This window comes from Acomys minous (assembly GCF_964271855.1).
Source record: "Acomys minous genome assembly, chromosome: 12".
Taxonomy (NCBI): domain Eukaryota; kingdom Metazoa; phylum Chordata; class Mammalia; order Rodentia; family Muridae; genus Acomys; species Acomys minous.
Window position 1 is genome coordinate 92,246,804 of NC_140493.1, and position 69,705 is coordinate 92,316,508.

Here is a 69,705-nt window from a genome sequence, read left to right on the forward strand (position 1 = left end):
GTGATGTGTGGCTTTTGCTGAAGGAAGTGACTGTCTATGCCTTTTACTCCTGATCTCTTTGTGGGGCCAACAGACCGTGGTTCTGGGCTTACATAGCCATCAGACAGAACTTAAACTGTATCTCATCTTCACCACTCCCATATAACTTCTAGAAGCTTCTAAAAGAATGGTTCTCAGCCTTCCTAATGCTCCGACCCTTTCATACAGTTCCTCACGTTGTGGTGACCCCCGACCATAAAATTATTTTCGTTGTTACTTCATAACTGTAATTTGGCTACTGTTATAACTCTTAATGACAATGCTTGATGTGCAGGTGGTCTTAGGTGACCCCTGTAAAAGGGTCGCTCCACCCCCGAAGGGGTCACAATCAAAGGCTGAGAACCATTGTTCTAGAATCTTCAAACTGCTCGTCTCTTTTAAAGAGATTCTTCTGAGGCTCTTAAGGGCTTTGCACAAATTTGGTGCACAATCAGTTCTTGATCAGTATTAATTGTCACACACACACACACACACACACACACACACACACACACACACACACCCGTGCGGTTCTTGGATTTACAGTTTGCGTAAGTCTGCTTCCTTGTGCCTGTGGCAGGGGAGTGCTGGGGAACACTTTACTGCAGACTTCTTACAAGCCACACAAGGAGCAGAAAGCATTTTGGATGGGGAGGAAGAGCTGTGCCCTGAGCCCAGCTCAGTGCTCGTGTTGGGTGGCCCTGAGCCACCCTCCCCTCTACAGATACCGAGAATCTCGGTCTGCCATGGTGTCCACAGAGCCTCTCATCTTGGAGTGACAGTGGCCACAGCAGCTGCCTTGGCTTTGACCTTTCCTCATTACTGACTGAGCCAGCCAACTTCCTTTATTCTTGTTCCTGCCTCTGGCAGAAAAATCCTAATCTCCTATCATGATTTTTCTTTCTTTAAGATTACTCATTCTCTACAAATGCAATATTTTTTTTTGTTTCTTTCTTTGGAGAAAAGTTTTCTGAGCTAATTGAGCCTCTCCCCACAGCCTGTGGCAGTTGGAAACATGTCCTGGCCGGTCCGACCGTGTGCTAAACTTTGGCAAACTTCACCTGCTCGTGGTTCTGCTTGAGACACAGCAGCTCCTCCTTCAGGGACTCCACCTGCGCCTCCAGGTCAGACTTGCAGAGGGTCAGCTCGTCCAGGATCCTGCGCAGGCCGTTGATGTCGGACTCCACCAGCTGCCGCAGGGACAGCTCCGTCTCATACCTGCAATCGTGGGAGAAACGGGGACCGACTGGGTAGGAGAGTGCCTGGCCTTGGCTCTGCTCTGGGTTGGTTTGTCGGAGAAGTAGGAACTACAGATACTGGTTTTTATAACCATCTCCTTCCACTTAAGTTGTCAAGACCAGTAGACCCTAGAGGGAAATGCGTGGTACTTTCACAAAAGCCAACGGATCTAAGGAGATAAGAGCTTGGAAACATCTAGGCTTCTGGGATGAATGCATGTCCCACATCTTCATAACTGAGTCCTGTGCACGGTGGAGGACCATGCCACTCACAGACATTCAGTTTGGTGGAATTGAGATTGGAGTTGGAGATGCCATTCTACAGAGGGAAAGAGGGAGTTCAGATCTTGGGAGAAACTCCTAAGGGAAATCTTGATCAACATTTGGCTGCATGAACGACAGACTAAGGGGAAGGAGAGAAGGGAGGGGGCGATACGAGCAACAGCAGCCCCATGGATCCACCTACTCACTTGGTCCTGAAGTCATCAGAAGCCAGCTTGGCATTGTCAATCTGCACTACCAGCCTGGCATTCTCAGACTTGCCGCACAAGATCTAGAAACCACAACACATCGTATAATGAGCAGGGGCTTGGTTCATTTCATCAACAGAAATCCTGTAAATTTGTTTATATGGAAACATCAGGATTTTTTTTTTTAATCACAGTGTATCGTATATCTATTACATCCTATCCATGTACAACACCAAATGCTCAAAAATTATCCGAGGGACTAAGTCTGAAGACAGACATGCAGCTACACAAAGAATCATTAGCAGATGGTCTTGCTTTTTATGCTTTCTTAATAAATGATATTAAGAAGCTGATAAAAAAAAACAATTCACATTTGCTTAAGATAACTGCTCTTTGGTTGGCTCTAAGGGATAAAAAGATTGCACTGTTAAGAAATTCTCAGTCAAATGGTCAAGATGATCACTAAGACGGCAGGTGCAGAGGCCTAGGGGAGGGAGGTACTTCCGTTCCCCTGGCCATCCAGGATGGCTTGGTACTATTTCTATCTGGTGTGCAAACTTTCTGGGTTTAGCTGAATGCTTGGTTCCCCCACTGGACATTGAATGCCTCATTGGAGTCAGGGGGAGAAGATGCCAGAGGAAGAAGGCAACCAGAAGTCAGAGCATCAACCTACCCAGCTAAGGAAGGGGAAAAAAATTGTCCTTTCTACTACATGGCTTTCTTCTGTGGCTCAGTTCTTTTCTCTTACCTCAGGAGAATGCTTCCAGAGCTCAGAAATGCCCAGAAGTCACTCTGAATAACAGTGGGGAGTTACCTAAACTCCTATTACCTCCACTGACTCTAGCCTGTGCCAAGATTCAAAACTAGCAGTCTCCAGTCTGCAAATGGGGGGAAAGTGTTTTAAAAGCTGGAAGCAGGACTATCAAATTTTCTACCATACCAAGAGCTTGTATCATTTCTGTGTCTCAAATATTCTCCTGACGACTTCCTGCCAGAGATGCTGTGATGCCCCTCCCCCTCACCTTCTGCTGCAGCTCCTCAATGGTCCTGAAGTAGGCCTGGTAGGCAGGGCACAGCAGGGGCTCCTGCTGCTGGTTCCTCTCCTGGATCCTACACTCCAGCTCCGCGTTCTCTTGCTCCAGCTGCCTCACCTTCTCCATGTAGGAGGCCAGGCGGTCGTTCAGGAACTGCATGGTCTCCTTCTCGCTGCCGTTGAAGGAGCCCTCGCAGAACCAATTGCAGTTGCCCACATTGGCGGGGATGTTGCAGGCCCCAGGCAGGGTGCAGCCGTGGCAGCTGGGGGGCACGCAGGGCCTGGAGGAGCAGCTGGTGCGGCAGCTCATGGTGGGCAGGCAGCAGTTGTAGGGCATGGTGCTGGAGGGAGTGAGGTGCCTGGCTGAAGAGGACACGGTGTGAGTTCTCCAAGCCTCAGAGCTCTGGGTCCCTTTCCTCTGGCGAGTATATATACTCACTCCAAAGAGGGTGTGGACATATCAGGCAGTCTATCTTTTTTTTTTCTCTTTTGGCTTTGCTCACTTAGTGATGGTCAGAGGCCTCCCCATGCATTTCTTATGCTTCCTCAGAAGACTCCCTCACCTCATAAAAGACTTTACTTGGGCCTCTCCCTCAGCCAGGACTCTTCTGCCATGCTGTGCATCATGAGGTATGAGCTTCGTGGTGTGACTTCAAAGGACAGGTCTCATGAAAGAAGGCCTGGCCTTTATTAGTAGGGTGTGGCAGGTCAAGGGACAGACAGGGTTGCTACTCTGTGAAGGCCCTGACACTTTGGTGAGCCTCTGACTCTGCTTGATGAAACAGAGAAAGCAAAGCTTTTGCTATGCCGCAGTTCTCAAAAAGAGAACCAGGTGCCAAGACATCTCAGCTTCTTGCGAGCCTGCTTCTCAACACATCCACCAACCAAACCACAGACAACACTAGGATCATGGTCTGTCTCAGGTAGGGTGCGATAGTCACTGTGAGGAGCGGATGGGAGACAAGTGATCCTGGCAGAGGAGTCTCACACTTGCTGGAAGCCTGCACAGTTCCCAGATAACCCTAGCTGGCATTTTTCCCACACATCTTGGACCTTACCAGCCCTCGCACAAGTCTTCCACGAGGATCTCATTCCCATTTTACCCACGGCAAATCCAAGTGTCACCAGCGGGGGACGTTAATGTGGTTACAAGTCTAACATCGGCTTCTTTTCTTCCTGTCATTTCACACCGCTGCTGTACGAAGAGTCCACATCCCTTTCCAGCCTCTTGGGTTGGGCTTACCTCTGCTCTGCGCTGTCCTTTTGCCCTGAGTGGGACATCATCCTGACTTGTGTGCTTATCTCTCTGTTTGGGCTCCTGAGGGAAAGGACGAGGTTCAATTTATCCTTGAGGACCTTGCTACGTGAGGGACATAGTGAGTGAGCGTGGGCCAAATAGATGAAGACATAAGTAAGGGGTGATAACCTGAGGCAGGAAGCGACAAGGAACATATGAGAGGCTTGCCTATTGAGGCGGGCAGGCATCGTCAGGACTGGATGTTCACAGACAGGGAACTGTCCTGGGATGGAGTGGTGTGGTGTCTAAGACACACAGAGGGAGAGAGAGAGGGAGAGAGAGAGAGAGAGAGAGAGAGAGAGAGAGAGAGAAAAGAAGAAGAAGAAGAAGAAGAAGAAGAAGAAGAAGAAGAAAAGAAAAGAAAAGAAAAGAAAAGAAAAGAAAGGAGAAGAGAAGAGGCAGGAAGTCCAGGCGGGATTTGGTACAAACACAACAGCACAAGAGGAGAATCCAGTATGGTGGAGGAACTCACGTATGTCTGGGTGTCAGTGAAGGGAAATGGCAAAAATAAAAATAAAAATAAAAATAAAAATAAAATAATGCCGTCCAAAAAGGCTATAGTCACATGCTGCCAGTCCTCTATGGAAGACTTGGTTGGACCACCTTGGTATCAGCACCCATGTGAGTTTTGGAGCCTGCAGTGTGACAAAAGTTTTGAGGCAACATTTCAACAAATGGTTACCACTTTAGGAAAAGGAAGAAAAGACTAGACAGATAGACCAGAAAGCAGGTTATTATAGTAGTCCAGGAAAGCAACAGTAAGGGATAAAAGGAGCCAAAGGGCAGAATCTAGGCTAAGGATGCCAACGACAGATACAGCTATGATGGGGGTACAGGTGTGAGGGTTACAGAAACGGGGATAGATAGGAACGGGGTATAGAGAGAGAAAAGGCAATGGCTGAGTCACAGAGAAATGGAGAAAAGGTGAGAAGAGATGAAAAGAGTGAGTTTACAGCATCACAAATGAACGGGGAGAAAAGCTTCTCAAAGAAAGGAGGCCTTGCAGGCTGGAGAGGTGGATGACAGGAAGGAAGGTCCTTGCCACACAGCCATGAAGGTCTGTGTCCAGATCCTCAGCGCTCCCATTTGAAGCCTGGCACAGAGGCACACAGCTGTAATCACAACACTGGGAACGCGGACACGGTAGATCTCTGAAGCTTTCTGGACAGCTAGCCTAGACAGTCAGTGAGCTCCAGGTTCAATAAAAGGCTCTGTCTCCAAAACTGAGGTGAGGAATATGTGAGGAGGAGACCCAACATCAACTTCTGGCCCAAACACACATGGACACACACCAGAAAGAGGGGTGGGGTAAGGCGGGTGACAGGGAGAACACATCATTTGAGAACTGTCAAGTACATCCACAAGGTCGTGCACAATCAGGGCCATGGAGATGGTGTTGAGTAGACCAAAAAGTTGTCAGGACCCTCCTAGCATCAGAGGTATGCCTACCTACCATGTATAACACCTGTGTTCATAGTCCCATGCGGAACTTTAATAAACTGGGTTTTCAAACACGCCAGGGTGTCCATTCCTTAGAGAACATCCGCCATATTGCATTTGTACACTTGATTATAAAGCGTGTAAGCTTTGGTCTCAAGGATCAGAGTTTTATACAATAGTTGGACCTTGGAAGATAATTGCACTTGAAACAGTTCAGAGATGCTCCGCCTGTTTGAACTCGATGACTCATGGCAGTTTGTCACTTAGGAGCAATCATCCCAGAGGCACGGCCTGTGCTTAAGACACCACTTCAACTTCATTAAGCAGAGCACTGTTTGATACTCAGTCATTTATCTCAAGAGGAAGGCATCATCCATGCAGAGGAAGAAGGGCTTTTCACTCTCCTCACAGCAGGCGACAAAGTGCAGCACGGAGAGAGATGCTCCCGATAGATCCAAGCCACTCAGCTACTCAGCCAGCCTCTCAACCATCTGACTTCTCTTCCACCTCCTCACATAGAGCGCAAATGCCAACATGGTCCAAAGAGAGAAGGACGATCTTGAAACCAAAGGATGCCAAAGTCTTATGATCTCCTCATCCATGCTGCCCCTGTTTTACCAGTGGGGAAACTGAGCTTCAGAATAAAGAAATGATGGTCCAGGATCCGATCATTGGAACTTTAATCCACTGATCCTCACTGCATCCCCAGCCCCATCAACATGCTGCCAAAATGATGGATAAATATTTTTTCAATCTCCTCTGGTATTACCTGGAACCTGAAATCAAATGCAGTGGGAGGACAACAAAGGCCATCTCTATCCATTGTTATGTTTTGTGTTGATGAATTAAGGTTACACATGGATGCAATAATAGTCTAGCAATACCCAGTCTCCTTGGTATCTCTTTTTAATTGTTTTCTAAGTTGATGCTGTAATTATATCCCAGAAATTTAGATTCAACAATATCCTGTCAGGTATAGAATTATATCTAGACAGTGTAGGGTAACTTAGAACAGTAATCCGTTAAGCAACAAGCCCCTACTCTAGAGTAGTACCACCACAAAGGTACACAAAGGCAGCCATAACAAAATTTGAGTGTGTACATATATGTGTGTATATATTCATGTATATATGTGTGTGTATGTATGTATGTGTGTATATAAATATATATATTCTGAAAATTATAGCTGATGGGACAGTAAGATGGCTCAGCAGGTAAAATGCACAGCAATTATTTGTCAACTGTGTTTTGTGAACATAATTTTATTAATATTGGCTCTGAAGACCTTCACAGAATTTTAAGAGTCTATACACTGAGTTTTCTCTTTTTTTGCCAGAAGACAAGGCCACTTTTCCAAGATTAAAAGGATCTCTAAATAGTTTTGGGGTGTCTTGAGATTAGTGTTCATTTTGTTGGATTTTTGCTGGAGTGTCCCAGGTGTCCTCTAAAGATGTAAACTATGTATTTCCACACCACTAGTCTCCTTTCTTATTTTTATGGGTTCCGTCATTATTTTATATATCAAAGTATTGTTAGCTTTAATGACTAAATATTTGAAATGAATTCAAATAAATAATGACTGTCATTGTTAAAAATTGCACTTGTTGGGGCCTGTGAGATGGCTCCGCAGGTAAAGGTCTGCTACCAAGCCTGCCAACCTGAGCCCCATCCCTGAGATCCACAGAGTGGAAGGAGAGAACTGAATCCTGTAAGCTGTCCTCTGGCCTCCACACGTGCAGAATGGCCTGTGACCCCCACATGCAGACATACAACAAAAAATGCTTATTTTTTAATACATAAAAAAATCATTAAAGTCAAATCTAATATAAGATTAATAACAAAAGGTCCTTTTGTTCTAGAAGGCCAGCATCAACTTTAAAGCGCAGCTGATAGAGTAAACGCCAGATTAGATAAAGATTAAAAAAGAGAACAAGTGAACTGGAAGTCATAGATGAGGCAATTGTCTCAGATAGCACAAACAAGTTTAAAAACAGAAAACATGAAAGAGAACATGAGAGAGAAGCCATGAAAATTCATGATCTGCTTAAAGGAGTCCAGAAGTGACAGTATGAAAAACTCAAGGACAGTCTTCCCTCTGGAAGACATCTGTTACGCCATTCAAATTTGGTAAAGGTTTAGAATACTAAGATGGATTTGGCCACAGCAAGCTACACAAGTAACAATACCGATGACAACATTCCTGTAACTGACTCCAAGTTTTAACACAAGGCTTAACAAGGACAATCTGACTGTAAAATTCATGCATGTGGGAATGGAATCAAACACCCAAACAACCTTAAAAACAAAAAAAGAACAAAGTAGTAGAGGATTCACACTTCCTGGCTTTAAAGCTTACCACGAAGCTGTGATTACAACATGGTGGCTATCACAATTCTGATGAGTGATGTCTAAGTAATTGGGCATCTGTATGCAGAAGAGCGAGGTTTGGCCTTTGGTTACCCCATAAAGAAACTATGTGGCTTTAAAAGGAACAGAGAGCAATCTCGGTTCTCAGGAGGAAGAAAGGAGATGCTGAGTCTGAGTCCTGCCTAGGACACACAGAAAGATCCTGACCCTCACTGTGAGAACTCGAACTAGAAAATTTAAGGGGAAAGATAGGAGGAAGTCTTCTGGGTCTTGAGGTTTTTTTTTAAAAGTTTCTTGGGGATGGGAAGATGGCTCAGCCATTAAGAGCACATGTTTCTCTCCTGAAGGATTTGAGTTCAAATCCCAGCACCCATGTCTGGAGCCCATAACCGCCTGCAACTATAACTTCAGGAGATCCAATGCCCTTTTCTGGCGCCTGCTGTCACCAGCAGACAACACACGTGCACACACACACACACACACACACACACACACACACACACACACACTTAAAATTAAATTTTTTAAGTAAAATTAGATTGGACTTCAAATTTAAAGCTCTTCTATAACAAAGATACTTTATTTTCACCGAGAAAGTGAAAAACTAACTTTTGAAGGGAAAAGCAATTTTATGAATTATCTGCTGGAGAAGAATCCTGTGTCCCGATCACTAAAAGCATATCTACAAATTAAAAGAGAAGTGAGCCAGACTTTAAAACCCAGGCAATGGATCTTAGGAAACATTTCCCCAGAGATCTATAAACAGCCTGCACACACAAAAAAGTATAACACCAAGAAAATGCAAAACAAAACTACAGTGAACGCTACGTCATGTGCACTGGGATGGCCTGGTTTTTTTTGTTTGTTTGTTTGTTTGTTTTGTTTTGTTTTTTGTTTTGTTTTTGCGATCGTTGTGATTGTTTTAAAGCATGGAAAAAACACAGATGGTTGTGAGAATATCACACGGGGATTGTAAATATTGTATTCAGTCAGTGAGCATGTCAACTAGCACAGAGATGGGGCAAACAGTTATCCAGTTTTTGAAAATATGTAGTTACAACATAACCTAGCAATCTTATTCCTGTGTATCTATACCCGAATAACTGAACATGTATACCCAAGCAAGGTGTGGTGGTTTACATGTGAAGCTCAGGACTTGGAAGTTTGAGGCAGAAAGACTGCCATGAGTTCAAGGCCAGCCTAAGCTATGTGGTGAATGCCAAGCAGCCTAGGCTACAGGATAAGGCTCTGTCTGAAAATCACAAAGACGGGATGAGGAGATGGTGCACGTGGTAGGGCTCTTGCTAAGTGAGAATCCATGCTCAGATCCCCCAGCACCCAAATAAGCATCTGCAGTGACTCATGCTTGAAATACCAGCATTAGGAGGTGTAAACAGGATTCCAGAATTTTGTTGACCAGTCTCCCCAAATTAGTGAGTTCTTGGTTTAGTTGTCTTAAGAAAGAAAATGGAATGGAGAGAAAAAGGGAAAAACAACTAGGGTTGCCATCTGGGTTCCACAAGTGCACATATGGGCATGCATACCTGCGCATGCGTGCACGATCACACACACACACACACACACACACACACACACACACACACACACAGGTACATACACCATACGTCATGCACAGAAAGAAGGAAGACAGAGGAAGTGGTAGAAGGAGGCAGGGAAGAAAAAAACACATGTTCACACTAAAACTTGGACACAACAATTTAAGACAATTTTATCCTAATAACCAAAACTTGAAAACAATCCCAAGATTGTTACATGTTACATGCGAGAGAATGGGTGGCCCTGAAGAACTAAATTATGCAAAAGAAGCCAACCATAGGATGCCACATACCCTATGAGTCTACTTATATTGTTACCAGACTTGGGGGGTCACAGCCTGTGCCCTAACAAGCTGGTTTCAGTCACCCATCTTCAGTAGATCCGATGAAAACAGCCATATTGCTAGTGAAAAGCCAAAGAAGGAGATTCATTCAGTGTGCTCACAGTTAGGAAGAGAAACAAGGCTGTACAGTAACGCACCCCAAATTCTAAAGCCCAAGTTTAAGTAGAGGACGAGAGTTATGCATAGCTTGGCCTTTTAGGTCAAAGTGTAGCCCTGCCCATCATGACTCTGCTTTCCTGCAAGATGCTCAGACAAACGCAACTCTCTTCCCATGCGGAAAAGAGTCCCCTCTGGCTTTAGGCTCCTCTCTCTTTTCCCAGAAAGAGATTCCTGGGGAATACTCATTTCTAAGGCCCGTTGGTCAAAAGTCTGAGAGCCAAAGAGAAATGTCCATTTAGATTTTGAGGTGTCCAGAATAGGCAAAACTATAGAGACAAAATTTGGGGTGAGGGAGGAATGGGAAATGACTGCTAATGAGTACAAAGTTTTAATGGATAATCAAATGCTCTACACTTGTAGTTCCTGTTGTAAATATAAAAAAATTTAAGATATTTAATTTCATATTTTACATAAACCTTATGATATATAAATTGTATAATTTGCATTTTAATTATACATGAGTAAAGCGGTTTTAAAGTGGGAGTTCAGAAAAAGACTATTGGAATAATGTCAGAAGTAATATTCAGTAATGACCGGGGAGTTTTCCATGGCTATTGAAGTATATAAATCAACTCAAGAATCATCTGAGTCCCCAAGAGAAAAAAAAAACCAAACCCACCCTTAACATGATGTAATATAGTTTCATAGCACAAGAGATAAAGGGAAGATGATAGAAGCAAACAAAGAAAAACATAGATATAGAAGTAGAGATGATAGGTGATAGATAGATAGATAGATAGATAGATAGATAGATAGATAGATAGATAGATAAACAGACAGATACATAGATAGATACAGGGATAGATACAGGGATGATAGATACATAGGTAGATCAAACACTTGTCCCTGACAAAAGCAACAATAACCTCATTATTAGTGACAAGCTCTAGTATATAGGAGAACTGGGAATAAACCAGACAAGGGGCTTGATGAAATTTGATGAGGCATAGGCATGCTGAGAGTGAACTTGCCCTGCAGGAAGAAGCTGGAGCTAGGGCATTCTGAGCGCAGCACGGAGTGCCACTCAGCTGTTTTTCCCCAGGGTCATGCCTGAGCTCCATCGATGCCAACCAAAAAGGAACAGCAACACTCAGAGAAGCAGAACACATGAGAGCACAAGAATTGCAGAATCACACTGAAGTGACATCATCACAGAAGGACAGAAGACTTTAACTAAAAGGTTGGATGATAAGGGCACTGGGGCAGTGACCTTGACCCAGACACAGTCTGCATTGTGGATTGGAGCCATTAACCTTGACTAGACATCAGCAAGTGCTGGCAGGAACAGAACCTTTGGCATTCACAGATACCACAGACTTAATAACTTAACCTTGGAAGCAGTGTACCACATTCATATTTCCAGCCGCTAAAATACTCAGATAAGAAGAGAGTCGCTTTAAGAATCTGTGGGATACTACTTAGACATGATGGGTAGCCCTTTGTGTGACTATGAGTTATCTGGTGTTTCCCAAAGGAGAGTTAGGTGTCCTCCTAGGAAGAATGGAAGAAATCCTCAATGCTTCCTTGAAAGCAGCATTCTTCTCTCTTATACAGCTAACACAAAGAGAAGAGACTTTGGGTTCCATCCCATCCTCGTTCCTTCCCCAGTGTGCACAAGTTCCTGGTCCTTGTTAGTCATTCAGCAGATGCGAGCTCCCATCCTCATCCAATAGTGAATTAGGGGGGAAAAGTAAAATTCTGTAATGCCAGCCCACACTGGATGTGTTTATCACATTCACATGAGGTCCTTTGCCCAACTGTTCTGCCCGTTTAATGCCAGCCTGCATGGATGCTGGCACTTCATTGTGCCTAAGGAGTGTTAGCACAGGGTTAAACTATACAGCCCCCTCCTGCTTTCAAGTGACTTCAATCAAATCACACAGAGAATAAACACTCTGAAAAGGATGGATACACGTGAAACGCGTGTCTGTTTGCAAGAGGAGAGTTTATTTGGTTTGGAGGGACTGCAAGAAAGGGTAGAAGAAGCAGAGAGAACCACGAAATACCTTGTGTGGCCCCATCACAGATCAGACCTCTCAGACCCCCCAGAATCCAACTGGGCAGTCAGGAAGAAACCTTGGATGAAGTTGGTCCAGTGGGCCAGACTCAGGACCAGACCACAGCACTAGGCCTTTGCTCTCCTTCCACATAATGATTCCTCAGGGGGACTGGGTGTGGGGTCAAAGAGGCTGAGCTGTGCCACCGATGGTCTTTGTGTCTTCGTACAATCCTCCTGCTAGCTGTGGGGTATTTAGCAGGGTCCAAAGGTATTGCAGGGTCCACATCGGGAGCGTGTCACACAAGGATTTGTGACACAGGGTCCGATGGGCTTGTCACAGGCGTTGGTGGTGGCGCAGGGGTTGCAGGGCAGCCTGGAACACGGGATCATTGGGGTCAGCATAAGAAAGTTACGTTTTTAGAAAGCAGAGTTGGATAAGAGCAAGGAACCCATTCCCTCATTTTTAAAGAACAAGCCTTGCTCAGATCACTACCTCTACAGAGTTCAAAGACGTTGGTAAAAGCAAATTGAATACTGGAGATAGGGTCCAGACTTCTGTATAAGCCTGGGGACACAGAGGAGACATTGCAACCTCTAAGGCTCGGCCTCCAATCCAGAAGAGGGGACTTGGTGATACCCGCCGTGCAAATGCAAACTCTGTTAAGAGAATGGTGTTTCTAAAAACCCTGCCTCAGCTGGCCCTTGGCCTGTTCTACTATTATTAAGTCATCTTCCTTGGAGGTGCTCGAACGTACTAGAAGACGGCTGCATTGAGTTGATTCTCTCAAATGATTCTAACAAGGGTCAAAGAAACAGTCAACCTAAAGTTTTGGTCTAATCAAAACGACGATTGTTCTTCTGTTCTCTTTCCATGTCGGAAACCATCTATAAACATTTAAAGGTTTTTCATTCTGTAGCCAAATAATCAACAGCAGGGAGTCCAGTCACCCTGTGATTATCTTTCGGGATAGAAACTATCTTTAGGTAATACTGACAAGTACCTTACACTGGTCTCTGCAAGTATACCGATAGCTGAACTTCATCTGCCAAGTCCCCATGTTATTCGTAAGGCATTCTGTGTGTGCCTCACAGTGATGGATACGCCCACCAGCAACTCACTTGCAGTCCTCACACTCCAGCAGACCCCGGTACGTGTTGATCTCGCACTCCAGACGGGACCGGATGTCCAGCAGCACCTGGTACTCCTGGTTCTGACGCTCCAGGTCAGACCGGATCTCACTAAGCTGAGACTCCACGTTGGTGATCATGCACTGCACCTGGGACAGCTGGGAGCTGTAGCGAGCCTCGCTCTCTGTCAGCGTGTTCTCCAGGGCATTTCTCTGTGGGGAGAAGACAGGGGCTGTCATGGAGCTGTTCCCTCTAAAAGGTCCTGCATGGCCTCCCAAAGAAGTCACAAGCTTCTAGAGCTAAGGAGACGGAGTGGCCCCAAGGACACCCCAGTGACTCTGCCTCCCAACTCCACACTGCTCAGCAGCAGGGCTGGACACTACACACCATGTTGTGCTGGGCCTGCAGCTCGATCTCCAGGGAGTTGACTGTGCGCCTCAGCTCGATGATCTCCGCCTGGCAGGACTGCAGCTGCTCTGAGCTGGACACCACCTGCTTGTTCAGCTCCTCAGTCTACAATCGGCAAAGACAGAGACAGGCTCAGACCCTGCCTTAGGGTCCTAGGGGACTCGGTTGCAGAGCGACCACAGGCTCAGATGCCCACCTGTGTGGTGAACCATTCCTCCACCTCCCGGCGGTTGGTTTCCACCAGGGCCTCGTACTGACACCTGGTCTCATTGAGCACACGGTTCAGGTCCACAGTGGGAGCAGCATCCACCTCGATGTTGAGGCGGTCTCCAAGCTGGCAGCGCAGGGTGTTGACTTCCTGTAGAGAAAAGGGCAAAAGATGGACCACAGCACTAAGGAGACCTTCACACTCTAAGAAGCACATACATCGTACAGTTTTTTTTTAAAGATGAAGGCAAAAGGCTTTAAAAGGATGAATATTTTTAAGAGGCAAGTTTATCATAGACATTATTTTTTAAGATTTACTTGTTTGTTTATGTATTTGTGTCTATAAGCACTCTATTTGCATGTCTGACCACATGACAGAAAAGAGCATCAGACAGAAGAGGGCACCAGATTTCATTATAGATGGTTGTGAAGCACTATGGGAATTGAACTCAGGACCTCTGGATGAGCAGCCCATGCTCTTAACCTCTGAGCCATCTCTCCAGCCCCCATAAACACTATTTAGAGGAAAGTTTAGTAGAAATATTATGAGTGTCAGGAAATATGATGAGAGAAGCACTGCACTGAAGGTAGAAATCCTGACCCAGTTGATGTAAATCGCCTCTGGGGACCATCTGAGTCCCTTCCCTCATCTCTGTATGGAGATCCTTAGATATGCTACTGCTAACATTTCTTGAGGTCCTACCATTTCCTTCCGGTTTTGTACTTGTCGTGTGATAAGCCCAGTGTGGCAAGTGATTTATAACTGTTGCTACATAAATATGGAGAAGCCCAGTTGAATGTTGCCCACTCATTCTGTGTCTCCTAAGGTCATATCCTGTCTGTTGGAACTTGGGAAAGTATCTAATCTTTGAGATGTATAGCTGATTTCCTCACATTGCATTCAAACGTGAGATCTGAACCAAGCATTATTTAAGTTTCCTTATTTCTCCCATTTTTCTATCCGTTCCTCTACCCTCCCAGCCATTCACCAAATAGCTTGGAATCCATTCGCCTAGATTTCACAAAGGACAAAAACACCCTTTCTTTCCCGACTTTATCACTGATTTGATCACTACTCAGAAAATAACAGATCTCATGTGAGTCTTGGGCCTCACAACTGGTCCCATGTGGACACAGGTCAGGCAACCACACTTCTTCCTATAAAAGAAATCAACCTGGGCCTTGTCATCCAATCATCTCTCAGCTATGCTTTGAGCAACTAACAAAAATGTTGGCTAACCTAGCAGAGCAAGAGCTACCTTCTCCTGCCCAGGAGTCGTGGCACCCTCGGTATTGAGACATGGGCGTCTGGCTCTTTCTTACCTCCTCATGGTTCTGCTTGAGACACAGCAGCTCCTGCTTCAGAGACTCCACCTGAGCCTCCAGGTCGGACTTGCAGAGGGTCAGCTCGTCCAGGATCCTGCGCAGGCCGTTGATGTCGGACTCCACCAGCTGCCGCAGGGACAGCTCCGTCTGGTGCCTGCACACATGATCAAGTCAGAAGGCACCAAAGAGGGGGAAAAGAGTTTCTGTTTGGATAACTCAAGTCAAGCCCATCTTACTTTGAGGCCATCCCATTTGAAATGTTTTAAAAGGAAAACATCAGTGTGGTGAGTTGGTGTGACCTGTCTCCTTCCGAGACCCACAGAAAAGGTATTGTGTGTGAGCCCATCAAGAATTCACTCACAAGTTGCTATCAGGGAAGCATCCGGTCTTTGTCCTCTTGAGTTGCTACACTTCCTAATTCTACTACAGCCAAGCTCCCTTCCTTTCCTGGAAATCATAAAATTCAAACTCACTTAGATCCAACCTTGCCACTGAATGGCTGGAGATGGATTCTTTAATCACCCTGAGCCTTGTTTGTAAAAGGAAGAGAACGCTAATAGTTCATTGTGTTGGGGTGAAGATAAAGAAATGATACAAGCAGAATCTTAGTATAAATTCTAAAGTCCCACAAAAGATTTAAAGGGTCATTATGATTATAATCCTACCTGGAAATATTGATTAATTCACTGGAGAAAAAAATGGCTTTTGCTTCCTATCTTTTTATGGCTTAATAAAGCCTTTGGGATACTTGATAATGACTAATTTATATTGTGAGGCTAATTTTAAACTTTATTTTTAAAGCCAGACTGCTAAGTTCGAAAGGATAAAGAATGAATGGTCCCCTACACTGGTTCAAGCTAAACTTAAAACATAGACCCTCAGCTCCCTGGCAAAGACATGTTGGCTTTTAATCTAACTCAAACCCAAGTCACAAGCACACTTGGAAGCTGCTTCTGGCCCAGTCTCAGACCGAGGAGGCATCACTTTGCAATCCAGCCTCTCACTAGGCTGTTCTGCGCATTACCCATGTCTTACTTGGTCCTGAAGTCGTCAGCAGCCAGCTTGGCATTGTCAATCTGCACCACCAGCCTGGCGTTCTCAGACTTGCCGCACAGAATCTGCACAGAATGGAACGTGAGGTACATTATTTCTTCCCAGTTGCTCTGTGTCCTTTCAGATCTTCACATTGGGTACAGAAGCAGCACTCGCTCAAAAACTATCGTGTGGAAGCACAAATATGATACTGTGTTCTACCTAATCTGTCTCTAGGTTCATTTGTCTGGCATCATGCCTTCTTCCTTCTATATGCGCACTAAGAGCTCTTGTCTTCTGTCTCTGTAACTCAAGCTGCGGACGCCTCTCACACAACCTCTGAACTACGTCCCACAACTGGCTGTCCTGCTCTTGCTCTCCCATTGTCTGTTCTTCAAACAGAAATGAAGAAAGAGCTCTGAGAAGCCAGGATGCCGGCTTCCACTGGGCACTGCTGATCCTGCACTGAGGCAATTGGCTCTCATCTGTGTCTTTCTTTTTATTGTTGTTTTCTTGTTTCTGTGTAGCCTTGGCTGTCGTGGACTCGCTTTGTAGACCAGGCTGGCCTCGAACTCACAGTGACCCGGCAGAGTGCTGGGATTAAAGGTGTGTGCCCAGCTCTGAAGCGCTGAGGTAAAAATGTAACATGGATGCCAGAAAGGAAGGGCGTGAGTTGAATGTCCTTATTCAGTCACCCACAGCTGGTGAGTGTGGCCATGACTTCCACTCTTCTAGGGCGGCTCCTAGCTTTCCTGTAGTAACTGAGGCTACTGGGTAATCAAGTCTCAGGTCAGGTGAGCAGCGATCCTCAAATGCCCACAATGGGGAGCACTTCTGGGATACAAAACCAGGCATGTTGCGGATAAGCAGGACAAGTGGCTTAGCCTCTTACATCACCTCCACTGGAACCTGCTGTCCCCTGTCCACTCTCCTGACACTGTGCACATGTCATAGGTAAGATGCCTGCACCTCATAGAACCCACATCCCTTCCTTCCTTAGCTTCTCCGGGTGGCCACTTCCTTCCGTGTACATCCTACTTTTCCCATAGCACTTCTTAGGACCTTTGCCATGGTCGCCCTTCCCTGCATCTCGCTGCTGGAATACAATTCTCTTTCTCGGCATTTGACCCCTGACCCCGACCTAGCAACACACCTAATCCTCACCAACTGTGGGTAAGTAAATAGCGATACTCAAATCACATCACTTCTTTCTGGCATTCACTTTGTTGAAACCACAGGACAGGAGATAAACAACTTCCTCCAAGAACCAAGCGCGTGCTTAGTCAGATAGAAACTCCTATCTGTTGGGAGCTAGGAGGTAGTTCAATCGGTAAAGTACTTGCCTTGCAAAATGAGGGCTTGAGTTCAGTGGCCTAAAGTAAAGATTTAAAAATTCATGGCATGGTAGTGCTCACTTATAATCCCAGCACTAAGGAGGCAGAGACAGACAGCCCTACTTGCCTACTTTCCAAGTTCCAGGCCAGGAAGTGTCTCCATTCCAGAATAGTGTGTGTGTGTGTGTGTGTGTGTGTGTGTGTGTGTGTGTGTGTGTGTCTACTGATTTATCAAAGCTGCCTTTTACTGTAGTTGCTACAAGTTGGAAAGGCTTTAACTATGTAAGTATCCACGTAGAAATTCTTTAGCTCAAACAACTAATTCAGGTGCACAGTAATTTTTTTAAATGCTATAATTTGTCTAAAAGCAAGAAAAAGACATCATAATACACCTTTAAAAGTGAGCTATTCTGCTTTGGGGTGAGAAGCGTGCTAGGAACCACTGGCTAATTTGACGCCGATGCTGAACCTGCATACTTCGATCGTGGCGATTCCAAAACGCATTTTCAAAGGCGGCTTCACACGTGAGGCCACTGAGTTCTACATCACTACCAGCGTCAGCTGTAAACAGCCTCAGCTCCACTCAGACTTGAGTGTGTTCAATGGAATAAGTATTCATTCAAATGGCACCAGGGTGCCCCTCCCCCTCACCTTCTGCTGCAGCTCCTCAATGGTCCTGAAGTAGGCCTGGTAGGCAGGGCACAGCAGGGGCTCCTGCTGCTGGTTCCTCTCCTGGATCCTACACTCCAGCTCCGCGTTCTCTTGCTCCAGCTGCCTCACCTTCTCCATGTAGGAGGCCAGGCGGTCGTTCAGGAACTGCATGGTCTCCTTCTCGCTGCCGTTGAAGGAGCCCTCGCAGAACCAATTGCAGTTGCCCACGTTGGCGGGGATGTTGCAGGCCCCGGGCAGGGTGCAGCCGTGGCAGCTGGGGGGCACGCAGGGCCTGGAGGAGCAGCTGGTGCGGCAGCTCATGGTGGGCAGGCAGCAGTTGTAGGACATGGTGCTGGAGGGAGCAGAGCCGTGAGAGTCAGCTTCTAAGCTGGTGTCCTTTCTCTGGTAATAAGGCCTGGTCCTCTCTGCAGCTTTATATTCTGTCAGTGGTGGGTGTGGTGACCACGGAAAACATCAGCCCCCACCCCCTTTTGCTCTCATTACCAATTTTCTATTTGTTATTTGGCCACCTCTCATGAGTCCTTTAGCTCGTAAAATGTTTTACTTTGGCTTCCTGCTATGTCAGGACTCCCCACCAATCACTCTGGTCAGTTCAGAAAGAGCTTCATGGTTTGGCTTCAAAGTAACCAACTTTGCCATTAGCAGCACTTGTTTACTGGGCATTGAGTTATAGTGGCTTCCAGCCCCTAGATTTGGGGGGGGGGGCACTTCTGATCGCTTTCTCCTAAGCCTTGGGAAGGTCTGTGACTTGTTCAGCTTCTCCCCGGCAAGGAGTCTGGGAAGAAAACCATATGAGGATCTCCTTAGAAACCAAAGTGGTTGGTAGCAAATCCCAAAAGTTAACACCGGAAAATGCAACCCAGCTCAGAGATGCCAGATCATCCAAGTGGGTGGGGACAACATTAGCTTCTTCCAGGAGGGGAATCTTCGGGGCTCCATTTGTACCATTGTGTCCACACGGGAATACTTAGAACACTAACATTTGGGGAGGGGTAGCCACTGCCCACAACCTAGTACAGTACCTGCCTGTTCACCATGTCCCTGCCTGGAATTGGCTCCTGCTCCCTTAAAAGGGTCCGCTTTGCACCAGACACTGAGTGAGCTAGGTACCTCATATGCATTAACTCCTACAGGGCCTACAAACCCTTGTTGGAGTTTATAAAGTGGCCTTGCTATTGCGTGACACACTTTCCTTTCCAATAGCTTTAGTATAACATGAAATAATGTGGGATAGACTGAACTCAGTGGAACTCAGCCATCGTGTAGAAGTGTTTCTCCTCATGCCCCATCCCCGAGTCAGAATGACACCAAGAAACAAGCTTACTAAGAACTCATCAAGACTGCATGGTTCCCACTAGAGGCTGAAAAGATAGAAGCCCATAGTCAAGCTAGTGTAGAAACACCTGAACCTAGTCCTCCCAAGGGTGCGATCCCTCACTGCCAACGTGTTTGCTAAGGCAACATCCCATGTCTGTCAGCACATTTTGGCAAACACATCTTCTGCCTTTGTGTTATTCTAGATGGAGCTTTGAACTGCGTAGATTGTATGTCTAATCTATTGGTGTCCCAAATACAAAAGGCATGTTTTTTTTTCCTTGTAAACTCTACAGTAATTCCTATCACATAGCTATCACTTGGGTCATTCTGTCTTCAAATGTTTGCCAGGACCATGTTCTTTTCATTATTCTCATGAAAGGCAAATCTACATATATTAAAGCTGTATCTATCTGTGGAGCCATCCAGATGTTATTTAGAACTAAACCCATTGAGTAAGATAAACCATCCACGTTAAGTCATTTCTTAATGGGTCAGACACAAGTTTAGACTATAAAATGATGTTGTAAGTTTTCTTGAGTGATTCTGAAAGTCATTTCCAAGGAAGAACTAGTTCCAAGAATGCTTTTATACAGAAAGCAAGCTTTAATCAAACGGGCAGTCTTTTAGCAGTAACCTAAGATGTTCGCCATCTCTGAGAACCATGTTCTACTGTGATATGAGGATCAGGTGTGCGGATTTAGAATCAGCATCGAGCTGATTAAAGTCAAACTGAGTGAGCTTACACAACCCAAAAAGAGAAACCATGTGAAATCATTTTTTTTATTATCTCCCATTCTTCTCCTTTTTTACATCACAAGGCTCAAAAGAAAATCCCAGACAATGCTGCCTTTTAACGAGTAAGAAAGGAATAGTGGTCCTAGACTAGAAAATGTATCCATGAAGATTGTATAATTACTGCTACAGCTTCTAGGCTGCTCAGGGTGGAATAATCCAAATGCTCACAGTAGAGTTAGAGAAAGACAAATATCCTAAGTGGAAGTGGCTGTGTTTGCTGCATGATGGCATGGGTAGTATATAGCAAATGGCTGAAAGGGTGTCTGTTAAGAAAAGAAAAAAAAATTCAGCTCATTTCCTAGGAATTCTTAGAAGTATAGTGCTTCTCACTTACTCCATGTACCCTACACTGTGTGTTCTCAACTTTATAGAAATGATAATGTTGTCTCTGGCCAATGACCCTTCAATAAACACGATGAGCAGATGAAATCCTAACAACCAGAAAGGTTTTATAGTTACCTGTATCATTGTGTCAGACGCGGTGTCTGAGGCTTCTGGTCTCAGGATGTGAGCCAAGGACATTTGAGGTTTAAGGACACTACTCATTACAGAAGCCAGGGCTATTTCCATATCAGAGATCACACACAAACTCAGCAGTCGTGTTTAACCATGCAGTGAGGTCAGGGCAAGTCTTTTGCTGAAGTCACCCTCCCTGTCTTTAAAGTCATGAGGAAGCCTCCCTTCTCTTTCCCAAAGTTATGTTTATGATGGTCAGTATTTGCTCTTTGAAATTCTCGTCAGAACATAGTGTATGTAAGATGTGTTATTTTGGAAACGTAAAAACAATAATGTATTGTGTTCCAATGACAATGAAGGGTCACAGATGAGATCACTGGGCAAGCAAGAAGATTTCTCACATCCAAAAGGGCTCCAAGTCAAGTCAGAAAGTACATGTGAAGTTCTCTCATGCTGTTTTTCACTCTAGGATAGACTATTATGAAACAATCTCAAACCATGTAACTTAATGAACTTTTAAAATTTTATGTATTTATTGTTATTATGTGTCTGTGTGAGTGCAGACACACATACACGTGTGTAGGTGTCAGACAACAACTTCTGTGGTCATTTCACCACTTATGCCTCTGCATGGACTCTGGAGCTCGAACTCAGAGTCATGAGGCTTGCGTGGGAATCACTTAGCCGGGCTAACAATCTCATCAGCCCCAACAATGATTTTATCCTACCAGGGATGGCTAGATTAAGGAAGCATGCAGGGAGGGGGTTAAAATCTGATGTGCAGTGTGCTCTACAGGTCAAGTGAAAGAGCAAACGTAACGCAGCTTTGTTTTGTTTTCTTTTGTTTTAAGCACAGAAAATAAGCACCATGCTTAGTGTGGCTTGTGTGGTAAATGTTTGTGTTCCTTTCATTCACCGTCACGTTGATGATCTGAGGTGAACATGAAGGAACTGTGAGGACAGAGCTTCTCTTCCGGCAGCCTACAGACCATGTCTCTGCATCGCCGTCGTCGTCAGTGAGCTCCCTGTTTTATATCCAATCTGAATGCCCTCTCCCTTGATCTCTTGATCACCTCCCTCTGTGAAACTAATAACTTCTCTTGGCTTCTCGCTCACCTCAGCTGCTCCTCCATTTGCCTCTCCAGGTGTCCCCAAGAGACCTAGAAAAACAAGCTATGAGCCTCATGCCGGGAGTTTTGATGCACCCCCTGTCAGCTCTGTCAGTTTCTGTCAGTTTCTGTCACCCCCTGTCAGTCCCCCAAGGCCCTTTTGTCCTCTACCTGATTCCCTCAGTGGTCCTAACTCCTACGGATCGAGCTACCACCCTTATTTAAGGAACTCCCTAAGAAATCCAGCCGCTCTTTTTGAAGCTCTCTACATCATCATTGTCTCATTTCAGGATGCTCAAAAACCTCACCCCCAGGGGTCTGGGTAAGAGCACCTGTTGCTCTTGCAAGAAGATCTGAACTTTTCCCCAGCATTCACATGACAACTCATAAACATTCATAACTACAATTCCAGGGGACCTGATGCCCTCTCCTGACCTCCATGGACACCAGGTACACACATGTTGCCCATACATACATGTAGGGTAGGCATTCATACACATAAAATAAGATAAATAAGTCCATTTTAAAAGAGAAAAAAACTTTAGACCCATAGTAGGGCATTTGTGATGAGTAATCTTATGTAACAGCTTGACCCCGGGTATGAGATGCCAGATGGCTGACTGAGAGCACTCCTGCGGGCATTTGAAGAGTGTTTCTGGAAACAAATTATATTGAGGATAATCTTTGCCAAGGTAGAATCTAAACCATTAGGAGCTCAAAGAGTGAATATGATATGTAAGGATGTTCAATTCACCTTCACACCTTGACTAGGACCTATCTCATCAGCTCTTCTGGCTCTCAACCCTTTGGGCTTAGAATAGAATCAGATAATTGCCTTTCCTGGGCTACCATCTTGACAAAATTACAGACTCCCTCAATCTCCTTAATGATATGAGCCAATCCTGCATAGTAATTTTTCTATGCCTCTATCTGTGCCTTAAATAGAGAATAGATATATACATAGATAGGTGGGTAGATGACAGATAAATGGTAGATGTCCTCGTGATGGGATTTCTATAGGTAGCCTGTTGGTTGATTTGTCTAGAGAGCCCCTGACCAATACAGTGTTCAACCAGTATAATTTCTTCTTCATCTTTTCATGTTCTTCATCTCCATTCAGTTTCCAAATGCTAGAGGATGCCCCCAAAACCATCACTTTCTCCCCAACCCACCCATCTCAGTTTGCGGTTCCTCTTAGCAGCTCCCTGAAGAGTCTTCCTTCTGTTCCTCCCAACTCCACGAGCTTCCAGGTTCCATTACAAGCCAAGCTATCCACAGCTGCCGGATACATCACATGGCAGCTTCCCGTGCAAGCAAATCTCATAGATAACCCCTCAAAACACTGTTGGGTGAAGCCTGCCAAACAAGAACGCAGTTTTGTTCTACTGCCACATTTCTTTTACGTTCTAGGTTAGAAAGTAAACTCTCAGATTATAAATACCCCCTCCCAATTCCTCATTTCCTTACCCAACACATGTAATGTTTAGAAGAACTTTCCCTCTTCTTGAACTCACACATTCATCAGTCTAAACCCGGGCCATCACATTTTATTTCAGAATTATGCTTAGTGTCATATAGCATGAGTTGATTGGGGTCAGAACTATGGGAGGTACATAAGGTTTTAATAACCTTATCTTGAATGCTCATTAATGTTATTCTTCCTCATCCATTCCATTCAACGGTGTCTCTTGCTTTGCGCTCTGTTGCAGTTGAAGGGCCCACGGTCAACAAGACAGGCAGACAAATAGCGTATGAACAGTGCACGTCGTCAAATCGCCGATCAAGGGCTGTCTTGCTCTCTGAGTCTTTTCTTATCATTTTCTCACACTTCTGAGATCTGTAATTTTTCGTTTCTATCTCCCTTGAGCCCTCTTGCTGCCTGTCAGTGATAACTGTCTCTTTGTCTTATTCACTCCGGCATGGAAATATTGCTATGAGTCAGGAATGGAGTTTGCTTATGAGTGACTCCTCCTTCTCTGACATAGTGTTTGACATACAACAATAGATAATTGATTGTATTTATGTCAGTCGGAGAGCATTAATGGAATGCATAATAACTGTGGCTGTGTTTTATAGGCTTGAAAAATTCTTAAAAATTCAAAGATGAGGCAAGTGGGTGGAGACATAGGAACTGTTGTTTATTGGGAAAGACAGTGGGCGCTGGCCTTTCTTAGAACTATACGCCATAGAATACAAAGGGTTCGTGCTGGGCGAGCTGATGCATGCCTTTGGGCCGGTACTAAGGAGCCAAAGACAGGAAGATCTCTGAGTTTTAGACCCGCATGATCCACATAGCAAGTTCCAGGCTAGCCAGGGCTATGTAGTGAAATCCTGTTTTAAAAAAAGAAAAAGAAAAAGTTTGTGAAATAAAATTATTTCATTTTTAAAGTTGGGCAATAAATAACCACAGTGGATCTGTTTATACAGCTCATTATTTGATCTACTTTTATGTGTGCAGTTCACCTGTTTATCACTACAGTATCCATGTGGCAGTTGTTGGTATGACTCAGTATTTATACCACCAAAATGCGTGTGTTACCATTGACTATTTTGTATGACTAACCTGCAAAGTATATGATGCTTTTATGTGTTTCCCAAGTAAATCCCTTTAAAAATATAAATTCTAAAAATAAATTATTGGGCCTGGAGAGACGGTTCTGCAGTTAAGAACACTTAGTCCTTTTGCAGAGGACACAGAGGCTGCTCCTAGCAGCCATGTAGCAGCCCAAAACTGTCTGTCACTTCATTTACAGGGGATCTGATACTCTCATCTGGCCTCCATGGATACCAGCAAACATACATCTGGTACAAGATATACATGTAGGTCAAATCATCATACATGTAAAATAAAAATAAATTTTTAAAAATTGTAGATTTGAGAAAGGTTTAAGGGAGCAAAATTGCCTTGATGAGAGGAAAACTAAAGAATAAAAAATTGGGCTGGAGAGATGGCTCAGTGGTTAAGAGCACTGACTGCTCTTCCAGAGGACTTGGGTTCAATTCCCAGCAACCACATGGTGGCTCACAACCACCTATAATGAGATCTGATGCCCATTTCTGACCTGCAGGTGTACATGCAGGCAGAGCACTGTATACATAATAATAAATAAATAAAATTTTTTAAAAGAATAAAAAGTTGACTGTACTTAAAAGACAATGTCTTAGCATAATGTCAATTATAAATATAATGATTAATAATATTATCTATTGGTTTAATTAATTACACACTGACATAAGTGGAAGGACTTGAGCAATGAACGAGTGGTGATTTTTGTTGTTGTTGTTGTTTTTATCTGAGGTGGTGATTTATTAATTTAATTCTCCTCTAGCAAAATTTTACTTAAGTTTTTCAGATATACATTCTTATGAGATAAAATCTTTTCCCTTAACTTTGGGCAAATAAACAACAATTTGAAATCTAAAGAAAAAGGCAATTCAGCCGGGCGTGGTGGCACACTCCTGTAGTCCCAGCACTCAGGGAGGCAGAGGGAGGCAGATCTCTGTGAGTTCAAGGCCAACTTGGTTTACAAAACTAGTCCAGGACAGCCAAGCTACACGAAACCCTGTCTTGGAAAAAAAAAAAGAAAAGAAAAGAAATGAAAGAAGGAAGGAAGGAAGGGAGAGAAGGAGGGAGGGAGGGGAAGAGAGAGGAAGAAAGAAAAGAAAAGGCAATTTCTTAGGCATAGCAAGTAGGTGACAAGACAAATCTGCTCACCAAAGTTAAGTCTCATCAGTTAGGTGCGATGGTGTGGACCAACGTGAAGCGAAACTATCTTTGTGAAAACGTGGGACTTGAGCCGAGACTTGTTAAAACAATGAGAAGACCAGAAAACAGCAAGTGGCTTCGACGGAAAGGACAGTTTACCCAACTACCCTTCAGAGTGAGCTTTCCCAGAGGCAGACCTCCCCCTAAAGTCTGGAGAAAGGCTTCAGGGCTTCCTCAAGAGAGGATGACGTGATGGGGGAGGGGATCTGAAGGAAAGCAGGGCCTCCCAAAGAAAGCCCCTAAACAAAAGGGGCAAACAGGTTCATGAGTAGTTTTAGGAGAGATGGTGGATAGTTCTACACAGTGACTGGCGTGAATGGAGCCAGGTTCTGGAAGGGACCGACACGTATCTTGCAGCTACTAAATAGAGGTGCTATAGGGCCTTAGCTGTGCATGGCTTCTTTACCCTGTCTTAGAAAGCAAGCTCTGGGGAGGTCTGGCTTGGTTTATGCGTTTGGGAGCAGCTACCAAGTGTGTGTTTTAACAAGACCAAGATTCAGGAGTCATCAGCTAACCCGAGAGTCATTAAGGGTGACATTTATCCCGGAACAGCGATAAAGAAAGAAAGTCAAACCGCCTCTTCAGACGCCAGAGCACAGGTGATCAGAGCCATCCTGGGAAGGTATGAGGAGCTGTGGAAATCAATGAAGGGGCCCTTCCACGTGTCTATACAGGTGGGGGAGGGGTTCCAGAGAGACATGAGGAGGAAGGACCACTACTCTCTGAGTCATTTCTACAGCGCAGGTGGTAAGCTAATTTAAAAGAAAGAAGCCTAAGGAGATTGACAATTTGACAAACTTGGGGGGGCGGGGCGGGGGATGGGGAACTCTCAGAATAGCCAAGCACTCTGCAGCTGCTGGTGAGAGTGCGCCCATCCAGAGAACACCTCTCCCCCCACCCCTCGAGGTTTCCCTTTGCGCTTAAGAGCTAGGCCAGGCATTTGATCCATTTAGTCACCCTGCTAGTGCAAGGTATTTTTATGGGACCGTCACGAATAGTTTACAAAGTATGAATACGACGTGAGAAACACCTTTACTATGCCAGAGAAATAAAGTTTATTGGGAAGTAAATGAAGCTGCCTCCTTACGTTCCAGGGAATACCAGAGAAGAAAGGAAGGCAGGGAATGGAGGCACTAGCAGGAAGCTCTCTCCATGGTAATCCTCAGAGCTCAGATTGCAGAGACCTGACACCTGTGGCAGCAAAGAGACTCTCGACCTTCCACTTAAGGAGTTTGTGGGGAAGTTGGCGATGGCCATCTTTGCTTGCTGGTCTGGAAAGCATATCCCTATCTTTAAAAAAAAAAAAAAAAAAAGCACAGTTGTCACGGTGATGTTTCGGAATAGCAACCGAAGTCCTAGCCAAGGAGGGGCCTGGGGACCATTCCTGAGTTTGAACTAAATGGCTTCATTGACATCTTCAAAGGGGATTCCACATTGTTCAGTTACAGCAGCGCTTTTGAGAGCCGCAGCAAGGTCCGCAGGAGCCGCCACTAGCATTGGTGGTGGCACATGGGTTGCAGGGGAGCCTGGGGAGACACAACAGTTATGAATGGGTCAGAGAGGAGAAATCAGAGAACCCTAAGTCACACCTGGTATCTTGCACTTGTAGGAACAACCTACGGATTATCAGTGGTTAGCGTGGAACTGTGATTGTCGCCAAAACCCTTCTCCCTTACCCACAATCCCTCGCGTAGAACTGGAAAAGTATGTTTTTGAAAAATGCCGCCTCGCTCTTTTATGCTCTCTGGGAACTTAATAAGATCTGCCTTAACATGTAAGGCTGTGACTGCCAATTCTGCCAGCCCCTCCCTCAGCCCTTTCAGAGGCAGGAACCATTCCCTTCACCTTTGCTCATCCACGGTTACTTAGCTAGTACAAATCACTGTATCCTCCATAGGCTTTCAGTAGTTTAAAACATGGCTACCATGTGTGTCCGTGTCTAAAATGCCCATCACACTTACAATCCCAGAAATCCAATCTGTACTCACTTGCTGTCCTCGCACTCCAGTAGGCTCCTGTACGTGTTGATCTCACACTCCAGACGGGCCTGGATGTCCAGCAGCACCTGGTACTCCTGGTTCTGACGCTCCAGGTCAGACCGGATCTCACTAAGCTGAGACTCCACATTGGTGATCATGCACTGCACCTGGGACAGCTGGGAGCTGTAGCGAGCCTCGCTCTCTGTCAGCGTGTTCTCCAGAGAGTTTCTCTGTGGGGAGAAGACAGGGGCTGTCATGGAGCTGTTCCCTCTAAAAGGGTCCTGCATGGCCTCCCAAAGAAGTCACGAGCTTCTAGAGCTAAGGAGACGGAGTGGCCCCAAGGACACCCCAGTGACTCTGCCTCCCAACTCCACACTGCTCAGCAGCAGGGCTGGACACTACACACCATGTTGTGCTGGGCCTGCAGCTCGATCTCCAAGGAGTTGACTGTGCGCCTCAGCTCGATGATCTCCGCCTGGCAGGACTGCAGCTGCTCTGAGCTGGACACCACCTGCTTGTTCAGCTCCTCGGTCTACAATCGGCAAAGACAGAGACAGGATCAGACCCTGCCTTAGGATCCTAGGGGACTTGGTTGCAGAGTGACCACAGGCTCAGATGCCCACCTGTGTGGTGAACCATTCCTCCACCTCCCGGCGGTTGGTCTCCACCAGGGCCTCGTACTGACACCTGGTCTCATTGAGCACACGGTTCAGGTCCACAGTGGGAGCAGCATCCACCTCGATGTTGAGGCGGTCTCCAAGCTGGCAACGCAGGGTGTTGACTTCCTGATGGAAGAAGAAGAAGAAAAAGAATGAGCCTACGAAAACAGACCTGCTCTCTTCCTGCTATATGGAAGTGGGAACATTGCCTAAAAAAGGGATGGGGAACTAAAAAGAAACTCAGGACTGTGCCAAAGATGCAGACAACAAAACAAAGTTCGAATAGGGACCACACCAGTGTCTTTCCCAAACGAAAACTGAAACACCTTCCCAACCTTCTAAGACTGGTCCTTGTGGCATGCAAATCCTCCTGTTTCTTACCTCCTTTCGGTACTACATACTTAGCCATACTTAAATATGCCTTGCCTATGCATTTCTTTGCTCAGCCTATACCCTCAAATAGCAACACACGTTTTGGAGTCTTCCTCTTGCCCCTGAGAAGTACTCCAGGTCCTCTCTGGAAACCCGGCTTCCTCCCACTAGGCACACCGCACAGCACTTATTTCACTCATATTTGCAATATTATCACTCGGGCTCTGTAGTTGCCCTCCACACTAGACAGCACGTTCTTAAAGACAGGGGTCATGATTTACTAAATCTCTTATCCATCTCCACCATCAATTCCAGTGCCCAACAGTAGCGACCAGCAGAGCTCAGTGGATGAACATCCCCACCCAGGATCTCTACCACCTGCCTGCACTCACCGGGATGCTGGAGCATCATCAGCTCGCCTTACTCCTTGGTAAGGATACAGTGCCATCCTGCTCGGATCTTAGTTTAAGGTCTTCCAGGGAGTGGTCCCACATGAGGGAGCATGACTTGGGGTACCTCCTGACTTCAGAGAGCCTCTCTTAATGCTAAAGGATTCGCTCTAAGGCCCTGAACCCTGCTTTTTTAAGCATTTCTTCATACCTCCTCGTGATTCTTCTTGAGACACAGCAGCTCCTCCCTCAGAGACTCCACCTGAGCCTCCAGGTCGGACTTGCAGAGGGTCAGCTCATCCAGGATCCTGCGCATGCTGTTGATGTCAGCCTCCACCAGCTGACGCATGGACAGCTCCGTCTGGTACCTGCACACATAGGGTGGGACAATCAGCTAGTATCTTGCTAGGGTGGGATTGGACCAAGAACTCCATGAGCACATACAAATATCTGTCTGTCTTTCCTCTTCTGTTTCCTTCTTGCTGTGTGTGGATCAGCTTGGGGGCAGTGTGGGGGGAGGGGGTGTCTTGACTCACTTAACACCACAAGGTGCCCACAGACACCCAAAAGGTGGATTCCTCACTCTGTGCTTAATGTTACTGGTTAGTATAACACCAAAACAATCCATTCTCGTTTCTGGATTTGGGAGTTGTATTTTTTTTCTAACATCTTTCTAGAAATACTGATATGGGTTGAACTTCACTGACCAGAAAATAAAAAACACAAAATGTTTAAAAATCTAAAAGTCTTCAAGGGACATAAAAGCACCACGGTGAAAACAGCCCCACCTGACTTCACTGACAGAGCAAAGTTCAAATGCAGGTGCACTGAAAACCATGTCTAAAATGGCATTCCGGCCTTGTTCACGATGTATAGACAAGTTAAGAAATGAGTCCTGGGCTTAGACTTGGGTCCCATCCCCAAGGTGTCTAATTAGGAATTTTCAATTACCCCACAGCTCAGAAGGCAAGGCAAACCCCAAAAACACTTCTGGTGCCAAGCACTTTCGATAAAGGGCAGTCAACCTCCATATCAACTGAAGGGCATGAGTCTGAATGCCTATTTGAAGCTTATTTTTTATAAGCCAGACTTAGGAGGAGACATGGGGGGGGGGGAGGAAGGAAATGTCTTTCTCATCCCTTCCACCTGCCCTTCCAGGCAACCTTAGACCCACCGAGCCAGGAACGAGCCAACGAAAGAGCTCCCAAGGTTTGGAAGTCACCCAACTCAAAAGGGTCAACGTACTTGATCCTGAAGTCATCAGAGGCCAGCTTGGCATTGTCGATCTGGACGGCCAGCCTGGCATTCTCAGACTTAGCACACAGGATCTGCAACAACAGTTCTAGTGTGAGATCCACTTGAACTTGACCATGTGTCCCCAGTTCAAACCAAGGCGGCGGCTGCTGGCCTCTGACGTGGCCACCCCCCTCACCTTCTGCTGCAGCTCCTCAATGGTCCTGAAGTAGGCCTGGTAGGCAGGGCACAGCAGGGGCTCCTGTTGCTGGTTCCTCTCCTGGATCCGACGCTCCAGCTCCGCGTTCTCTTGCTCCAGCTGCCTCACCTTCTCCATGTAGGAGGCCAGGCGGTCGTTCAGGAACTGCATGGTCTCCTTCTCGCTGCCGTTGAAGGAGCCCTCGCAGAACCAGTTGCAGTTGCCCACATTGGCGGGGATGTTGCAGGCCCCGGGCAGGGTGCAGCTGTGGCAGCTGGGGGGCACGCAGGGTCTGGAGGAGCAGGACATGGTGTTGGGAGAGGTGGTGGGAGAGCAAGTGAGCTGCCGGAGGTAGATGTGGGTGAGATTTGAGTCTCTCCTTCTTTCACGGCCTTTTTATACCCTTAACTGGTGGGTGGGGGCATAATTCCCCTTCCTGAAGCTTCAGCTAATTTTTCTTCAAAATATGCTACTTAGATTGCTTTCAAAGAGTCCCCCTCATCCCATAAATTTATTCCATTCAGCTTGTGTCACAGCAGCCTCTTCCGAGGTGCAAGCGGTTGATGATGAAGTCAGAGTTTCATCAGCTGGCTTCAAAGGAGGCAGATTCATCACAGTCACCAGAGGCTCACCCCATTACTCAGAGGGAAGGATAGCCAGGGACTTGAGGTGGGGTTGTTTGGGAATCAGAGATTCCTTTTCCAGGAGGATCGGCTGATATAACTGAGGCAAAGGCCCTTGGGTAAGCATCCTTCCCATAGGCCTCTCCTCTCAAGTCTGCCCACATTTCAGCATCCAGGGACATAAAATCCTTACAGAAGAAATTCAGCCTGAACTTGCTGCACATGGCCTGATGCTCAGTGCTGGCTGCACCATGGGAAACGTGCAAATAGACAGACTACTAACTGTTGTGTATGGGTGCTTGGGAAATGAGAAAGTGAAATGAAAGCTGGATGGATGAATGGATGGATGGATGGATGGATGGATGGATGGATGGATGGATGGACTGGAGGCACAGACAGACAGGAATTATTCTAAATAGTGGTTTGCCCAGCTATAGGCCACAGTCTGTATAGAGTGTGGATCTGTGCTCTGAGAGGATGGTGGAAACTTTTAAGAAATGGAGCCATTGGATAGGTTCTTTAACATTGAGAAACACCACACACACACACACACACACACACACACACACACACCCTGTACTTTTCTGTCCTTAAGAAGTCAAGCCATGCATTTGGGTCAATAGTAATCTAAATTATTAGCAATCTTAATGAAAATTCTCGTTTTACAGTATTTCCACGAACACAACATCCCATGCTTTTCTTGAGAAGATGGCTGTGAGACTGTTGTCCCTACGTCATTGCTTCTGGGGAAGCTCAGAAAATGCCCAAGTCTGTGGAAAAATGTCAAGCCGATGGTTCTGATTGTGGGCTCTATCGGAACCAGAGGAACCTCCTCTCCTGTCACAAGTCCCCTGGGGCCAGGCCGCCTGCCTCTTGACTCTTGGCCTGATTCAATTAGTCTGTTTGAAAGGAAACTGAACTCTCAAAAGTTTTTCTGGGTCTAGAGAATGGAGCATTTCACCTGGCAGGGGCTCACCCACCTGTCCTCTGACTGGTGTGGCCTGCACCTGAGCAGCTGCAGTCTGCTGGAATTTTGGGGCAAGCTCCCCATACACGCCAGCTTCGAGGTGTGAGGTAAGGGTGAAGGGGGAGACAGTGATGTGGTTTTTTGGGAACAGCCTAGGGAGTGGGCCCTTACAGTCCACAGTTTTTAAATGTGCCTCCCCTGTTTTTTTTTAAAACACCCCAAGACTGAGCACTGCTGTTTCTCCATACATCTGCTGATGGCAATGGACCACCAGGAAATGGTTTATAAAAGTGTTTTGGGAACTGTAGAACACAGTTATTTACAATATTTACATATGACTTTTATATATATATATATATATATATATATATATATATATATATATATATATAATGACTCGCGGATCATATAAGTTTTGTTCATAGCCACAGTTCCCCTTTGTTGCAGATATTATCTCTACTCAAAGTATTACAGAGATTTCTGTCTGCAAGGGGGTGTGGGCTGCATTGCTTTAATGCTCAGTTTGTAAACAACACACCTTTCCCTTAGGGGATCAGCTTGACTGTTGTGAAGCCATTCAAAGAGCAGCTGGGAATAAGATAGACAAGTTAGATAATTAAAAGCAAACAAAGTGTCTAATTATACCAATTATGACCCATTATTGTCTTTAGAGTGGCTTGACAGAAAATTAGTTTGGAATGTACCTGTGTGAGGAGCCTGTGCATAGGGGACAAGTTTAAAGAATGCCATTGACTTGGATGTAGACCCATTCTTCATACCTTATGGTAGAGGCTTGTCTGTAACTATAGATGGAACCTGATTCTAATAAGAAAATGTGATTTTAAGCAAGTTTCCAAGCCTCGGTGTCCTTGTCTTTAAAATGAGTTTGATTTCTAACAGTGGTATAATCATTCATTGTGATAACATCCTACTATTTTCCTAACTCATAGTAGATACTCAACAGCTAAGAGCTATATTGGTTTTGAAATTGTTATGCTGCTGTCATGAAGTTAGTGACTAAAAGTGACTTAAAACAACTCGACTGTATTCCTCAAAATCCCATAAGTTAGAAGTCTAAAATTGGTCTCAAGTTAGAGTTTTATGCTGTGTTAAAAAAATAAAAATAAAAAAAATCAAGAAATCGAGTAGCATTTTACACATGAACCATGAAAAAACTAAAAAGAAAGCTGGTAAGATGCCTCTGTGGTAAAGATGCTTGCTGCCAGGTCTGACAACGGGAGTTCCATCCTGGAACTCACATGGTGGAAGAAGAGAATAAAATGCTATAGACTGTCCTCTGACTTCTTCACACATACTTGGTGCAGGAGCACTCTCTTACACACATATATACACGACATGGTTAAATAAATTTATTTTTTTTTTAAAGATTTCTTAAAGGATCAAAGTCCAAAACATCAGAATCAAAACTATAAAACGTAATAGAAAAACATGTATACGTAGAAGGAAATCTTTGTGAATCTGTATTTGACATCGAGAGCTCAGACAACCAAAAGGAAAAATTGAATAAATTTCCTCCAAAATAAACCTGTGCATCAGAAACTCAAGTTAATGGGGCTGGAGAAATGGTTCGACGGTGAAGGATGCTTGCTGCTCTTGCAGAGGACCCAGGTTCAGTCCCCAGCACCCACACAGTGGCTCATAACCCTCTATAATTACAGTTCCAGGGGATCCAGTGGCCTCTCCTGGCTTCATAAACATTGTACTCACGGTGCACTTACGGATACCCAGACAAAACGCTCACACGCATCAAATAAATTTTAAAAATAAAATAAAAGGAACTCCCTTAAGAAAATAAACATGGTCGGGAGAGATAACTTGGTGATCAAGTACTTGCCTAACATGTGTAAGGCCCTGAGCTCGGGGTGCAATCCCCGGAAAGAGAGGTGAATAAACCAAGGAGTTCACAAACTGAGGGAAAATAACTATGGATCATTAATCTGGTGGGAAGCAAAGTCTAGAACTTATTATGAACTTCTACAACCAAGCAAGAAGACAAAACCTCTTAAAAGATAGATAAGAGATTTCAACTGGCAATTCTCCCCAAAGAAGATACGCAAATGGCCATGGAAAGAGATGATCAATGCCTTTAGTTGTTAGGAATATGCAAATGGAACATGAATGAGGTGCCACTTCACACCCATTCTGATGACTATAGCTTCAAGCAAACAGAAAACAGCAGGTGTTGACAAGCATGTGAGAAGTGGAACCCAGTGGTTTCTGGTGAGAATCTTAGGCAGTGCAGAGGCTGCAGCAATGACACACTTTGAATGGCCTGACAACAGTTCACAAAACTGTTGCTCACAAAAGTAGGCTGATAACATCCGAAAGGGCCTCTGGGGTTTTATGAAGTCAACACCGGTCATGTCCGTGCATCTTCCTAACAGTTAAAGAAAGATGGACGCCCTCTCCTCACAAATAGTGCTCTCCTCAGCCCCCAGAGCTTGTTTCTTTCAGCATCCTGAAATTTGTTTCCAGCACCAGCTCACTTGCTCAGGTGTGAGGCTTTGTGTCCTGAGGTGATAGCACCTCTTGCAGGTCCAACTTTATGCCTTTTAACAAATTGTGAGTAACCAGTGGTTGGGGGCTGCCTAAAAATACCTCTCCCTGCCTCAGCACCTAGCATCTACAGAGTAGCAATCCATTGGGGATTGGTTAGATTGAAGTGAGAAAAGACGAATATCCCATGGAGAGTTGATGGATCTTCTCAGTCAGTGACTGGAAAGCCCAGGTTAACAGTGAACACATATATGAAGGAGAAGAGGACGTCTTCGGTATGACCTGAAAAGGCAGAAGTTCCTTCACAGGGTACCCCTGGGGTTGCCTGGACCACAAGAACCCAGAGTCATAGAGCACTAGTCCAAGGATCCTACTGAGAAAAAAAAATCTTTCTTTCCCTGAGCCTCTTTGCAATGCCTAGTTCATGCTTCCTAGTTCAGGCTTGGCTAGCAACTGCTCTGGGAGACTCCTGTCATGAGCAAAAAAACAGAACACAAGGGAGAACATCAGCCCAGCATCGCAGCAGCATCACCCTCCCCTCTGGCAGCTGCTCTGCCTCACCCATGGGTCCAGGGTGTCAGGCTAGCCAGATGGGCAGATGCTCATCAAGAGCCAAGTCATCATAAAGCCTGGCTTTCAAGTGGCTGTTTATAGAGTCCTCAAGTGGTGAGTAGATGGCAACAAATGAACATCAAATGAGAAAGGCATCTGCTTTTGCCAGGAAAATGTTTATTGGGAGATTACAAGGGAGGGCCACTGGCCACTTCAGAGTCCTGTGGCCAAGCCACAAGAGAGTCAGGTGCTTCTGAAGGGGAAAAGGCAGGCAGGGAATGATGTGGCGAAGGGCTCACTAGCTGAAGGCATGGTTTCTAGGGCTGTCGACCCAGGGGTCCTCTGGCCATTTAGTTTGTGGTCTTTATGCCTGGTCTGTGGAATGAACCAGAACCAGGTCAGAGCTCTGGAGCGTTACGCCCTGTGTCCTTGCTCTTTTGGCAAAACCCTGGGTTCTAGCGTACAAAGGAGTTGCATGGGCCACAGCGGGGACGGGGGACACATGGTGGGCAAGGGGCAGGGGGTGGGCAGGGCGTGCAGGGATTGGAGACGCAGGGCCCGATGGGCTTGCCGCACGCGTTGGTTGTGGCACAGGGGTTGCAGGGTAACCTAGAAACAAAGAATAGAACAGGAAGGTGAGGTAAGGCAGGTGTGTAACCACATACCAGGGAGTCCCCAAGGGCACAAGTCCTGGCCCAGGACACAGAACTCCAGGTCCCCTCTACCACAAAACATTTCAATCGCTAAAGCTCACACCATTACAGAGAGCCCCCCAAGAACTACACAGATGCCCCAAACCTATGCATGCCTAGCTGTTGCCCACGAATAGGATATTGCTTTTTCCAAGCTTTATTTTCCTTACACAGAGAACTGGAAGAACACAGCTCCAGCCTACCCAAGGGCAATCACACGACCAGATAAGACTGTGTGTATCTTAAGCTCTCTGCACAATGAGGTATTGTAAAAAGAGATAGCTCACCTGATCCTACGTGTTATCACACTAGAAGACAAAGAGTAACTGTGCAAGTTCAGTTTGTATGCAAACAACTGTGCTAACAAAACCATTTCACGTTTGTAATGGTGGCCATAGTATGTTTCATGAAGTCTGTGTGAGCGTGTCTGGTGGGAGGGTGTGATTTTCTTTCCCAGGGTGGGAAGTCTCTGAGGGGTCCAACTGAGTCTCATACTCCATTGTGAGCTCTCAACAAACCCATCCAGCTATGTACTCACTTGCTGTCCTCACACTCCAGCAGACCCCGGTACGTGTTGATCTCGCACTCCAGACGGGACCGGATGTCCAGCAGCACCTGGTACTCCTGGTTCTGACGCTCCAGGTCAGACCGGATCTCACTAAGCTGAGACTCCACATTGGTGATCATGCACTGCACCTGGGACAGCTGGGAGCTGTAGCGAGCCTCGCTCTCTGTCAGCGTGTTCTCCAGGGCATTTCTCTGTGGGGAGAAGACAGGGGCTGTCATAGAGCTGTTCCCTCTAAAGGGTCCTGCATGGCTTCTAAGAGCTAAGGAGAGGGCGTGGCCCCAAGGACACCCCAGTGACTCTGCCTCCCAACTCCACACTGCTCAGCAGCAGGGCTGGACACTACACACCATACTGTGCTGGGCCTGCAGCTCGATCTCCAGGGAGTTGACTGTGCGCCTCAGCTCGATGATCTCTGCCTGGCAGGACTGCAGCTGCTCTGAGCTGGACACCACCTGCTTGTTCAACTCCTCGGTCTGCAATCGGCAAAGACAGAGACAGGATCAGACCCTGCCTTAGGGTCCTAGGGGACTCGGTTGCAGAGCGACCACAGGCTCAGATGCCCACCTGTGTGGTGAACCATTCCTCCACCTCCCGGCGGTTGGTCTCCACCAGGGCCTCGTACTGACACCTGGTCTCATTGAGCACACGGTTCAGGTCCACAGTGGGAGCAGCATCCACCTCGATGTTGAGGCGGTCTCCAAGCTGGCAGCGCAGGGTGTTGACTTCCTACAGATGCATAAATTCAGAGTTACCACCCTCAATGAGTCTCAGAGATAACCCCGCCTGTTGACGCCTCCCTAAGTCTATTTCCTCAGAAAAAGAAACTTTAAGTGGAGCAAATACTCTTCATGTGGCTCAACTCCCTCCTCACCATCACTACGCCATGACGCTTGGCCTCCAAAAAAAAAAAAAAAAATCCAACAGTTTGTTGTCCTGTCACTGAAAGACAACAACCTAACAAATATTTCCCAGATTTGAAAACTATCTATGAGACCCTCAGAATGGAATGCAAAAAGATGGCTGGGCTGGTTCACACTGTACAGAGGAAGAGGAAGAGGGGGTGGAGGAGGAAGAGGAAGAGGAAGAGGAGAAGGAGACGTAGAAAATATCAAGGCACCTCCCAGGAAAAGCCACTCATTCCTTCCAAGAATTTGGAAGAGTAGAAGCAACATCCTCCTACACTGACTTATTGAGCTTAGTGGAGAGCAGTCACATCCCTAATAGAGCAAGGCTAGAGCTCTGCAGCTAAGCTGGGTGGCCAGTCGCCAGCAGATGGAGATGTCTGGGAGACAGTGCCTGGGTTTTTCCCATGAGGCGTATCCTACCTGAGAACAAAGACAAGTTCCTGTCTAGTTTTCCCTCGTCGGGTCTTGGTGGCTTTGAAGGGTGTTTATTTGTAAGTATTCCCTGAAGTTCATGTTCCTACCCTCTCAGCCCTGCTTCTCCCAAGCCCAACACCTGAAGCGGGAGTTGTTTCTTCCATCGCTCTCACCTCCTCATGGTTCCTCTTGAGACACAGCAGCTCCTCCTTCAGGGACTCCACCTGAGCCTCCAGGTCGGACTTGCAGAGGGTCAGCTCGTCCAGGATCCTGCGCAGGCCGTTGATGTCGGACTCCACCAGCTGACGCAGGGACAGCTCCGTCTCGAACCTGAAAAAAGGGCAGGGTCAGAGCAGCACCCGGTGGAACTCCAAGCCTCAGAATAATAATCCTTGTCTGACGCCATTCGCCTTGCCTTCCTGCTTCCTGCAATGAATAGATCCAAGAGACAGAGAATTCTAGATGCTCCATCCAAACCCAACGCTGTTCTTTTTGTATTTTTGTGATCCCTCTTGCTTGCTTCTGCCCCCAGCATCTTTTGCAGAATTGTTCACAGCTGTTTGGAAAAGCTTTGGAAATACCCTTCTTTAGCTGGAGGTTAAAGCCAAAGAAAAGGATGCTGGTGTGGACGCCGGACCACTCACTTGGTCCTGAAGTCATCTGCAGCCAGCTTGGCGTTATCTATCTGCACCACCAGCCTGGCGTTCTCAGACTTGCTGCACAGGATCTGAGGAAGGAGAGACCACATGAGTTAGTGAGCATGAAAAAAATAAATAAACATAAAACCCATCGACGTCTTTAAAGATGCTTGCAGTTATTTTGAAGGGAAAAATGGAAAAGCAAGGATCGTTACGGGATGGAAATGAAGAACACTTCTCTACCTTAGGCTAAGGAACCCCCAGCAAACCGTCATCACTTAGATATAACAGCACGGCCCCCTCACCTTCTGCTGCAGCTCCTCAATGGTCCTGAAGTAGGCCTGGTAGGCAGGACACAGCAGGGGCTCCTGTTGCTGGTTCCTCTCCTGGATCCTACACTCCAGCTCCGCGTTCTCTTGCTCCAGCTGCCTCACCTTCTCCATGTAGGAGGCCAGGCGGTCGTTCAGGAACTGCATGGTCTCCTTCTCGCTGCCATTGAAGGAGCCCTCACAGAACCAATTGCAGTTGCCCACATTGGCGGGGATGTTGCAGGCCCCGGGCAGGGTGCAGCCATGGCAGCTGGGGGGCACGCAGGGCCTGGAGGAGCAGCTGGTGCGGCAGCTCATGGTGGGCAGGCAGCAGTTGTAGGGCATGGTGCTGGAGGGAGTGAGGTGCCTGGCTGAAGAAGACACGGTGTGAGTTCTCCAAGCCTCAGAGCTCTGGGTCTCCGTCCTCCAGCAAGCATTTATAACCCGTCTACGGAGGGTGTGGGCACAGTATGTAACATCTTTTTTTTTTCTTTGTACTCCTTCACTGATTTTCAGACGCCCTCTTTTTCAGTCTGTCATTTGCTTCCCTCAGAAGAGTCCCGGCTCTCATAAAACTCTTTACTTGAGCTTCTTGCTAAGTCAGGACTCTTCTTCAGCCATTACACCCATGAAATCAGAGTTCTGCGGTAGACCTTCAAAGAAGCCACATGGCCCAGCCCTGGTCAGTTGGGTGTTGGTCCATCCAGTGACATTCTTTTGTGTTTCAAGATCCTGAAGTCCCATAATAAACCTTGTGCCCTGACGTACCTGGCATTTCCAGAGAGAGACTGGCTGGAGAATCAAGTTGCATTCAGTTACAGTCATCAACTCTTGTTCTTTCTAATGAGAGAAGTTCTTCTAAATGTTGCAGCACTCCGGGCCAAGGGTGGATGGCCATAGTGGTGATTTGGACTAATCTGAGCCTCAGCTATGAAGGTTTGGGAGCTGTTTGTGGTTGACAGGACCATGCAATGACCTTGCTTATCACTTAAGAGAATGGTAAAGGCTTTGATTTAAAAAACAAAACAAAACAAAAAACCTTGAAAAGAGAGAAGTTTCTAGAAGAAGAGACCATTTTGAAAGAGGTCTGAGAAGTATACACTGTATAATCTGTATAGGTCACCGTAAACTCACTCAAAATGTATAGGAAAAGAAATGTGGAAGTGTTTATCAAATTTTACATGGGGCATAGGATCAAAACAGAATGTATGAATTTGTTAGGAAAGACAAGAAATAACCCATAAAGAGTTTAGGAGTCTGTGGTAGGTAGAGCACTTTCCTACTATATGTAATGAACTGGGTTCTATCACCAGCAAAATAAAGAGACAGCCCAAAGGGGTCTCCACAGGCAAGAAATCACTTTACCTTAAACCTTGAGAAAACTGGCTTTATAGTCTATAACGTAGTCATGTTGGCTTTAACATTAAAACTCACTTTGAAGCTTCCAGTTAAAAGTCTCTAACACTCTGACCAATTCTCTAAGTCCAATGTATGTAGGCACAGTGCTCTGTTCTGCACATCGGGGCTCCAGCCCTTCTGATGTGCATACAGATCTTTTAAGGACCAAAAGTTCAAAAATATGAGAGGAGGGGCTACATTCCCCAAGATGCTAGAGGGGGAAAGAAAAATATTGAGATACCCTGTAAGCACAAGATTCAGGAGGTGGGAGCTAGAAATGGGTGGCGGTGGAAGGGACCAGAAGATCTGAGGATGAGGTGGCCCAAATAGGGAACGTATAAAAGTTACATAATTATAGGCACGGCCGGATACCACCTGAATGTCCAGAGCACCACCCCCAAGCTCCTGTGGCTTTGGCTCGCAGCCACAGCTTCTGTTTTACTGACAGCTTATTGGAGGCCTTCTCCGCGGTGAGCTCTCATGGCAGGCTTCATGTGGCTGGAGGTCCCCATGAAAGGGCCAGTGTCTGCACTCTTCAAGAAGACCATTACGCCCCACTTACTACAAAACCGTTCAGATTTTTCAAGGGCCCAGAACACTACAAAGCAGCCTTGGACTTGTAATAAAAATCGATTTTTCTTTTCCCAAGACTATTAAAGTGGGAGAAATAGGCGGGTCTGGAGACCTGTACCACCCAGAATTGCCAGAAGGACACCAGGCCAGCGCGGGCAGTCACCAGGGAGCTTCTGCCACCTTCCACCTGGGCCTGGAATGATTGGCAAGCGGGGGAGGCTGCATCCAAAGATGAGAAGCCATGGGTACAGGCCGGCAGGAGCCTCTGGCTTCCCAGTGCCTGTCAGACTGCTCCAAGCCACCAGCTTGCCAGCAAAGGGCTGCTTCCTCGACCTGCCTTCTTTCTCATCCAGGAAAGCCTTGCCCTGAGCGCTGACTAGATGCCTGCAGCATCCTTCAATCCACCCCCCCCACCCCCTGCCCAGAGGCCTTCACCGAAAAAGAAGAAGAAGGTTGAGGTGTTCTGTGGGAGAAGATTTGCAGATTTGGCTATCCAGGAGGACAAAAATAGAACGCCACCAACATAGGAGAGATCAAGGACGTTGGTCCAGATGGAGCCAAGGAGGGGTCTGTACTATAAGAAAGTCAAGAACAGAGAGAAGAAGAAAAGGAGAAAGCAACAAAAGGAAACCCTGGAAAGGAGCCCCATAACTGTGCAGAGCCGCATCAATGAGATGGAGCTAGCCCACTTTCAAATGGGCTCACCTGGAGAGTGCAACGCTGAGAAGTAACCAAGATGTACAAAACTGATGGTCAGAAAAACAGCCTGTTGAGGGTCCTGGGAGGGGCAAATGGAGACCGGGCCTGCAATACCTGCAGACACAGGGCCATGGCTTCTGAGGCCTCTGGAGGGTCAGCCTCAGCCCACAGTGTCCAGGGGTACTATCTCCACTGTCCAGCCTTAGGTTTGTAGCTGAAGTGCACTGCTGTTCACACGCCGGCCATCTCTAGAAGCAACGGCGCCGTTTGTTCCTGACCGAGTGTGGCATATTGGAGGATGAACAGGGAAGGAATAGGGACGGTCCAGCCTTGCCATGCCATCCGGTCCTGACGGAGTGTGGGGAGAGAAAAGTGGGGAGGAACAGGAATGGTCGGGTGTGCACTGGCTTCAGGTGTTGGACAAACATCAGTCACATCGAAGATGCAGGAGGACAGGTCACCTCTGTTGCCTGCGACCTACTCCTGGAGATACCTGGTTTCCCTGCGGACTGTCCTGCAGAGGGTGGCATGGGACAATTCGGGATGGAGTCCTCAGGCAGATTGGTGAGTAAGCACAAAGCTGACACCCCTTGTCTCGCAGCCAACCCAGGCAGTGAGTAGATTTACCTCTTGGTGAGAAGGAAAATGAGACCCCAGGCTTAAAAGTTCCCATGACCTCACTTGGCCAAGAGATTTCCGTGCTTTCTTGATTTCCTAATTGGAATGTTTGTGTGTTTGAATGCTTCTAAGAGAAACTAAATTCCTCAAGGACCCTCGAATCTGCCTTTCCTTACCTGGTTCAGTTGAGTTCAGAATGCATTCCCTAGGGACTAGGACAGGACCGAATTGGAACGGAAGAATTGCAGCTGGTAAGGGAGTTCCTGTTTACGGATAATTCGGGCCAATCAGCCCCAATTTGGACCCAAAAAGTAAACAAGAAAAAGAGAGAAGTGAGGAAACGAGGTATTTTTAAGGTGTGAAGTGACACTTGGAAATATATTTGTACTTAATATAGCTTTTAAGCTACACATATGCTGTTAATTGCATCAGGCATTTTATGACTATTCGCTGTGTGTCTAGCATAGTCCTAGGAGTGGGGCAACAGTGGGTATGGAGTATGATGTGCCCTTGCCTCTCCCGGAGCTCCCGGGCATACATAATGCCATGTAATTGGACAAGTCAATAAAATGTCCTCTCTTTACCCATCTCCACTTCTCCCCCAACTGGTCACTTACCTCCTATTCCAGGTAGGCCATTGCAACCTTCATGGTCCTCAACCACATGGTGAAAGCATAGAGCACTTTCTGATTAATACCTCTCCTTTCTCTCTCTCTCTCTCTCTCTCTCTCTCTCTCTCTCTCTCTGTCTCTCTCTCTGTCTCTCTGTCTCTCTCTCTCTCTCTCTGTCTCTCTCTCTGTCTCTCTGTCTCTCTGTCTCTCTCTGTGTCTCTCTCTGTGTGTCTCTGTCTGTCTGTCTGTCTGTCTGTCTGTCTCTCTCTCTCTCTCTCTCTCTCTCTCTCTCTCTCTGTCTCTCTCTCTGTCTCTCTCTCTGTCTGTCTCTCTCTTCTCTCTCTCTCTCTCTCTCTCTCTCTGTCTCTCTGTCTGTCTCTCTCTCTCTGTCTCTCTGTCTCTCTCTCTCTGTGTCTCTCTCTGTGTCTCTCTGTCTGTCTGTCTGTCTGTCTGTCTGTCTGTCTCTCTCTCTCTCTGTCTGTCTCTCTCTCTCTCTGTCTCTCTCTCTGTCTGTCTCTCTCTCTCTCTCTCTCTCTCTCTCTCTCTCTCTCTCTCTCTCTCTCTCTGTCTCTCTCTCTCTCTCTGTCTCTCTCTCTCTGTGTCTCTCTCTGTGTCTCTCTGTCTGTCTGTCTGTCTGTCTGTCTCTCTCTCTCTCTCTGTGTGTGTGTGTGTGTGTGTGTGTGTGTGTGTGTGTGTGTGTCTGTCTGTCTGTCTGTCTTCTCTATCATCTGTGTGTGTATGTATGTGCCCACACGCCTGCCCACCCAAGCACCCAAGAGGCCAAAGGAGGACATGAGGTGTCCCCCTCTATCACTCTCCATCTTATTCCCTTGAGACAGGATCTCTCACTGAACCTGGAGCCAGCCAGGCAGCCAGCAAGCACCAGTCATCCTCCTGTCACTGCCTCCACCATTACAAGCACATGAGATCACACCCAGCTATCTAGGGGAGTTCACAGGGATTTGAACTCAGGTCCTCACACGTGCACAACCACCCACTGGACCATCTCCAAGCCCTATCTGCCAATTTTTCAGACATCCATTTGTACACCACTTTGCAGGTGATTCGTGGGCGGGACTCAAAATAATTGATCTCATTAGAATCCTAATGCTCTTAAGACTCCCTTCTGATAATTAGTTGCTTTTCTACTTGGGTCTTGTTGGCTTTGGAGTCCACAAGGAAGGATGGGTGGCTATGGCCATGCACCAGCTCTGTGGCTTCCCCCACGGGTATGCTTTTAAGAAGGGGAAGAGGCTTTTGGCAGGTACGGTGTGAAAAATGGCTCCTGGGGTGTCTGCTCTCTTCAGACCCAAGATCTCCTGGGCTTGGAGGCTTATGTGCCTGGTTTTACCCTCTCCTCTGTGAGCCTGGGAGGAGGCTCCTCAGCCCTTTACTTCGGCTTGCACAGGAAGGGTGGGATGCCGGCTCAGCACCTCAGAAGGTTATTTGACATTCAAGTGGGGTAACTGATATTCTTCGTAATCGATAAAAGCAATGAACACGGATGAGAGTTTCAGGCCATGTCTCCTCTGCAGTCATATGTGCCGTGATTTGTTGTTGTTGTTGTTATGGCAACAGGGGTCAGGGGTGGGGCATGGATTGGATTGAGCTTCTTCATCGAGTCCTAGCCATCAAAACAGTACTCAAGTTTCAATCTGCTTGGAGATACTATGTGGTCTTCATTCCTCAGACGCTGGTGTCCTCAACTCAGAATGGTTCTTGTAACAGCAGCACCTGGCTTACCCCAAAGGCAATGGTTCTCAATCTCTGGGTCGCGACCCCCGTGGGGGTGGGACCATATGATTTAGGGGCTGCCTGAGACCCAGATATTTACATTACAATTCATAGCCGTAGCGAGTTTACAGTTCATGAAGTAACCATGAAATAACCTTACGGTTGGGGGGGGGGGCCACCACAACATGAGGAACTGTGTTAAAGGGTCCCAGCACTAGGAGGAAGGTAGAGAACCACCCACTCTAAGAAAAGGACAGAAACAGTGGTATAGTCTTTGTTCTGTTTGAGCTACTGAAAAAAAACCTGAGAGTGAGCTTCTGAAAGCACAGTGGTTAGCACGCAGTTGGCCTGGGTCTGAATCGTGCATTCTTCATTCCGTATCCATGTGATCTTTAACCCTCTGGGAGCCTTGGAAACGGCTATAGTGACTTTGTGGGGTTGCTGTAAGGATTAAGCGGGCTTGTGTACGTAGGCTTATGGACAATTCAGATCAATGTCTACTGCACAGGAATCATTCGATACATGTGTGTATCTACCGATGAGGAGGAAGAGGTAAGGGATAAGACGTCATCATGATCAAGATTCCAGTGCTGGTGGTGGTGGGATGTTGCGTTGCCAGGGACTCTCTTCATACACGCACACGCGCGCACGCACGCACATGCGCACACGCACACGCACGCACGCACATGCGCACACGCACATGCACGCACAGCATAACACACGAGCCCAGCAATTCTTCTCAAAGAACCAAACCGCTTCCCATACAGCCTCCTCACGGCCTAATCTTCTCACCATAAGCGACAGTCAAGGCATGGGATATGAACTTAAGAAGCAGAGGTCAATCTCCCCGAGGCTCCGCTGACTCACTTCGTGCCACCAGAAAAATTCCCTAACCACTGAGTGACTCACCTTCCCTCTCCCTTCCTTAAATGGAAAGAGCGATGCTTAGTTACTCCATCTGTCCGTTGTCCATGGTGGCGCAAGAAATAGGATGGTTTATTTTGTTAGACAGCTCCGCGCTTGTTGGATGAAAGAAGCTATTTAAGTGCAAAGGAGGAGGCAGGGTGGTTGAGCGCCAGGTGCTTCTACTACTAATCAAGATTGCGCTTTCTTGTGGAGGCTACTGCTGGTGAGAGCCTCGGGCACCTGTGCCACACTCCACCGCTTAGAGAACAGAGTGGAAGAAAGGAGGGCGTGGCCACCCCTGACCTTCCCTACGTGTCCCACGGTAAAAAAAAAAAAGTCCCAGGTCCTCACGAGCAAAACAGCTCCACATGGACAGTCGCCCATGGGCGGGAGTCTTGGGTTAATAATAACTAGATTGGGCTGGAGAGATGGCTCTGAGGTTAAGCACACTGGCTGCTCTTCCAGAGGTCCTGAGTTCAAGTCCCAGCAACCACATGGTGGCTCACAACCATCTATAATGTGATCTGGCTTGATGTACATGCAGACAGAGAACTGTATACATAATAATGAAATAAATCTTTTTTAAAAAAATAACTAGAAGAGGAAGAGGCACATTCTAATTTAACCTCCTTCCCTCCCTTTATCATTGGAGCTTGAGACGACGGCCACTTCTGTACCCAAGTACCCAAGCTCCCTACCAGGATAGGGACTGGATTATAACACCTTGCTGGCTGTCTCTGTATCTTCACACCCAGCTGCTGTAATCTGTAAGAGTTTACAAAGCAGAAGTGGGGAGCAAAGCTGGCTCAAGCACTTGTAGTTTCACTGGTGAATAAGAGCCAGAAACCAGGAGTCAGAGAGGGTGGGAGCAGAAGACTGGCTCCCACCATCACACCAGAGCCAATCCCATCAAATGCCTCACTGGCCTCCTTGGTGGTTGTAAAACCTCTTTTTTTTATTTTTTATTAATTAATTTACTTACTCGCTTTACATCCTTTTCTCTTCCCAGACCCACCCTCTCTCCCTCTTCCCCCATCCCCCATACCCTATTACTCAGTAAAGGGGAGGCCCCCCCCAACTCACCCACTGCAGCTCATCAAGTCATATCAGGATTGAGCGTGACCTTTTCCCCTGTGGCCTGGCAAGGCAGTCCCGCTAGGAGGAAGTGATCAAAAAGCAGTGAACAGAGTTCACGTCAGGGACAGGCCCTACTCCCCTTACCAGAGGACCCACATGAAGCCCGAACTGCCCATCAGCTACATCTGTGTAGGAGTCCTAGGTCCAGTCCATGCATGGTCCTTTTTTTTGGTGCTTCAGTCTCCTCAAGCCCCTCTGGGCCTTGTTGGGTCTGGTGATCTTCCTGTGGCGCTCCTGTCACCTTCAGGTCCTTTTCTCCTTTCCCTCCACTTTTCCACAAGACTCCCCTACACTTCACCCAATGTCTGACTGTGAGTCTCACCATCTGTTTCAAACCACTGCTGTGCGGAGCCTCTCAGAGGACAACTCTGCTAGGCTCCTGTCTGCGAGCGTAGCAGAGTATCGCTAATAGTGTCAGGGATTGGCTCTCTCCTGTGGGGTGGGTCTTGGCTTGGGCCAGGTATTGGTTGGACATTCCCTCAATCTCTGCTCTGTCTTTATCCCTGCTTGTCTTGTGGACAGGGTAATGTGGGGGACTCAAAGTGAAATTTCTTTTTAAATATCTCCAGAGGCATTTCTCCTCTTTGGTCAGCTGAGATGCTGAGTTCGGGAGACTTGTCTGATCTTAGCTACAGCTGCTTCATGTGGAGCATCTAGATTATATATCAGCTACCGCTGGGTTCTAAGCCCAGGCAGCAGCCAGGAGAACTCACTACGAGACTTCTTGGGGAGCCCGAGTTGACCAGTATGCCTGGATCGTTCCAGCCTGATGGTGCGTGAGAACTGGTAGTTACCGTCATTTCACAGTCTAAGAGTTTCTGAATGCACGAGAAACTGTCTCCACGGCTCGGTAGATTCCCCTTCCATGGGATGCATTGGAAAAGCAAGACCAAACCTTTCTAATGTGTCTGGCCAAACAAGGGCTTACTTTCTAAGCATACTCCTAGCCCAGGAGCTCTCAAACTTTGAGTCTCTATTAGAATCGCCTGAAAGACTCGACAAAAGCGGACTTCTGCCTCAGAAAGTGTGGGGAAAGGCTCGAAATCATGCACATCCAACCAGCCCTTGCTGATAGTGGTGCTGCTGGATAGAACCAGCCCTAAAGCTCCCGTGTAAATTTTCCCCTTCAAATCTACCAAGGAATGGCCTTTGGATCTACTTCAAAGAGACTGGGGTTCAAGTCTTGACTCGGCCACTAAGAAGAGTGACAGCTGCTCTCTCTTTAAGGGTTGTTGTGGTACCCAGGGCTCCTTTGAAGTCACTCCCAAGAGGCCTCTGCTATGCTATCTTACTTGCTATTGACACAACAGCAGGGTGTGTGTAGCAGTTATCACTATCCGGGAGTTTCTGATAAGCATTGGAGCTGAACCTTAATGTCAGCGACACCTGATACTCCTGTTCCTTCTCAAGCTGGGCCTCATGAGAGTTGGCATCCGGGCCAGTGCAAGGCCACAAGGGCCTCTGCTTCACAGAGGCGTTCCGACACAGGAGATGGGGAAACAGGAACGAAACTGTCTATGTATGTCTCCAACATCTTCAATAAACTGTGACACCCGAAGGCATTTCCAAGGCAAGAAGAACAAGACAACTCCCATCAGCAGTCTCCCTCTGCAAGAACTTCAATGGCCTTGCTTCTGTCAGTTTCCAGGGTCCCCCTTACTCGGCTTGATGCCCATCCACTCACCACCTGCCTCCAGTAGAAAAGTCTTTCCAAAGGGGATGAGAGCAAGGTTGTGTTGTGTCTTGAAGTCTGTGAAGCCCCTACCGGGCCTAGGGAGGTGCTCATACAGCATGGCGGACAAGCCAAGTCTTCGCAGTTTACAAAGGAACTTACCAGCACGAGCTGACCCCAGAACTGCCCATGCCTGGGGATTTGGCATGGATCTCAGCTCCAGGGTCAAGAATAGGCCATACGGCCTTCAGACTGAAGCACGGTTGGTCACAGGATGATCCAGAACAGAACCAGGGGCCCTCCCTAATCGGCCGCACACCTCTTGCCTGGGTTTAGAGCCACTGCCGCACCTCCCAGTGGCTGATCTCCATCAGAATCCCACTGTGACACCCTGGATCCTCCAACACACAGTAGGGTCCATGTTTGACTCAATCCAGAGCGCGACCCCCCAGCTGACACTCAAGAGGCACACTTCATGTGGGCTCAGGAGAGAGATGGCGTACTTAGGCACTCTCACTGCCCTCCACTCGAAGCCTCAGCTCCCACTCGCTGTGTTCCTCGGCAACTTCTCTGGGCTCTCTGATGAAGCACTAGCTGCCCGTCTCAGCAGCCACCAGGGCTGAGGTCTGCAGCCACCTCTTCTGGAGAACCAAGAAAACTGGGCTTCTCTAGGATGGAGCCTTCTGACAAATCACCTATTCTCAGGCAGGCAGTCCTACACAAATACACATGCCAGCAACACAGACTGAACTCCACATTATGTGTTTATATATACACATGTATTTGCATGTGTGTGAAACAATAATTAAAGAATAAGAGGTCATGAATTTGAGAAGGCGTGGGGATGCACAGGAGAAGCTCTGGGAAAGAAGAAAGGTATGAAACTGGTCTAAACAAAATAACACTCACGTATGAAATTCTCAGAACTTTTTAATTAAACTTTTAAAAAATTCTGGTCTTGTCTATTGTGACTATATGCTAATTAGATGGGCAGTGATTAATACTTCATGGTGTCTGCTCTTGAGGGTCTCATCCCTTTCACCTGACCCTTTCACCGCATCAGATCCTTGCTGGTCCTGTTTATAGATAATATGCACTCAACAACTTTGATCTTTTTGAAATGTCTTTGTATTTCTCTAGAAGACACCTAACTAGCTTGTTCATTATTTGTGAAACTTGAGAACTTTTTTTTTTTTTTTTAAACTTTCTGTGAGTCTTTTGTCTGGGCAGATGTATGTGCCCTGCGAGCATGTAGTACCCCCAAAGGCCAGAAGAGGGCATCAGATTCCCGGGAACTGGAGTCACAGACATTTGTGAGCCTGCTTGTGGGGAGTGGGCGTGGAACTTCGGTCTTCTGGGAAAATAATCAGGGGCTTTTAAAAATTGAGCCGCCTCGCTCTAATTAGCATACAATTAGCAATTTTCCTTATACCTGCTTTGTTTTATTTATTCCCTTCCTTCTTCCCCCCTTTCCACGTCCATGTGCTAGCATTCTCCCCCTGCCTCTCTCCCTTGAAGCTTTTTCCCCACCATGGGCTCTTTTCTAGCTGCTGAACATCTACTCCCACCTACATACATGTATTTAACCGTGAGAAGCTAGGGTCTGCCTGGGAAGGAGAATGCGCAGTATCCTTCTTTCTGAGCCCAGCTATAGAGCTGACTCGCAAGCTGCAGCTGAGTTCCACAGTGCTGTACCAGTGTGCATCCCCAACAGCAGGGAGTGGCCACTCCTCTTTCCCCAGGTCTTCCCCAATATTTGCTGTCAATTTTTTTTTTCTTGCGAGTAGCCACCCTGGCTGGGGTAAGATGGAATCTCAGAGTCGTTTTGTTTTTCATTTCAATGACAAGATTTTTTTATTTTCCTGGTCTTCAAATATGCTCAGAGCATCAAGTGCTTTACAAGTTCTTTTATTTCTAAAACAAAGAGCTAGTGGCTAATTGTCCAATAAATCCTGGGTTGGGGGGACAGGGGTGGGGGGTGGGAGGGATTAACCAGATGGCTTCCGGTCCTTGCTAACAAAGATGCTTCACTGCCCTCTTTCCCATGGTGAACTGAGTCATCGTGTGTGTCCTTAAGACAGCAGCAAGCATCTCCAGGCCTAGCAGATCTGACTCCTCAAGTCTGGGACTTCCCTTTAATCATATGTCTAGTGTGTCATTTTCTAAGGTGGCCAATGACCTCCTATGGCCTAGTTTCCCAGGCTTTGCCCAAGACACTAGGATTCAGGAGAAAAAAAAAAAAACAGCAGTTAGTCCTGCCAGCAGGTGTCAGGGCCGGAGCCTGGTGATGCATCAGCAAGGAAGTCAGAGAGCTCTTCCTTTGACCAAAGGAATCTATTCCCTAGTTCTAACCAGAGTATCCCAGATGGCCACTGGGCTTGAGAGATGTTGGGGAGGCATCAAAGGGACTGCCCGGAACTTGAAGATAAGGACAATTTATACAGGCAGAGGGACACAGAGAGGGTTTTCTTAAAAAACAAAACAAAAACAAAACCAAAAAAACTATATGAAAAAACTATATGAAAAAACTGAGTAGTTAAGAGTTAAGAACACAAGTTCGCAGCCAGCAATTAGCCTACCCCACTCATAGGACCACTGAAGAAATGGGTTTGAGTAACACAAAAAATATACTCAAGAGCAGAAGCCGTATTTTCCAGTCCTGTAAAATTGAAGTGTTTGTTCAGCTGTGCTGAAGATACTAAAGACAGGCTGCTTCCACCCTCACGGCTTCTCTGCTTTTGGTGCTTGAACTTCAGCCTATGTCAGAACAGCCAGGACTTAACAGTGATGCAAATTGCAGGCTCACACAACACATCTGGGACCAGGACTGAGAGTCTCCTGCATGGTCCCTCCCCATGATGATGCAGGATGCAGGACCGCATCTAGAGGGCATGACCACTGCTCTATGGCAGCAGGCCTGTTCTGTAGTGACTATTATCATCCGTAAATGAAAGGTCAGGAAGAACCAGTGAGTGGATTGGGTGGGATCTTTGCGTATCACTTCAGGAGCCTGAGATGTGGCTTCATGGTTGACTGTTCACCTAACACATACAGGGACCTGGGTTCCATCCCCAGCATCATAAGTAAGTAAATAAATAAATAAATAAATAAATTAAATAAATAAATAAAATCTGTGTGCACACTGTCTTCAGGATAATAAACAAGATCTGTTTATTTTTCTGTTTCATGCCTCATGGCCATGGTTGGGTTTATGGGAACTTCTAAGATAGAATAAGAGGAAGGATTAGGAAGAGACCAGAAAAAGCCTGGATGCTCTGTGTGTTGAGCCTGAGGGTGTGAGGCCAGGTGTCCTAAAGAGCAATGTTTGTAGATAGCACATGAAGGTGAAGTGAAGCAATGTTATTAATGTCTGTGTATGCTGGGAGTGGGGCCTGGAACTTAGCACTGTATTTCACTGAATGTGTGTGTGTGTGTGTGTGTGTGTGTGTGTGTGTGTGTGTCTGTCTGTCTGTCTGTCTGTCTGTCTGTCTATCTGTCTGTCTGTCTCTATGTGTATCTCTCTGTCTCTGTTTCTGTCTGTCTCTGTCTGTCTGTCTCTGTCTGTCTGTCTGTCTGTCTCTCTCTCTCTCTCTCTCTCTCTCTCTCTCTCTCTCTCTCTCTCTCTCTCACACACACACACACACACACACACACACACCATACCTACCTCTATATTCGAAGTATTGACTAGTTCCAAAGTTTCGCCAAGTTTGGTACCATGTGCTCTGTACCTAATGACATGTTTTATGCTACAGTATTGTATAAATATCCCAATATAGAGTGTAGAGATATGGCTTGGTGCTTAAGAGCACTGCTTGCTCTTCCAGAGGATTCCAGTTAGACCTTCCAGCACCTCCATGGTAGCTCACAAACCATCTATAAGTCCCAGGAGATCTGAAACCCTCATTTGGACTTCAAGGGCACAAGGCAAACAAATGGTACACACACATACAATCAGGCAAAACATTCATATACATTTATTATTGTTGTTCTTATTATTGTTGTTATTATTATATTTATATTGAATAAAGAAAAAAGCTCAAAGTAGTTGAATAAATTGCCTGAGCTCCCAGAGCTAGAAAGAAGGCACAGACCTTGAAATGTTCCATTAGGTGGGATCAGAGACGAAGGCCTGAGGCCAGGCAAGCACCTAAGGGGTGTGTGGACCCACTGAGAGACCCTCCTCCCACTCCTGCCAGGGTTTTCTCCTCCTGACAGGCAGATAGCCCATGGGCTCACTTCCACATAACAAGGCGAGATTCTCACCAGGACAGTCTGTGCCCCAAAGGGGAGGTGATGTTTAGAATCTCTGAAGCAGGTGGCAGGGAAGATATTGTCAGTTAAAGGGGGTGTCTCTTAAAAAACGAGCATAGCCTGTCCTCTAAATGAGCTGTCTTCTAGCCTTGGTGGGAGTCTGGCATTTGTGTTTTTAAAAGCTAAAATAACATTAAGCAAGAAGATGAGGTATTTTTTTTTAATATTTGTTAAAAGGGAAGGCATCACTGAGAAGCATTGGATTAAATGAAGGGGGAAAGGGAAGATTAAAAATGACTCACCACGCTGTGGTCCTGAAGCTTGCTGCAAGTGCCCATGAGAGGGGAGGAATTTGGTTGTGCTCTGGCCAGAAAGATGAAAAGAGAAATCTGAGAGATAAGTGTGTAGGCAGAAGCAGCGTCGAACACACAAACAATACGTACACGGAGAGACAGACAGAGCCAGAGAGAGTCAGAGACAGAGACAGAGACAGAGACAGAGAGAGTCAGAGACAGAGACAGAGAGAGCCAGAGACAGAGAGACAGAGATAGAGAGAGTCAGAGACAGAAACAGAGACAGAGAGAGTCAGAGACAGAGACAGAGACAGAGAGAGTCAGAGACAGAGAGACAGAGACAGAGAGAGTCAGAGACAGAGACAGAGAGAGTCAGAGACAGAGAGACAGACACAGACAGAGACAGAGAGAGTCAGAGACAGAGACAGAGAGACAGAGAGAGACAGAGACAGAGAGAGTCAGAGATAGAGAGAGACAGAGAGGAAGAGGGAGGAAGGAGGAGAGGAAGAGGGAGAAGAAAAAAACACACTAGGAAATTCTCCTAGTCCAGAGAAGTCAGTATTCTGGCTTTTTAATGATAGCAGAAGATGAGTCGTTCCCCAGGGTGCTCTCAGGAACTAAAATGTCCACAGGCCTACAGCCAGCCACCCTCTCTACTTTACTGGCATTTGTAGGTAAAATATTTAGTTTTTTTTTTAACCTACACTTCAGGAGGAGACAGACACAGAGAGAGAGAGATTTTTGACCCATGACAACACAAAAAATTTCTTTTCTAGTGTCAGGTGGGCCACTCAAAATGAGAAATAAGGTCTGAGCAACAATTGTGGTTCTTTAATCAAGAGCTGTGGTCAAACTTCCAGGCCACCAACGAGGGCAGCTAGGGCTTCTCACGCCGGCCCTGGAAGTGCACCTCTTCAGCTCTTCTTTCCTACTGGAGAAAGACAGTCCCTGCTGGCGCTCCATAAGCATTAGCTACTGACCACCTTCCATCTGTCAGCAACATTGTAGAAGTCCTCCCTCAGCCCAGTGGAAAGAAATCATAACAACTGTGCTTTCGCCAATGAGGACTAGCATGTCAAGAGGTCACCACTGTAGTGACTCAAGCGAGACTCGCCAGGACAGGATGTAACATCAGCTCTGCCTGACTCTAGCGACCTTCCTCTAACTTCCATACGATGCCGCCACAGAGACCGATTTTGCTTTGGTCTTGGCACACAGTTACACAGTCAAGCTAGCAGCTGAGGTTTTGTTCTTAGGGATATATTTCGTGCCTGCCAAAACTCAGAGTGACTGGTAAAGCAAAGCCCCTCGGGACTGCTTTTTCACCTGCCCTTCAATCATGACCTACTGAGAACTACTTTGGTCTCTGCCAGACCCCTGTTTAAGAGACAGTAGGGACTTAGAGGGGTCTAGTATACCCTGTAATTCTCAAAGCCAGAAGGTGTGGGGCAACAGGAACAGAGAATTGACACATCCATGGCAGCGTTTCTCTAAAGAAAAGTACATCTGGGCAGCGAGCCAGAGCCAAGACAATTGTCCCCCAGTACCTAAGCTGGGCCTCCAGGCCTAAGGAATTCCATGCCTCTGTGAAAGGAGCCAATCTGAACGAGAGATAAAACTTGGCAACTCAGTCAAAGCAATTCTCAACACGATCGCACTCCTTTTAACTAAACTGGAACTCTAAGTAGGATCAATTTGCTCTTGGATGAAATACCAAGAGGCCAAAGATGCCAAAAGCACAGCAAGGACATGTTAGTTCTGAGCTGTTCTGAAAGAATTCCAGCCTGGCAACGGGCATCGTTTCCTTTCACCAGTCTATAAAGAGCTACAGGCAAAGTGCACGTTGAGAGTCAGGAAAGAGCACTCGTCCAATGACCTATGACCCCATCACCCCACTGGCAATGATACATGAAGGCCAGTGAGGACCCCAACAACTTGAGGCCACCACAAAAATAGCAGCACCAGAATGACAGCAGCTGATGTGCAGGGTGGCTTGTGGGTCATGCGATGCAGGCAAACAGTTGCATCTTTAAAAAACAAAAAAACGAAACAAAACTCTAAAACAATGGATAGAACCCAAATCCCAACAGAGACCCTGGGAACATGAGCTTTAAATGAAAAAAAAAAAACTACATTGCTGCCAAAATAATTTGTAAATGAAGCTTAAGGAACAACAGAAGCCACTATTTGGAAATAGCTACTGCTTGCATTTTAGTAGAGATGTCTCTCCAAGGCAGTCTGATTTTGGCGGGGGGTGGGGGGGTGGGGGGAGGGCAGGGCATGGGAGATTAGAAAACGAGGAGATGGGCACACCTTGACCGACCCCAGTGCCACCACTGTAATACCCTGCTTTGGACCGCTGACCTCAGCACCCTTTCCATTGACAAAGCGAGGCTTGCAGTTGCTAGGTCACAGCTTGAGAGAAAGGTACAGGAAGCAGTCAGCAGGGATTGGGGGTGGGGGTGGGGGGCAGGGATGTGCTGCAGGGAGAGAGAGGAAAGAAAGAGCCAGACAAAGGTAATTAGAGGGTGCTTCGGTGATGGACACAGACAAGAAGAGATCCAAAGGACCAAACAGCAAGTGTGCTAGCAACAAGGCACATAAGTCAAAAGAAATCCATGCTGATGGCTCTACTGCCACTTGCATCTGTGTCTTTCAGCATCCAGGAAGCTGGGGACGGGGCCACCAGGGGACATGGCTATCATTTATGTAACATTCTGTCAGCATAGAAGTACATGAGTCACTAAGCAAAGACACACACGAAGGCGTGTTCCTTGCGCTGAGATCAGCAAGCACTTCGGTTATCTCTGAGCAATCACTTGACAGTCAGGTATGTGGTTTGACCAGGGTTCACCTAAATTACATACGTAGGTACATACGTACATGCAGTTCTCACTCTCCAGAAGGCTCCAGTAAGTGTTGATCACACTCCGCAGGTGGGTCTTGGTGCCCAGTACAATCCTGTATTACGAGTTCTCTGGCCCCAGTTGAGCCCAGATCTCAGATAGTTGTCCCTCTGTGTTGCTGATGAGGCTCTCCACCACTCAAGGTCATAGAGACTTCGTCTTCAGACAAGAGTTCTGTACACTGGGAGCTGGAGAGATGGCTCAGCAGTTAGGAGCACTTGCTGCCTCTTGCAGGGGACCCAGGTGTGATACCCAGCACCCACATGATGGCTCCCAGATGTCTGTAACTCCAGTTTCAGGAGATCCAACACCCTCTTCTGACCTCCACAGGCACCAGACACACATGTGGTGCACATACATACAGTCAAGCAAAGCACATAAAGTACATAAAATTCTATACATGTTTCTGTCATGGGAAATGGTAAAGTGGGAAACCTAGGTACCACCAAATTCAGCCACAAAGGCCATGGTAAAACTTTCTAAATTCTAAGGGCTTGTAGGAACTCTACTCTGGGTCAGACTGATTTGAGAGCAAGGCCTCTCCAGCACAGAGAGAAAATCTTGGATCCTGAGAGTTGGCTTAAGTTTTTATACATAATTTTTATTATAATATAATAACATCATTTCTCCTTCCCTTTTCTCCATCCAACACCTCGAATGTGCCTCCATGCTCTCTTTCAAATTCATGGTCTCTTAATCTATAATTGGTGCTGTGTGTGTCTGTGTGTGTGTGTCTGTGTGTGTGTGTGTGTCTGTGTGTGTGTGTGTCTGTGTTCTTAAATTTATAAATAGATTCTGCTCAGTCCCTATACTGTTACCTGTGTGTATATGTTTTAATGGCTGACCATTTGGTATTGGATGACCAATTGGCATGCTCGTCCTTGGGGAAGACCATTTCCCCCTCTCTCAATGTTCATTAGTTGCACCTGAGGCTCAAGAGTCATTTCAGAAGACAGGACAGGAAGATTCTAAGAGACAAGATTCTAGTGACTTCTAGAAGTATCTGGAGAAGCTACCCCCTGCAGAGTCTCACTGACATGGCTGCCTAAACATGACCTGAGCCAGGACAACACCAATAGCCATCCTAGCATGGAAAGAGGAAACCTCATGCTGTCTCCACCACCCTAGACAAAGAGCTGACTCGATTTTTAAAGGAACTGGCTAGGGAGACATCCGGCTGCTGGTCCTGCCAGGCAGTGGCATATGACATGGCATCTGAGAGTGAAGGATGTGTGCCAGGATGGATGGCTTTTGGTTCTGTGCCCCAGAGCACTCAGCGCATGTCTCAACTCCAGGGTCTCCAGCAGGCAGGATGGCAGCTACTAGGAGTGAGACGTGGCCTGTGGGCCGATGCCTTCAGACTGAAGCATGGTAAATCAAATAACAGGGAATTGCAGAGGCCCAGAGCAGGCCCGGGTTGGGGGGGGGTGGGGGAGGGGGGGAGCAACAGGGTCCTTCCCGCTCTGCAGCACAGTCTCCTCCTGAGCCCAGCACCATTGCTCTATATTCTGGCAGCTGCCCCAAATGCCCACAACCACAGCCTCCTAGTCACACTGCCTCTCCTCCAGCATGTTATACAGGGACCACAGTAGGCCACTAAGTCCAGTCCAATCTGGAACTTGGCCCCCAGGTGACGCCTCAGAGTTTGAGGTTCACTGAGGAAACAGAGAGATGGATGACTAAAAGGAGAAAGAGCATAGAGTTCCTGGACTCGTCCCTTGGCAAGCTAAAGGAGACAACCCCTATAAACGCACGTGAAAGTCTGACCTGAGGTCCAACGGGGGAAAAAAAAAACATTGGAAACCTTCCTAACTCACAAGGCAGCTCTGCTGTAGAGGCGATCTGGCCTCTTAGAGCCACAATAGTCTTTCTCCTGGTGCTAACTGAGTCTATACGCCAACCAGAAAGCACAGGACACGGGGATGCTCTCTTCTCTGCCATGAACCCTCCCGCTGAGTCTCAGCCCCCCCAGCCTGCACCCATTTGTGGTTTCCCTTTGTGACAGAGCCAGTCCTCCTTCAAAGTCCCCTGCTGTGCCTCCATGCCAGTTAGGCTCCGGTCATCTAGGATGTTTGTTTGTTTGTGATTATCATAACCATTGTGCAATATAGGCGTTTGCCTGCATATATGCCTATGTACCATATGCATGCCAGAAGAGGATGTTCTGGAGCCAGAGTTACAGACATTTGTGAGCCAATATGTAGGGGCTGGGAACTGAACCAGGTCCTTTGCAAGAAGAACAGCCAGGTGCTTTTGACTGATATGCCATCTTTCCAGGCTTCATCTGGAATCTTCTCCAATCTATGTGTCTATTTCTACCAGCCTATGCAGGGAAGCTAGTGCTCACGCATGTCCTAAATACCTTTAGCTGTCAATTTCATATAGCCTAGAGTCAACCGAAGAAGAATTCTACATTGATGGAATGGCCAGATCATATCTGCCTGTGGGCATTTCTATAGGGGATTGTCTCGATTGCTAATTGATGTAGGAAAGCCAAGCCCACTGTGGGTGGCACCATTCCCTAGACAGGTCATCTTGAGCTATATAAGGAAGTTAGATAAGCAAGATCCTGTGAACAAGCCAGCAAGCATGTTTTCTGACTCAAGTCCCTGCTTCAGTCCCTGCCCTAACTTCCCTCGGCAGTGGGCTATTCTTTTGTAAGTTGAAATTAACCCTTTCCTCCTCTAAGCTGCTGTTAGTCGGTGCTTTCTCCACAGCAACCAAAATCAAACTGGAGCAACGTCCGTGTCACAAGGGTGCCACCAGAATCCTTCCTCGGCTGCCTCCATTGCCCGCATCCTTCACCATCATAGATCCTCATCAGTTCACTTGATTGGCAGTCACGGTATTCAACCCTGCATCTCTGGAGCTCATGGACAATGGCTCGTTACACCCCCTGACTAGATGGGAGAGTGAGGCTCAGAAAGAATAAGCAGATTGTTCAGAATCAGGCACCTCATCGGTAGCAAATGCACAGACTCAAGCTAAGTGCTGTGACATCAAACGTGAGGCCCATCTTGCCAAAACAGGTATCATTCAACCACGAAGAAAGATGGCCAGTAAAAAGCCATCTTCTTCCTTTTTCAGTTTTGTTTTGTTTTGTTTTTTTGTTTTTTGTTTGTTTTTTTTTTTAGTTACAGCTCTTGCTACCAAAACACGCTGGTGACATTTCTTCACCATTTGGCCAAGGACCCGTGACTTTTTCAAAAGTCTAAGCACTCTGACAGTTTAATCTTACAGTGACTTCATTTTTCTCAGGCTGCTTTATCTTCTGCATGTGAGGAGGTTGGCATGAAATAAACCCTAATTTGGAAATATGTCCTCTTTTTGCTTTAATCCTTTCCTTTTCTTCCTTCCTTCCTTCCTTTCTTTCTTTCTTTCTTTTATTCCCACACTATGTAATGTCCATTTCTATAAAGGAGCTAAATTAATGTTGGGAAAGAAAAGAAGTCCTTACTCTCTCATTGATTCATTCATTCATTTAGTCAAAAATTCATTTTTTGCTTATTGTTTGGTTTGGTGTTTTTTGGGTTTTTTGGGTTGTTTATTTGTTTGTATTTGAGATAGGGTTTCACTATGTAATCCAGGCTAGTCTCAAACTCTCCTGCCTCTGCCTCCCAAGTGCTAAGATAGCAGTCATGAAGCGTCATTCCTGGCCCTCAGAAACTATTTATGAATGCCTACTATAGACCAAGCATGAATGGCAAGGGCTGGGAAATGGAGAAGAAAAGAGGAGTCCCGGGCTACCTTCTCCCTTGACTCTAAAGTCGTGAACAGCTAGCATGGCATCATCCATTTATATAGGTGACCTGACATCCTCAGCCTTACAGCATAAGATCTCAGAGATAGAAGAAGATGTTTCACATGCAAAGCATCATGTTCTGGCCTCCAGGTCTGCAAGTATCCACACTTACTTAGATACTAAGAGCTCAAAAGATGATGCAAGAACTCAAAGTCCCTGAGCCTTAGTTGGCTTTCTGCCTGTTGTGTCTTTCTACCTCCTTCAGACCCAGTTGAACCCAAGCTCTTCAGAGGTCACTTTGGGCTGGAGCTAAGTGTGAAATAGGACTATCAGTTCAAAACCATTCTGAATTCATGGCTTTTTCTTGAGTCTTGGATGCATCTCTCCAGCTCTGCACTCTCCCTCTCCGGATGACTCTCCAAGTAGTTGACCAGACATCTTTCTGGATCCCATGGTCCCCTTCTCTTGCCCTGGCAGGCTGTTTCAGCATAATCTTACAGATTCAGATACTTTTTGCAATGTTATAGGTCCCTGGCAGGAAACAAGCCATATGGCAGCTGTGTGGCAGACAGAAGCTGCGATCTTCCCAGAGGGGTTAAATTCATACAGTCCTGATCTGCATGTGCTGAAGGGGCCAAGAACACCAGAGACAAAGCCAACATCAGTAATCGATGTGAACATAGTTCTTGCTCTGCCCAGAGAGTGGAATGAGCTAAGGATGGAGGAGGAAATTGTAGGACTGTATTGGGGTTACTCAAGAACTGGAAACCAACTGAGAAAGCCAAGCCACTGGCCAAAACTTCCCTCTCCACCATCTTGCATCCCATCACATCTTGGCTAGAATTGCTGAAAATGCTTTGATATCAATGCCTTAATTACATACCTATTCTGCCATCATCTTGTAACTTAGATACCAGGTTAACCGCCCTATTCTCTTTCTCCATTAAAGAATGCTGATGAATTTGAGGAGCCATTTGAGTTTCTGATATTAGATATTAGGCTCTTGGAGGGAAGGTCAAATTTTTACAATAATGCTTAAGGAAGGAAATTATTTTAGCTATAAGATTCTTCTACCTTGATTGGGTGGTTTATTGGTGTGTCAGATGAAAACGTGAATATTCACTCCTGCTGACCAGTAGTAGAACAGAAAGGACAAACCCTTATAGAGACAGAGTACTCTCTTAGACTAAAACTCAACCAGCCTAAAACTGTCTTTCTTCGTAAGCCTTCACAAAGAGTCCCTGTGTCCCCAATGACCAAATATGAACCAAGTTCTGTGGCAAGGAAGATGGAGATGGAGCACAAGGGAAGGACTCTCGAAGGCCCCTCCCCCCAGATACCTAGGTCCACAAAGCTTTCCAGGTGGGACCTGAGTTTAGACCAACAAGTCTTTGGAGGCAATGACTCGCTTGCTTTTCCTATTTCTGTGTTTAAAAAAACAAAACAAAACAAAAAGGACCCCCGACAAAAGCAACTCAAGGGGGAAAGGCTTTACTTTGTCTCACAATTCAACAGACAGTTCCCCAACAGTCTACCATGTTGGGGAAGTCCTGAAGGCAGAAGCCTGGGGGCATGGGTGATGGTACATCTGAGGTAAGAAAACAGAGAACAATGACTCTCGATGCAATTAGCCTTCTCATTTTTATTCAGTCTAGGATTCAAGCCCGGGAAATGGTGCAACTCACTTTGAGAATGGCTTGCCTTACCTCAGGTGACTTAATTAGGATGATCTCCCACAGGCATGCCCAGAGGCCAACCTAATCAAGTATGCCTGGTGGTCCAGACCCCATCACACTGGCATTCAACACTAACCACAAGTCTACTGAAGACTGCAGTAGGGACCTGGGCTCTTGGGATGCTGTTTTCAAAGACCATGCTGCCACTAGGTAAGGCTGAGGCAGGAAGATAGCTACAAATTCAAGGCTGGTAGGACTGTGTAGTGAGTTCAAGGACAACCTAGGCTACTAAGTAAGACCTTGTCTAAAACAAAAGATAGTGTTGAACCACATAGCTATATCTAAGCTAAGAGGAGAGAAAAGTATATCATTGAAATCTAGTCCTGGACAGGATGACTACTTTACAGCTTACTTTTTTTTTTTTTTTTTTTTTTGGTATCATGGCTCTACTGCTGAAAGACATGAGGAATTAGTCTAGTTCGGAATGTTACCCATCGTGCATTGCAGTAGATGCTAACACTTAAGAGAGCTACTAGAACCTGGTCTTGAGTGTTAGGAAATGCTACCCCAGAAAAACTATAGATCAAGGAAGCCATGAACACTTAAGAGGCCGGGCTGTGCAAATCCATTTGAGGTAGCTAGCTCTTCAAGCTATGCTGAATAAAAGCACCACCCTTTTTGCTCAAGCTAAATAAAACTTCACCTGCTTATGTATAGTTAAGACCTGCATGCGAAAATAATAAAGATTACTGTTTCCTCTTTATCTGATTTTTTTAGAGTAGAATAACAGCACACAGCCCTGGCAGGAGAATGAGGAAACAGGTGCCATTGTATTTTGTTAACAAGATATAAATTAACCCAATCATGAGCTGTCAGTCAGGAGGAGGAAGCCAATACAAAGGAGGAGCACAACACAGATGGTTTGGCACTGCAGTGGGAAAGGCCTGTCTCTGGACAGTTCTCTATCGGGCTTTGTCATCTTCCAGGGCAGTGTAGCATCAACATTGCCTGGGAACTTGCAGGAAATACACATGTTTTGGGGTCCCAGGCTGGACTTACTGCATCAGGTTGGGGCTAGCAGGCAGGGTTTGCCTACATGTCTGAGAAACTTGTGATTAGTGGTGGGATGTGACAACCACATCGCAGAGCACAGGGAACAGCCCTGCATACAGGGGTGAGAAACACTTAGAACAAAACTCTCTCTCTGTCTCTCTCTGTCTCTCTTTGTCTCTCTCTGTCTGTCTCTGTCTCTGTCTCTCTGTCTCTGTCTCTCTCTGTCTCTCTGTCTCTGTCTCTGTCTCTGTCTCTCTCTGTCTCTCTCTGTCTCTCTGTCTCTCTCTCTCTCTGTCTCTCTCTGTCTCTCTCTGTCTGTCTGTCTCTCTCTCTCTCTCTCTCTCTCTCTCTGTCTGTCTGTCTCTGTCTCTCTCTCTCTCTCTCTCCCTCCCTCTCTCTCTCCTAAAATCCAATACAAACAACTACCAAGCTTAGGAGCACATGAGACTGCCCTAGGCAACTTCTAGGAAGCCCAATCCCAGCCACATCAGGTCAACAGCATCAGTATCTTTGCAAATACCATCCAGAAGTCAGCTGTCCAGATGGTTCCTGCTTCAGTGGAAGCTGAGAAGTGGTGACGGGAGGCCGGGAAAGGAGAATGGGCAAGGCCGGGAATGATGAGCAACTCTAGGCCAACTGCAGGTTTTGGTTAAGCTACAAAATTCTCCTTTCCTCCTGTAGAAAGTGAAGATTATCGAATCTGCCTTGGGAGATGCTGAGGACACCTGACATCTCACAGAGTGAGATTTGCTAATTGAACTGCTCGTCCATGAACGGCAAAAGGCTGCGAGGCTTTCTCTGTTGTTCCGACAACCAAACTTTCCCATTACTCATTTGTCTTTGGACAGTGCCTATTTACCCCACTGGTATAAATAGCAATACTCCATGGAAGAATTATTAATATGTTTGCTTACAAGGTCTTCCCCACACCCTTGAAAACTCTGGACTAGAGCCCAGACATTGGGGCTGAGCAAAGAACTGGCTCCCTTGCTGCGGGGCGGGTATCTTCTACATGCGTGCCAGGATTAGAGTGTTGATTTGGATGAATGATTGAGGTCTGGGTGGGTAGGGCCACACACCTGTGGTACATACAGAGTCATCTAGTATGTCAATCATCCGCACAGAACAGGCTTTCTCAGAGAGGGAGGAAGGACATTTCACCTTACCTCTTGTTTGGTACAGACATCCAGGAAGCTAGCATCAAGGATGCAGCTTCTAAACCCTTGCAAGGTGCATAGGGCAGTCCGTTTAGAGAGGAGAGTAGGAGCTGGGAAGAGATGCTCTCAGGCAAGACTAAGTCTTCCTAGAACCAAGAGATAGTTTAGGCCTGGGGGCCTCCTACACAGTCTGTGTGTACACAGCCACTTCAGCCAGACTCATGAGCTAGAGAATATAGAAGCCCTTTTGCTGGTTCTGCCTAGGTCTCCCCTGAGACACCCAGTGCTTCCCCACCCAGTGACAGAGAGCCTGGGGTCCTCTGTGCTCTTTACCAGTGTTATATGAGACGGGCTCCCTTTTCTGGCCTTAGAGCGTCCCATTCCGGATTGCTGAGGAGGTTTCGTGCCATTAAAAGAAGCATCCCTGTTAATGCCCTGCCCTCAGCACTGCCACTCACTAGGCATGTAGCCCAAAACTAGCCACCCTGGGTCCCCATCTGAAAAGGCAAGCTCCAGAATAGACTATGCACTTGAACTCCTGTGAGCACAAACTCAAATGAAAATCATATATTGTATCTTGAAACCCAAAACATATATATACATATACACACATATACATAAATACATGAATCTCAGGTGAAAGGTGTCTCTCCATTTGGTTTCCCTTCAGTGCCTCTCTGTCTCTCTCTGTCTCTGTTTCTGTCTCCCTGTCTCTCTCTGTCTCTCCCTGTCTCTCTCTGTCTCTGTCTCTGTCTGTCTGTGTGTATATGTGTGTATCTGTCTCTCTGTCTATCTGTCTCTCTCTCTCTCTCTCTCTCTCTGTGTCTCTTCCTTCTTCTCTCTCTCTCTCTGTCTCTCTCTGTCTCTCTCTGCCTCTCTCTCTGCCTCTCTCTCTCTCTCTCTCTCTCTCTCTCTCTCTCTCTCTCTCTCCAATACATATACACAGAGAAATTCCTTTTAAAGAAATTTTTAAGCAAGCTTTGTAATGTAGCAAGGAATCAATCAACAACAGAATGCCACATGCCATAGATGGTCCAGGCACCTGTATGCCAGCCCCCACCTCACCCTGTTCCTCTGCTGAGTCCGTGACTAAACAGAAAGTCCAAACGAAGACATAAGAAGAGCAGAGAACTCTCTAGGGAGCCATATCTGCCCTGTTGCATCTGGGCACCTGTGACAGAGGGAAGGGGCTTAGAGCCTTGGGGCTCTAAGCAGCGCATGGCGGAGGGCAGTTGGTACACCTCTGTCAGTTTTTTGCCCATCTACTTTGACCCACTGCTAAGAAGAAGAACTGAGCTAGAGGTCTGTGTAGCCTTCACTAGCACTGCTTTCCCAAGAAGAAAGGTCTTTATGTTGGAGTAGAGACAACGGCAGCTGATGGGTAAGAGGCTCTGCCTGTTGAGGACAGCACCCCAAGCACGAACCAACCAAAGAAGGCCTATTCCTATTGCGCCTAGTGCTCAGCCTTACTAGGCTTCTGCCATTTTCTAGCAGTTTGGCCTTTTTCATAGCTCTTTCCAAGTGCAGAGCTACTGCCTCAGAGGCCTCCGCTGAGCCTGCTGTCCACCTGGACCAGACTCATCTCCCAACAGGTGGACCAGCTGTTTGTATGGGCCTCTGCCATGTGGCACAGGGCTGGCACCCTCTGGACCTGCCGTAGCAGAGGCAGATGAGCAGCCAGCAGCTCTTTGATCAGCAATCTTCTCTCTTTGTTCTTCTCTGGCCAGGCACTGAGATGTGTCAACTTTTACTGGGAGAGTCCGCGTGTTTGAGGCAAGGGTTATTATTCTGTCTATATCTTTCTTGGAAATGGGTGCCAGTACTGAAGGCTGGGCAACCAATGCATAGAGTGCTGGGGTGGCAGCTTGCCTAAGGCTACTTGGAGTGGAGAACCTTCAAAGACTTCTTCACAGAAGGGGGGACTCTTGTGCCACGCAGAGCCTTGATCTTGGGAAAGTGATTTGCAGATGGGTTACAAGAGCCAATTGCCCAGCTATGTCAGTGTTTTCATGCCCAATGCTTTTGTTCGCCCACTGTGAACAGATGCAGTACTGCAAGCCACACCCCTCTAGTACTGCAAGCCACACCCCCTAGTACTGCAAGCCACACCCCCCTAGCACTACATGCTCAGAACAACCCTTCAGCAGTTATAGCCCCCTAGCTCATAAAGGAGAGAGTACCTGAATTTCAATTTTCTGTTACTGACCTCTCTTGCTATTGTCTCCTTAAAGATAACTCAGCTACATTCTTTGAGTCACCTCTAGAGTCTAGTGACATTCCCTAAGATGGAGCAGGACACTCTGCTGGCCCAAACTCAGGGGCCTCCGGTCTCAAGGAAAGAACCCTTTAAAAAAAAAAGAAGAAGAAGAAGAAGCCTGCACCATAACAAGGGGTTAAAGCTTAGAGACCCCACTCAGCCACTGTAACAGTAATTTTTCACGTTGCCATGACCAACCACCAACCAAGAACAACTTCGGGACCAAAAGGTGGGTTTTGGCGCACAGTTCGAGGGTATAGTCTATGAGGGCAGAGAAGGCAGGGCGGCAAGAACAGGAAATGGTTGGTCACACGGCATCCACACATCTCAGGAAACACTGAGAGGTGAATGCCGCCTCTCAGCTCGGTTTCTCCTTTTTATTCCGTCTAGGACTCCAGCCCATGGTACAAGTGCTGTCCAAACTCAGGATGGGTCTTAATTAAACCTCCCTGGCAAACACTCACATGATGCCCCCAGGGCTGTGTCTCCTAGGTGACTCTAAATCTCATCAAATGTATCATCAAGATTAACCGTTATGTTCCCTCGTGCTTCAGAACCCAGTGAGGGAGCTGTAAGTTCCTCCGGGGAGTGGAACAAGTTAATGACGGAGCCTACTCTCCAGGCTCCTAACTCCAGCACGCTGTTTCCACAGTGCCATAATGAACCAATATTTCCTGTTAAAGAGCCAGGGAGGATGCCATACACTTCTGGCACTGCAACAACTTAAATCCACCATTATGGCACAGAGCTGACAACAGGCAACATGGAATCGAAGGCTGTGGCTCTGTTCCCAAAAGATGTCATTAGCCAGAACCCACATCAGCAGCCTTTGAGAACCCAACTGTCATTTGTCCCGCCCCCTTGCAGTGGTGGCAGTGGCAATAGCTGTGGTGGTGGTGGTGGCAGTGGCAGAGGCCGTGGTGGTGGCAGTGGTGGAGGCGGTGGCAGCAGTGGTGGTAGCGGTGGTGGTGGTGGTGATGGTAATTAAGACATTTAATCCAATTCACAATCCCCCTGTCTCTCTCCCTTAAGTTCTGGTACTATAGATCTGTGCCGCCATGTCCAGCAAGAGAAATATTTTATTATTGATAATTTCCCAGTTATAACACGGAAGTACATAGTTTTATCACACGATAAAAAGTTCTGATGATATAAAAGAGAGAAGAGAACTCACTCAGTGTAAGTCAGGGTCCACAAATCATCTCTGAACATTGTGTTCAACTCCTGATCTTCTCTCATGAAGTGTCACCCTTGGGCCAGGAGGACAATGCAGCCGACAGACTGTCACCCCTCCCCCTCCTCCCCCCCCCCCCCCCCCCCCCCGCAAGAGAAGCTCTTCTCAGGGACTCTGAATGTCAGGGCCAGGCCGAGACTAGTGACCTTGGAAATATTGTGTCTTTGAAGATCATGCCCTTTCTTCCTCCAACCCCACACCAGGAGGACCCCAAACATCAAATATGACTGAGTTTCCATTACTTTACTATGGCCCTGCCTATGTTTCCTAAAAACCAAGGTTATAGGCTCAAAGAAGCTTTGATATAAGGGCAAGGTTCCTCTGAGAAGCCCAGGTGAGGGAGATGCCAGAAGGTCCTAGAGTTAGTAGGGCATCCATATTTCCCAAAACCCATGCCCATGGCTTCTTGACCCATCCATCAGTAAGAGAAACAGGAGCGGCAGGATTGCAGTCATTTTGGAGGTACCTACCCAGACATGGAGGGCGCCAGTCACTGGTTTACAGTAGGAAGCACATTCCAGGCCCTGGTTTGTGGGGCTCGGTTTTGTATTTTTTTTTTTTTAACTTTAATAGGCATCTGGGTGGTCAGACAAGTCTTGGCGAGTTGCACTGACACGGATGTGAAGACGCAGGCCTGGTTGCAATTGACAATATACGCTGGGGGAGAGGAGCCCAAAGAAGTCCCCGCCCCCCAAAGAGTCTAGAAGCCTGGGACTCACCGCCTACCGAGGACTCCTATGCCAATTGCCCTGGCCCAGTTCTCAGCCACAGCCTAAGAGGTGTTCTCCTCCTGAGGCAAGTGTGCAAAGATCTGAAGGGGCAGTCTCTGGTTTTTGCTTCGTTTTCTTCTTCTTTGAAGGAAACTGTACTTCCAGGGAAGGTTTCAGCATCTTGGAGAAGCTATCACTGTTCTTAGGGAACCAAAGGACAACAAAGGGGAAATATTTATTACCCTGAAATAATAATAAGCCTCGGATGCTTGGAGAGATTATAAAGGGCTTAGAGGCATGTTGGGCTTGGCCTAGCATCCTTTGGCTTCCATTCTGTCCTGCCGGCTGCATGTCTTGTGAACGTATCTTTCCTTCCCTCTGGGTTGTAGACTACTCGTCTATGAGATGGGAGAGGCTGGGCCCAGTGGTCTGTCTGGAAGGCTCCTTCTGGTCTGGCTGTCTAAGGCAGCTCAGAGCAAAAGCTCTGTCTGTGATTGTGAGAACATCCGCCTTCTGCACTGTACTGGTCTTCTGCACTTGGGAAAAGGCACACGCTACTGCGTGTGGGCTACTGCAAAAAAAAAGGGGCAGATTCCCCCCTCACCCCATTTATTTAATTTTAATTAGTTTTTAAAAATTAGATAAGCATATATGACCAGGAAATTGGACAGAACAGATCAGGATTGTAGAACCAAAGCTTTGGTACATTCTATACAAAGCCAAACATGGTGTAAGAAAGTTTTACGAAAAAGATCCCTGGTTTGTGCACAGTTATGAAGAAATCCAACCCAGCAGATGCCCCTCTCCCTTGGCATTGCAGTGCACTGAAACTTTATCCACTTACCAACCAGCACCCACAGCTAGCCCAACAGTGTATTTGTGTCTCTGCTGTCAGGCTAATGGCCTTGTCTGCCAGGCAGGCATGCAGGATCACGTCTGGAGATCCCCCGCAGGGCCTCTATGGGAGCCAGGCCATGTTTTATGACTTCTTGGCAAGGCCAGAGAACAGATACTTAATAAAAAAACCTCACTCGACTCATTAAGGAAGACTTGTTTGTTCTGAGAATGAGATCTCGGCCCTTTCTTCCTTTACCTGCATAGCCAGTTCATTGCCAAACCAGACCCTCACGGAGTCAGTCTTTCGCACTGAGCCTGGCTTTTTTTTTTTTCTCCCCAAGGTTAACTTGACTGCCTTACTGAAGAACCTGTCCATTCCTCCATGGACAGTCGGTTTATGGCCCTACCTCTGAGCCATCTTGCCTATGCTTTTGAGTGAAATGCTCTACAATACCTCTCTGGTCGTGCCATCCTTTGGCTCAAGTCCTGCAGCAGGCTTCTTACTGTCTTTGAGAAAGAATGTAGGTTCTCTATGGATATGTGCGCGCGCGCGCGCACACACACACACACACACACACACACACACACACACACACACCCTAATGTCTTCCTCCCTTTGAGCTATTTCTACTGACTGCTCACCCAGGAACCTAATGCTTCATCTATCAGGGTTCCCAAGTGTGGCACTGCCTCTCTGAAGACCCCACACTCACATCTATGTTCTGTAGATCCTGTTCAACATCCCCGGCCCATGTCAAAAATCATCAGCTACAAGACATTTGGTACCTCTTGGTACCCGCAACCGACTTCCTCCCTATCTTTGCCAGTGTTTACTCTTTCTGGGTGGGAATTCGCACGGTACTTAAAACAATGATGACATACAGCTAGTCTTGGGTTCAAAACTTTTTCCTTGTGTGTGATCCTAGGCAATAGATGTGCTCCTTCTCTGTGCTCTGATTTCCGGTGTCCAAAATGAACACAGGTATAAGTACCTTATGAGGTTGTCATGGGAACTGCATGTATCATTTTCATAAGATGCTTAGCAAATCAGAACAGATGACGGCAGAGTAAGTGTTTCATAAGAAGTAGCACCAGGCCTGGTGATGCAGGTGCAGGCCTGTAACCCCAGCTACTCAGGAGACTGAAGCAGGAGGATGGCAAGTTCAAGGCCAGCCTGAGCCATTTAGTGAGACTTTGCTAACAGTTTTCTTTTTCTTTCTTTCTTTCTTTCTTTTTTTTTTTTTTTTTTTTTTTTGTTGTTGTTGTTGGTTTGGTTTGGTTTGGTTTTAAGAGCGCTGGAGATGCAGATAGCTCAGCAATGGAGCGCTTGCCTACATGCAATTGCCAGTATAGCCAGAAAGGAAGCGGTAGCAATCATCGCTGCTCCTACTGTGATTACTTGATCCTTGCTGGAGGGGTGGAGCCTCACATGCTCTGATCTTAGCTCCCCCTCTAATTATACGCCTCTAGATGGTAAGGAGCACTTGCATTTTTTCCCCCCTGGCATCCTCCACACCCAAATGTAGTTTGCGGACACTGAAGACTCTGAATGTGAACTAATCAAGCATCTCTTAGCATAAACCGTGTGACTTGGGGCCAATCTTTTAATCCCTCTGGCCGTTGGTTTTCTCATTAAAAAGTGGAAGAAATAATGGTACCTTGTTTATAGATTTTCTTTTTTTTTTTTTTTTTTTTTTTCCTTGAAAGATTAGGTGAGGCGAAACTAGCAGTGTCTGGAGACCGTCGTTTGGT

The 69,705-nt window shown here is 46.7% G+C and overlaps 4 protein-coding genes across 4 annotated transcripts in view; all 4 read right to left on the reverse strand.

Moving 5' to 3' along the window:
- KRT33A (keratin 33A) overlaps window positions 1-3,179 on the reverse strand; it is a 5,107-nt gene extending 1,928 nt beyond the window's left edge. Inside the window, exons 1-3 of the mRNA XM_084748873.1 lie at window positions 2,749-3,179; window positions 1,727-1,809; window positions 1,080-1,236 (exon numbers count right to left, since the gene is read on the reverse strand). Of these exons, the coding sequence (XP_084604999.1) occupies window positions 1,080-1,236; window positions 1,727-1,809; window positions 2,749-3,096 (588 nt within the window). The 5' untranslated portion in view covers window positions 3,097-3,179. The remainder of the gene's footprint in view (window positions 1-1,079; window positions 1,237-1,726; window positions 1,810-2,748) is intronic.
- An 8,669-nt stretch (window positions 3,180-11,848) lies between these two features.
- On the reverse strand, window positions 11,849-18,425 carry LOC311578798 (keratin, type I cuticular Ha3-II). Its single transcript, XM_084748849.1, has 7 exons — window positions 18,008-18,425; window positions 16,026-16,108; window positions 14,988-15,144; window positions 13,654-13,815; window positions 13,437-13,562; window positions 13,041-13,261; window positions 11,849-12,294 (listed from the first exon to the last, which is right to left on the reverse strand). The coding sequence occupies exons 1-7, from the start codon at window positions 18,353-18,355 to the stop codon at window positions 12,174-12,176; spliced, it is 1,218 nt and encodes a 405-aa protein (XP_084604975.1). The 5' UTR covers window positions 18,356-18,425; the 3' UTR covers window positions 11,849-12,173.
- Window positions 18,426-26,502: 8,077 nt separating this feature from the next.
- KRT34 (keratin 34) lies at window positions 26,503-30,682 on the reverse strand. Its single transcript, XM_084748855.1, has 7 exons — window positions 30,303-30,682; window positions 30,116-30,198; window positions 29,082-29,238; window positions 28,074-28,235; window positions 27,857-27,982; window positions 27,460-27,680; window positions 26,503-26,997 (listed from the first exon to the last, which is right to left on the reverse strand). The coding sequence occupies exons 1-7, from the start codon at window positions 30,609-30,611 to the stop codon at window positions 26,910-26,912; spliced, it is 1,146 nt and encodes a 381-aa protein (XP_084604981.1). The 5' UTR covers window positions 30,612-30,682; the 3' UTR covers window positions 26,503-26,909.
- Window positions 30,683-35,118: 4,436 nt separating this feature from the next.
- LOC311578810 (keratin, type I cuticular Ha1) lies at window positions 35,119-38,919 on the reverse strand. The gene is made up of 7 exons (XM_084748868.1): window positions 38,484-38,919; window positions 38,185-38,267; window positions 37,714-37,870; window positions 36,786-36,947; window positions 36,569-36,694; window positions 36,192-36,412; window positions 35,119-35,570 (listed from the first exon to the last, which is right to left on the reverse strand). Exons 1-7 carry the CDS (start codon window positions 38,829-38,831, stop codon window positions 35,417-35,419), a joined length of 1,251 nt encoding a protein of 416 aa, XP_084604994.1. The 5' UTR covers window positions 38,832-38,919; the 3' UTR covers window positions 35,119-35,416.
- Between the last annotated feature and the right edge of the window lie 30,786 nt (window positions 38,920-69,705).

Excerpts from the sequence above, each read along its gene's own strand:
- KRT34 (XM_084748855.1), bottom strand. The coding sequence starts at position 30,611 with ATGTCCTGCTCCTCCAGACCCTGCGTGCCCCCCAGCTGCCACAGCTGC. Across the intron at positions 29,239-30,115 it reads TCTGATGACTTCAGGATCAA|GTACCAGACGGAGCTGTCCA; the intron begins GTACGTTGACCC and ends CTATGTGTGCAG. Across the intron at positions 28,236-29,081 it reads TCAAGAAGAATCACGAGGAG|GAAGTCAACACCCTGCGTTG; the intron begins GTATGAAGAAAT and ends TTCTTCCATCAG.
- LOC311578810 (XM_084748868.1), bottom strand. The coding sequence starts at position 38,831 with ATGCCCTACAACTGCTGCCTGCCCACCATGAGCTGCCGCACCAGCTGC. Across the intron at positions 38,268-38,483 it reads TTGAGGAGCTGCAGCAGAAG|ATCCTGTGCAGCAAGTCTGA; the intron begins GTGAGGGGGCCG and ends CTCCTTCCTCAG. Across the intron at positions 37,871-38,184 it reads GCAGATGACTTCAGGACCAA|GTTCGAGACGGAGCTGTCCC; the intron begins GTGAGTGGTCCG and ends CCCTTTTTTCAG.
- LOC311578798 (XM_084748849.1), bottom strand. The coding sequence starts at position 18,355 with ATGTCCTACAACTGCTGCCTGCCCACCATGAGCTGCCGCACCAGCTGC. Across the intron at positions 16,109-18,007 it reads TTGAGGAGCTGCAGCAGAAG|ATTCTGTGCGGCAAGTCTGA; the intron begins GTGAGGGGGAGG and ends CATTCTGTGCAG. Across the intron at positions 13,262-13,436 it reads TGCAGGCCCAGCACAACATG|AGAAATGCCCTGGAGAACAC; the intron begins GTGTGTAGTGTC and ends TTCTCCCCACAG.